The 72,089-nt window shown below is 37.9% G+C and overlaps 1 protein-coding gene and 3 long non-coding RNA genes across 5 annotated transcripts; 3 read left to right on the top strand and 1 right to left on the bottom strand.

Annotated features, from left to right (window-relative positions):
- Window positions 1-29,932: 29,932 nt before the first annotated feature.
- LOC113352453 lies at window positions 29,933-31,267 on the top strand. The gene is made up of 3 exons (XM_026596269.1): window positions 29,933-30,117; window positions 30,241-30,649; window positions 30,722-31,267. The coding sequence occupies exons 1-3, from the start codon at window positions 29,933-29,935 to the stop codon at window positions 31,265-31,267; spliced, it is 1,140 nt and encodes a 379-aa protein (XP_026452054.1).
- A 9,562-nt stretch (window positions 31,268-40,829) lies between these two features.
- On the bottom strand, window positions 40,830-44,201 carry LOC113354275. 2 transcript variants are annotated; one of them, XR_003361769.1, is made up of 6 exons: window positions 43,977-44,201; window positions 43,391-43,484; window positions 41,624-41,780; window positions 41,165-41,444; window positions 40,993-41,079; window positions 40,835-40,921 (listed from the first exon to the last, which is right to left on the bottom strand). It is a non-coding gene; the product is annotated as an uncharacterized LOC113354275 (long non-coding RNA). The 2 variants fall into 2 exon arrangements; XR_003361768.1 differs by having other exon boundaries at window positions 40,830-40,900; window positions 41,165-41,780.
- A 20,634-nt stretch (window positions 44,202-64,835) lies between these two features.
- LOC113354274 lies at window positions 64,836-65,935 on the top strand. The gene is made up of 2 exons (XR_003361767.1): window positions 64,836-65,109; window positions 65,584-65,935. It is a non-coding gene; the product is annotated as an uncharacterized LOC113354274 (long non-coding RNA).
- Window positions 65,936-66,923: 988 nt separating this feature from the next.
- Window positions 66,924-69,961, top strand: LOC113354273. The gene is made up of 6 exons (XR_003361766.1): window positions 66,924-67,048; window positions 67,144-67,475; window positions 67,569-67,772; window positions 68,554-68,605; window positions 68,711-68,792; window positions 69,270-69,961. It is a non-coding gene; the product is annotated as an uncharacterized LOC113354273 (long non-coding RNA).
- The last annotated feature ends 2,128 nt before the right edge of the window (window positions 69,962-72,089 follow it).

Genomic DNA, 72,089 nt, shown 5'->3' with positions numbered 1-72,089 from the left:
TATGGTTCAGCGCAGCAAACATATCATCTCTACGGGCCTTTGACAGGTACAACAACTCGCATACATGTTCAATTAAGGATTGAACCGCTTCCTTGACCGGCTTCTCGGAGGGTGCGAATGTTCAGATTGGGAGAGGATTTCTATGCACTCCTTCAGTCCTCAGTTCTCCTGAATCGGCCTTCTCTTTGAATATGCGTTTCAAATTTCTACAATCAATTGTTGGATGACTGATGTACCTATGGAAATGGCAGTAACGTGCGTTTTTCATTTGTTCCACAGTTGGTTCCTTCTTGACAGGAGGTAGTTTGATTGCACCATCTTGGACCCAGACTTCTAGTAGTTCGATCAGTTCTTCAATGGGAAAAATGAAGTTAGGTACTTCATGATCATCCTGTTGATTCAGTGGTCGTACAGTTCTATTCTGGTTGTCCTTCCTTGGAGCTTTCATAAGGTGATACGTTGAAGAAGCATTCTTATGTTGCTGTGCCTCGGCTTTTCTCTTGCTCTCTTCAGAAACATTCATGGAGGCTTCAACATTGTACTGTTTGATGATCAGACGCCGGGCATTGCTTCTTCGATTGTCTTTCGATTCCTCTACTTTGATAGTTTTCGTTCTTTCTAGCAAGGTGGGAGCAGTAGTCTTTGATCGCTTGGCTGCTTCATGAAGTTCTGAAAAGGTCTGAAAGCGAAGATTCTCCATCAAAGCCCTGTAAACTGGGATCATTCCATTGATGTACAAGTCCACCAGTTGTTTTTAAGTAACGTTTGGATCATGACAGTCCAAAGCTTGAATCCTAAACCTCTTCACATAATCATTCGGATTTTCGGCAGCCTTCTGAGCCATCCTTCCCAAGTCAGAAAGAGTAATTTGCTTAGAGACAAAGAAGTACTTCCGGTAGAAAGCATTGATCATTTTTCCCCAATTAGCTATGCTCCCTGGTGCAATGTTGTTGTACCAAGTATACGCTCGACCCGTCAGGGATTTTGAAACTCTTTTAAGCGGACAACATGGTTGTGTTCATGCTCTCCTAATGCTTCCAAGAATCGAGAGACGTGTTCTCGGGCATTCCCCGTTCCGTTGTAGAGTGTGAACGTTGGATAAGTGTAACCTTTTGGGGGAGGAATTTTTTGTATAGCAGCGGGATATGGAGGTTGGTGATGGTGCACAAACGGTGCATGGCCTTTTCCTCGATTCTCCATAAAAAGTTCCAGGTCTTCACGGGTGATGAAACTGGCAGGTTCAGCATCTGCATCTTTGCGGGTTTCATCATTTTTAGGGACTGGAATATCTTCGGGATCCATGCTTGGAGATGTTTCCTTGTCTTTCCCTTTCTCCTGAGTTTTGTATGACATCTTGTCAGTGAGAGTTTTGAGATAATTGCACAGATCTTTCTGTGTTGTAGCCATGTCAATCTGATTTTTGGCAAGAGTCTCTTGCACCTTCATAAGATCATCTATGGTAGGCTGATTTTCTCTGATTTCCTCGGGAGACCAGCCGAAGAAAGGATGGTTTTCCACGTTGGTTCGAGGAGGAGTAGTGTCACCACCATTGTTGGAAGCAGGAATGGTTTCTGGAATACCACCGTTGTTGCTAGTGCTAGCGATGTTTGCGTCAGGATTTGTAACTGAACCTGACCTAAGATAAACCATTTTGTGAAAATGTGAAATTGCAACCGAGAGATTAATCTCCCACTATGGTCGCAAATCTGTAGATGGGGAAAAACGAGCCGCCAGTTTTTTTGAAAAGTGGAGAGTCGAGCGTGCTGTCGAGACTCCTCAGCCGGGTAAAATGTTAATCCTCACACAGATGCACTGCTGCAAAGGGGGTGCTTAGATTCGGAAAATCAATCTGTATGACTCCGGCCTAAACCAAGACAATGGCCGTCCCATAGTCAATTCAGTCGCAAAGAGGGAGATGGGTTGATCTGTAGGAGGGAAGCTGAGAGTTGTGTGGGATCAGTGATGATCAAGGATTGTGGGTGTGTTGAAGGTTTCTGCAATATTGTTGAACTACTGAAGTTGAGTTTTGCGAATAAGTTTATATCGAGTTGTTGACGGATAATGATGATAATCGATGATTGATGATATTCGATTGATCCTCTATGATGTCCTCGATTTAGACTTACTTATATTGCAAGAATGATGTACCACTGATCCCTGTAAGTGTGACGGTTTCTTGAGTGAAAGTGTGGAAAAGTGGGAGATCGTGGTAAAGTCAGTTCCATGTCGTGCGGATACTTGACTGATCGTGCACCCACTACTTTGCTAACTCCTTCCACCGTTTACACGACTTACGCACATTTCTCATTTTGGATGAATCCACGTGTCGTAGACCGCCAGACCAAAACCCTGAGTGATATCCCCCATTTGTGACGTGATTGAGATTTCACGAATCGTGGAGTCTGCAAGGCAGACGTGTATTAGTTGGTCAGTTGTTGACTGATTTAGACTGTGAGTCTAATTTTGTTGAATCGAGCATAAGTGGTGAATGCTCGGCTATTCATGGATTGAACATGTAGTTCTCTGAGATGTCAATGAATGACTGACTAGAGACTAAGCAAGTATTGCTCAACTCGACGAATTGCCGAATATTGAGAGTTTGTCGAGCAACTGAGCAAGTATTGCTCAATTCGACGAATTTGATAATTTTGGTGTGCAACTGAGCAAGTGTTGCTTAATTCGACAAACTACTGATGAATTACCGAATATTGATGGTTGGATCAATATTCGAGCAACTGAGCAAGTATTGCTCAATTCAAAGAATTATTTACTGGTGTCGTGCCCCAACAATTTTTTGATCAATCCTTCAACAATTGGTTAATCCTTCAACAATTGGTGAATTGCTGAAAATTGGTCATGAGTGAAGAGGGAACGAACACATGGGATGATGAGCGTCCATTTGATGCCCAGTGCTCGAGTGATCACGCACCCGGGTTCTCAGTTTGAGCGCTGGTGAAAGAACGATGATTAAATGCAGGTTTCATCATTTATTTAAATATTGCTGGATTCAGCGTTAGGTGACAAACCTAGGTATGAGAGATGAGGACCGACCAAGAGAGCATGGGACCGGCTCTTGGTGGTCACTGGACCAGTTGTTGGTCATTTGAAGGGTTCTCCAGTTGGTTGGAGAGAGTTCGGGCCAGTATGAGCAATTGAACAAATTAGGTCAGAATTATGAAAACATGTGGGACCAGCTTTGTGCAAGCCCTAGGAATGACTCTGGTCGGTCATGGAGGCATGCACGTGTTTCCGTGGTGTCCGTGTTTCCATACTGAGAGTTTCAGTATTTTCTGATGCGCGTTCGAGCAACATAGTGAATTTTCAGAAGAGTTTTATCTTGACTGAGAATTCTCGATTTTTGTTGGAATGAGCATGTTTGCTCAATTCATCAATATTTTGAAAATATTAAAATAAAAGTGTTTTAATATTTAAAATTGTCGTGAGAGGCTAGCCAGTCGTGCGACTATGTTGGCTTTTGGTTTTTCGTGATTTGAACAATATTTGAGAAAATATGGAGAAATCATGAATTTTGCTCAAACCCAGGAGTTTCATGATTTGAGGAAAATAATAATTATGCAAGATTAGGGATTGCAAGGTGTGGGACCGACCATGGATAGGACATGGCCGGCCGGCTAGGTTGCCCGGTCCCGCACACCTTTCCCTATTTTATTATTTTTCATGAATCCTTGAAGTTATGGAGAATCCACGAGTTTTTGTTGAAACGGAGGAGTTTCGTGATATTAGGGAATAATAATTATAAAAGGCTAAGGATTGTGAGGTATGGGACCGGCCACGGCTTAGGCATGTCCGGCCGGTTGGGTTGCCCGGTCCCGCACACCTCTCCTTATTTTATAATAATATTATTTCGTGAATCGACCAAGTTATGGAGAATTCACGAGTTCTGCAAAAACAAGGAAAGTTGCTAAAACCAAGGAGTTTTCGTGAGTTCTTGAAATAACAAAAAATAAGGAAAATAATGGGAGAGGCACGGGCCGACCATGGCTAGGGCACGACCGGCCGGCCGGCTGGTGGGCCCGACCTTGGGCGCCTCTTAATATTTTATTAATATTCATTGTTTTCTCTTGTTTTACGAAGAATTCCTCATTATTTCATATTTTTTGGACACTCGTTCGTGCATCCGGGTGCTCAGTCGTGCATCATTGTCGAGTACACTCGCACCATTTTTGTGGGGCTTACTCAGTGATGGTCCAAATGCCCAGTTGTTGGGTATTTATTACTGATTTATGAAATTCAATGGAGAATAATTCATGAAACTGAGTAATAAGATGAGTAGTTATTTTATTATCAATCCATAAAATCAGCAGCGGATTGGACTATGGATTCAGAATAATAAAATGATAATTTCATCACCATATCATGGAATCGCAGATTTGACCATAAAATCGGAGTAATGAAATAAGTGGTGATATTACCATTTCATGAGATCAGTCGTGGATTCGGCCATGAAATCGGAGTAACATCTATTACCATTTCATGAGATCAGTCGTGGATTCGATCATGAAATCGGAGTAATACATTTATCTATTACCATTTCGATCATGAAATAGGAGTAATGAGATAAAATAGATTATCTTCTAGGAATTCAGTGGTGAATATGACCTAGAATTTAATCTCTTGCGTATAGTCAGTAAATCAGCGAGTGTTGTTAATGTCTCGAAGACATTTTTCCCTCTCAACATTTCATGTACGGAGGACCGCCTGAGTCTATACACGGGTCTCTCTACATAGTCAGGAACAGTGAGTATCACCGTCCTGAAGACGTTATTGCTCTTAATCTTACAGAGAACCGCCCAATTTTTCTTCTATGTAGAGGAAAATTCCTCTATATAGTCAGGGAACAGTGAGTGTCACTGGTATCCTGAAGCCGTTAAGCTCTCAATCTTACGGGCAACCGCTCAATTACGTTATTCTACATAGAGGCTATGATGAAATGCCTGGTGTCGAACGCTCCGGAGAGGCCCTTCGAGCGACGTATGCATCATACTTCGTAAAACACGAATCGTCACATGGATCTCTGAATCCTTGTCAGAAACATGCAGTATCATGATTTTACGGTTTTGACCTTTGTTGAAAATCCACCATCTACATTAAGTCCCCTGCTTAATGAGGAACAATCATGTTCCACAGTGAGCATTAAATGGTGATTTTCAGTCGACGAGATCAGTGGTTGAACTCAGTCTACAAAGGTAGTTTCAGAATCCTCGATTTACCCCATTGATGTCATGTACGAGCAAATGCACAGATGAGAACCCTGATAGTAAGATAGAGTGTCATCCCGTGAGCGTGGAGAGATGAGGCACTGCTGATTTTAGTGTTGAGAAGCCTAGTTATGGTCGGTTTAGGACATATGGGCCCAAGCCCAAAAAAGGTGACAACGCATAAAATACTGGTTTTACAATTTTAGTCCTGAACTAAAATCCACCATCAATATTAAGTCCCCTGCTTAGCACGTAATAGTTACACTATTGCGGGGTAAGCACTATATGGTGACAAATAAAGATAAAACTTGCAAGAAATAGTTAGATGTTACCAAGAGAGATAGGTCGGCCTGTCTTTGGAACATGTCACGTTCAAGAGGCATCCAAGTGAGCGTTCCCCTAGCATGATGTCGGTTGGCCCCAGGTAGATTAGGAATACAGTTGATTGGGATCTCAAACTATTCATGACGATGTCATAATCCTCGACTCTAATGTGGACGAGCCCTATCATGAGGAACATCCTTAAAAGGATGCTGAAGAAATTTCTGAAAAAGATGTTGAATCATCTCCCAAAGAGAACATTAATGTAGCGGCTTCCGGAGAGGATGTCTAAGCATCTTCCGGAGAGGACTCTAGTGAAGGCGCCCTTTGCCCTCATTCATGCTTCTTTTGTCACTGAGTACTGCGCCACCATCTTAATGTTGAAATAGGATGCTTTTGGGGATATCTTCAAGGACTTCGTTCCAAGCGATATCTTTTGAATCGTCTTCTGAATCTTGGATGGTTGTGTGGAATGGGATGCGATGAGCAGTCCCCAGTTACAATTCAGATTCGATGGTGTGGATGGATATGTGAAAATATCTCCGACTTGTACTTTTGGAGTCCTTGATGCACATATACGTCTTCATGTTGAGAAATTTCTGCGGCTCGTAAAGCTTCAACAGTGATGATGCTGATATTAGAAATAAACCGGTTGAGGGACGCGAAGGAATCTTGTGCTGCCAGTCCCTAGGTGTAGTTATCCCGAGATTTTTCTCTTGAAAGACGTACTTCCACTTGCCGGTAAGGTGGTTGACGAATTGATGAAGGCGGCAATCTTTTGGATTCGTTATTTGTTGATCAATGGGCGGGAGTCTCTCTTGATAGATTTGTATTGTATCCAAACTTTTGGCAGCCCATGTACCCCTACCAAAGAAAATTGGAAATCTAGAAACACCGAATCTGACTTTCTCGGCGATGTGGTTGTTGACGCGTAGCTTCGTGCAAGCCTTGGGGTAGGCTTCACTGAGTTATGAGTAGGTGATGTGGCAGACCTCATGCGGTTGGTCTGTGCGGCTCGCTGAGATGTTGAAGCGGCTTCTGGGGCGAACGTCGAAGCGGATCCTGGAGAGAGCGTTGAAGCGTCTTCTTCTGTAGAGAGCGTTGAAGCGCCTTCTTCTTGAGAGCGTCGAAGTGGCATCTTCAGGAGAGAGCATTGAAGTAGCTTCTGTTGGAGAGGGTTGATGCGTGTCGTAACCACAACAAATTAATTAATATTTTTCCACCCAATTAACAAGTAATATAGTGTAGTCAATTTTGTTCCCACGAGGAGCAAGAGTTTTAGTTGTTTAATTGTCACAAAAAGGGGGGTTTGTTTTATAAAGCAAAAGAAAATAAACAAAGAAATTCAAAGATAAAGTTGAAATCAATAAAGATAGATTAGATCAAGGAATCATTCTTTGTTGCAAAACAATGATTCAAGTTATGTTTTTTTCCACCTTTTTATTAGTCACAGGTTATCACCAACCGTAGGATAGCAGGTTTGCTTAGCTAACCCCAAAATTTGTTGTTTCACTGAGTAACATGTCCGCTTAGTTAATAGATTCTATTCAAAAGAACCACCTTGAGGTTCGCTTACAAGATGTAATTCCCCGAACGCATTAAGATTTATGAAATTAGATTTAGTACTACTAGTTAAACTTGGTTCGCTTGGTCCACTTTCTAGCGTTGTTTTCACACACAATTTCTCCATGGAATCCATCCGCAGGGTCTCGTGTTTGCTACTTGTGTAAAGAGTCAAGAAACGATTACTTATCCCCTAACTTTCACTAGCTTTAGATCAGATTAACAAATCAATTTAGCGTGCACTCTAAAAAATCTATCAATCAGCCATGAATGTATAAACATTCCTATTAGTAAAAACAAACGATAATCATGTGAAAAACTTCAAGGTAGATTTTAAAACAAAAAATCAAATCATGTTAAGAACTAGGTATTCATCCTCAATCAAAAAGAAAATTATCTACTCATAGTTTGGAGTTCACACAATAATAATAATAATTAAAGAAGAAAGAAGAACTTACTGAAAATATGTTGGTTGCTCCTTCCTCCAATCCTTATGCACTTTAACTCCTTCTCCAAAGTAGATGTGTGTAAAAAGTTATAGAGAACTCCTCTATTTATAGGCTTCAATGCTCTACAATTCTTGTAGGAAAAGAATCCTCATTCCATAATAACACCACTTTCCCAATTTGAGCCTAATTCCAATTTTAAGTCCAATTCTCCAAATCTTCCAAGTTTCCATCCAACTTCCAAATGTAAGTATTCACACCCATGAGAAGAATCCACACAAAAATCTGTAATTTTGGTCGCCTGAAGAGTTCTCGTAATCACCGGAATCCGGCCAGAAACGGCACCGGAATCTTCTTATCTGTTGATGGTATATTCTGTCACTGACCCGCCAAAGTTAACGGTCAATATAACAGTCTTCGTTAGTCAAGGAGGAGGACAGTCAGTTGTTGAGTCAGCTTCTCAGTTAGTCTCACTGAGCTTACTGGTCTGAGTTAGTTTCTTGGATCGGTTCTCTTTGTTAACTCATCGGCATAAAAATCCGACAGAGTTCCGTCTATTTCTGGGTGTTTTCCTGGCCGAATTCAGGCCTTTCTTTCTTCACCTGTTAAGAACCTAACATACATCTAGAACGATCATTCTTGCACACTGTTGTATTTTAGCTGCACCTGCAACATCAACTCAGTACCATAGACAACTCACTGCAACTTCTTATCTTTGAATGTTCTTGGAAGCAACACACTCTAACTGCTCAACACAACATCACTACTTTCTTCCATGTTTTCTTAAATTTCAGCTTCAAAGACTTTACAACATCTATCAACACCACCTCCTCCATCAATCACAGACCCATTCATTCATTATCTCATACTACCAACACAGCTCTCGATATGTAAAACAACCATTGATTTCATGGTTTGCCTTGAACTGAAAGATGCAAGCATCGATTCTTCTTATTTGAGTCACATAGCTCTGAAATTCGAACCAATTCCTCAAACCCTTGTTAGCAACAGATATCACATACCAACAGATTCATCATCTTCTCAACATCACAGTGATCTTCTCTTCCTCTTCAATCAATATAAACTCGAACTGAGTTTACTGATAGGATCCGGAGATACCTATATGTATACAACCGCAATCGCACGGTGTCTACAATGTAGACAGAGTCAAGTAAGGGTCATTCCCACAGGGAGCGGTGGAAAATACCATAACCAATATTCCTAATCGACTAACCAGAAATGATATTTTTGAGATTTATGGAATTAATGATTTAAAAAGAACGAAAACAAAAGAAAATTAATAAAGTGAAATGATAAGGAGTCGGTAACCAGGGTCTATGGATTCCACTGCTATTTATAATTATGCACCGAAAAGAACTCTAATTCTACATATGTGTTTATAGCTTTTTTTTATTGCAACACCTATGATTGTTATAATTTCCGATCATAAACTCGCATCTCCTAAGTATAGCCCATCAAATTTCTAAGCATGACCTATCAAATTATAATGACGAGTGAGTTATCAAAAACATAGTTTATAGATTCGCAATTATTATTTGCTTCGTCTAAGCATAACCCATCAAAACAATTAACCTAAGCATGAATTATCAAATACTAACAAATACAATTGCAAACCATATGAATTAGGCTAATGTATCATACAAAGCCGGTGTGCAACAACTCATATTCTAATAAAATCAATAAACAAAATTATAGACTTCAAGATTCATTTTTATAGCATAATACCAAGATAATTCCAATTTATTTCATAATGGTCTATACCCAAAGTATCTTACTCCATGAACCTTAGTTACAAAATTTAGCACACCATAGAAATGGATTTCTCAAAATCCATAAAAATAAATTAAATGGGTATGAGATAATAAACCGATATCACCGTCGTCACCCTGTAATAATCTTTTTCTTCCCCCCTTGTTATTTTCTTCTCCAATGGCAGCCAAAAGAAAAACACCGTTTCCAAAACTCCCCCAGATTGAACCTCCACCGTAGCCACCAGAAACCCCCCTTCTTCCGCAGTAGCCGACCAATCTTATTTTTATCCAGACGTTGTTTAATTTCCAGAACACATGATGTCGACACTACCATGAAGTCCCACTAACAAAGGAAAGTAATAAGTTGTGTTTTCCTCTTTTGTCAGTTTTCATTCCTTAATAACTACCAATTTCCACTTTCAATATCATTCCGTGCAAACCAAAAATGGTAATTAGTTTGAGACGTTTCATGCACCTCATAAACGTTCAAAGAGAGATTATCTTTTTTCATTTGTGAAACATTCTTCAGTGGGAGCCATTATTAAAATTTGTCATCAATCCTCCTTTTATTGAGAAAATATATGTATGGGCTGGAAACCAAACCAATCAAGTCCCACCAAAGCACTGTTTAAAATGTAAACTTTCTCTCCATATCTTCATGGTTACTTCCAATTTGTAATTCCACCAGCTCATAAATTATACAACGCTAACATGCCCGGTGTACTAGTCTGATCCACTGACTCCAAAGTTCATAATTTGATGCGTAAACACCCACTTTTAGCTGTTTATTCTTGGATGATCGCATTCGCTTGTATTTTCTGCAAATAGCTGAAAATAATGTTATTAGCCAAAATATCGAGTCCTAGCTAATATAAACATGGGTATAAAATGTAGCATTTACGTGCTTATCAACACCCCCACACTTATATTTTGCTAGTCCTCGAGCAAAACAAAGAATTGACCCGCTACACAGCTGGTCATATCGTAAGAGAGAGTTAGACCCGCTGCACAGCTGGTCATAACATGAAAATCTGAAATACCATACCGAGACCCGCTACACAGCTGGTCATAGAAAATACCATACAAAAGACCCGCTACACAGCTGGTCATAACCCTAAAAATTATAATGATAATAATTTTTTAAGACCCGCTACACAGCTGATCATCTTTTTATTATTATTATTTATTTTTTAAAAATTTTTTAGACCCGCTACACAGCTGGTCGTGTCATTTTTTTTTTACTTTTTTTTTTACTTAGACCCGCTACACAGCTGGTCATAATATTATTCTTTTTTTTAGAGCCGCTCAACAGCTGATCATGATTTGCAAGGAAATTCCTGAAAAAGTAAAGTAAAAAGTTAACCACTCCCCCACACTTAAACATTACATTGCCCTCAGTGTAATTGAGTCATCCAACGTAAAAATTAAGATGGGAGATTCATGAATGCAAAAAGTAAACAAATAAAAAAAAATAAAAATAAAGATAAACCTACTGGAATGTACATAAAGGATCCCCATAAACTAATAACCTAAAAATTTGAGGATCAACCCAAAATACAGTATTTACAAATGACAGCTTCACACTTATGTCATGATAAGACGGAGATACTGAAACTATCAAAAAAAAGAACTACCCCCAAGCCAAGTTTTTACTACACATGGAAGTTCGTAAAGAACAAAATATGGAGATTCTATTAAGATCGGGGAATTATCAATCGGATCATGCACGGTATCAGGAATAGGCAAGTCCTCTGGGAACTTAGATGCAAAGTAATCCAACAACACTTTAGAAGCACACAATTCTAACCCTAAATTAGGCAACTTTTGGAAGTCCCGGGGTCTAGAAACAACCTCTAAGCCGGGTGAATGATCTTGTGAGGTAGATTCATCTATGGAATTAGGAAAATCATCCACACAATCATCCACAGGGTCATATATATGATCTGTTTGGAACAGAGAGTCACTACAGGATTCATCATCATCAGCAAATAATCTTTGACATTCAAGAACTCTCAATCTTTGTTGCAAACTAGGCAGTGTGTGTTTGTAATACTTCTCATATATTGTTAAAGGTGACTCTTCACTTACCATATGTGGAGAAAAAACTCCATATCGTTGCCTATGCATATATTCCCCAAACGTCATATCAGAATACGTCTCCCGAGAATGCGAACTTCGACGCTTATATTCTACAAGTGTCATCTTAGGTGACATCTCGTGCAAAGAATTCATCATCCTCAAAAAGGTACCAGGAAAAAAAATTCTAAAACCGAAAACAAGTCAAGGAAAAAGAAATCCTAAAAATAAGAATAAAACTAATAAAAAACTAATTGTATTTAAAAAATCAAAAATACCAATTACAATATCCCACAACCGCTCCCCGGCAGCGGCGCCAAAAATTGATAGGATCCGGAGATACCTATATGTATATAACCGCAATCGCACGGTGTCTACAATGTAGACAGAAGCAAGTACGGGTCGTTCCCACAGGGAGCGGTGGAAAATACCGTAACCAATATTCCTAATCGACTAACCAGAAATGATATTTTTGAGATTTATGGAATTAAGGATTTAAAAAGAACGAAAACAAAAGAAAATTAATAAAATGAATTGATAGAATTCTGGAAGAACCCTATATGTGATAACCGCAATCGCACGGTGTCTACAATGTAGACAGACACAAGTACGGGTCGTTCCCACAGGGAGCGGTGGAAAATACCATAACCAATATTCCTAATCGACTAACCAGAAATGATATTTTTGAGATTTATGGAATTAAGGATTTAAAAAGAACGAAAACAAAAGAAAATTAATAAAATGCAATGAGAAGGAGCCGATAACCAGGGTCTATGGATTCCACTACTATTTATAATTATGCACCGAAAAGAACTCTAATTCTAAATATGTGTTTATAGCTTTATTTTATTGCAACACCTATGATTGTTATAATTTCCGATCATAAACTCGCATCTCCTAAGTATAGCCCATTAAATTTCTAAGCATGAGTTATCAAATTATAATGACGAGAGAATTATCAAAAACATAGTTTATTGATTCGCAATTATTATTTGCTTCGTCTAAGCATAACCCATCAAAAGAATTAACCTAAGCATGAATTATCAAATACTAACAAATACAATTGCAAACCATATAAATTTATGAATTTAGGCTAATGTATCATACAAAGCCGGTGTGCAACAACTCATATTCTAATAAAATCAATAAACAAAATTATAGACTTCAAGATTCATTTTTATAGCATAATACCAAGATAATTCCAATTTATTTCATAATGGTCTATACTCAAAGTAGATTTCTCCATGAACCCTAGTTACAGAATATAGCACACCATAGAAATGGATTTCTCAAAATCCATAAAAATAAATTAAATGGGTAAGAGATAATAAACAGATATCACCGTCGTCACCCTGTAATAATCGTTTTCTTCTCCCCTTGTTGTTTGCTTCTCCAATGGCAGCCAAAAGAAAAACATCGTCTCCAAAACTCCCCCAGACCGAACCTCCACCGTAGCCACCAAAACCCCCCCTTCTTCCGCAGTAGCCGACCAATCTTATTTTCATCCAGACGTTGTTTAATTTCTAGAACACATGATGTCGACACTACCATGAAGTCCCACCAACAAAGGAAAGTAATAAGTTGTGTTTTCCTCTTTATCAGATTTCATTCCTTAATAACTACCAATTTCCACTTTCAATATCATTCCGTGCAAACCAAAAATGGTAATTAGTTTGAGACGTTTCATACACCTCATAAACGTTCAAAGAGAGATTATCTTTTTTCATTTGTGAAACATTCTTCAGTGGGAGCCATCATTAAAATTTGTCATCAATCCTCCTTTTATTGAGAAAATATATGTATGGGACGGAAACCAAACCAATCAAGTCCCACTAAAGCACTGTTTAAAATGTAAACTTTCCCTCCATATCTTCATGGTTACTTCCAATTTGTAAATCCATCAGCTCATAAATTATACAACGCTAATAGGCCATGTGTACTAGTCCGATCCACTGACTCCAAAGTTCATAATTTGATGCGAAAACACCCACTTTTAGTTGCTTATTCTTGGATGATCGCATTCGCTTGTATTTTCTGCAAATAGCTCAAAATAATGTTATTAGACAAAATATCGATTCCTAACTAATATAAACATGGGTATAAAACGTAGCATTTACGTGCTTATCATTTACCCATCTTCAATACCCCAAGCTCTATTTCTATCGATGGCAGTAGTACGACCACAGATTATCAACACCTTCATTTGATTTCTTAAATCGACAGCAACATCAACTCAAACCATAATAATTCAATCCATCATGAACTCCGGAAAAACCAAAACTGACTGCAACCCAATTTCTCGATCAGCCTCATCATCACCTTGTTCTATCAATTGCAGAGACCGGATCACCATCAAACCCTAAACTCAATTTCATATTTCAAATCATCCACAAAACCATCGATATCACCCTCTCTGTGTTTCGACCAATAGTTTGTGTTTGCTTCGATCTCTAACTTCAATTCCTCTTGAGTTTCTTCCATAACAGCAAATTATTCTTCTCTCAATTTCGGATTCAATCTTCCTCTCTTGATCGCAACAGCAGCAGCCGCTGCTTTTACTTCTCTCTCTCTTTCTGGTGAAAATGATTGAAATGAATGAGAGGCTTTTGAGATGTAGGGTTAGGGAATAGTAGGTACTAACGGCCCATACATCTTCTGGATAAGGGCTACCCAAATTGGCAACCCCTTAACCTTGACTGGGCTCCAGATAATGTTCGCCCATGAAATGATAATTTTGTCCTTTTTGGTCAAATTGAGTGATTTCTTCTCCTTTTCCTCTGTGCGACTCCAGAGTAGCTATAAAACTCAAAACACACGTAAAATACATGATTTACAAGAAAAATAACAAAGAAAGCATAAACAATAGATAAATAAATACGGTGTATTCTACACCTATCAAATTCCCCCACACTTAGACTTTGCTAGTCCTCGAGCAAATCAAACTAAAACTTACAACTTCAAAGCATTTCAACGTCCCAAGCATCCAAAGAGCTATGATGACATAGAGTTTTTGCATGCTAGTAATAAGAAGTTAGAAATACTAAAGAAAATATTCTCATTCTTAAATGGTGAGTGAGAAATAATCACACCATAATAAGAGAACGCGTGTCTGAGAAACGATCAATAAGCATTTCGCCTCGACTTCTGTCTCACCAAAAAGGGTTTTATGAATTGCACTCAAAATACGTATTTTTATGGTTCTCACATGTGTGCAGGTAGTTGAATGGTGGGAAGGACAACTTCCGAAATATTTTAAAAACCCACATCTTTTACATTTTGTAAAACCATTTTTCTTAGGATCTCTAAGAAAGGAAATCAACCACTATTATCGAGGATGAGATTACTTACTCACCTTCACATCCGATTGCAATGATGATAACACCACTCTCATGACATCTAATAGAAACGTCTTCCGCTCCTCGTCTTTATCTTTTTGATCTTCATCTTCGGCTTCAACTATTGATGATAAACTCTCGAACTTCGTAGATCCTTGACAATTTGTAACCTTTTTCCTTAAAATCCTTGTCGCTTGAAATTTTCTTATAGATTTTCTTATTTATTAAATAAATAAAAACCAAAAATAATAATAAAAAAAATTCTCTTGTCATTTTTTTTTCTTTTTTTTTTCAATTTTTTTTTCATTTTACTTTTTTTTAGAGACAAGAGAAATAAAATACAAAACAAAATAAAAACAAACCATGGCCGTGGTAGAAGTATTTTACCGCTTGATTCTTCACAACTTGTATTGTCTCGAAATCATAAACTTCAATGATTCTCACATTTTGATTTTCTTTTCTCTTGTAAATAAGTCTTCAACTTGGATATAAAATTACGCTCCTTATATGTAAGTCTTTAACATGTATATATAAAAATCCGCTCATTATATGTTGCTTTACTTGGATATGAAATTTTCTCTTTTCTTGTTCCATTGCTTGTAAACTTTGAAAGTTTTCAACTTTCCTTGTAGATTTTGATGTCGCTCCTAGTTGATGATGATGACGTTTCTATGGATCCGTTGTTGTCGAGAGAGAGAATGGTGCTAACTGCAAATCGAACTACAAGAAGGAAGCTTTCATCTATAGACTTCACCCTCATGATTGACAAAATTAGCACTCAAGAGATCAAAGAGTAGTGCTTCTATTGGTGGGAGGTTGGGTAGCTCACCATTCTACCCGGAATTAACGTACGGTGACACACACTCAAAACAAAGCTCTTTAGTTATTTATAAAGAAATCTGGTCGGTGCCTCGCATGATATATATAGGGTAGTCTCCACTAATGATTGATCAACAACTCTAATAATGCATTTCTCCCTGCTCCTTATTTGCATCACCGGCATGATTAAATCCATTATTTAACACTCTAACAAGCTAGAAATCCGAATGTAGTTCCCTAACACTTCCAAGTTCAGTTATGTCGGTCAGAATTCTCTATGTACACATACCTAGAAGTATGCTAGTTACTCTAAAATCTCTACAAGTTGGAGGTTTTATGCAATTTTTTTTTTTTTTTAAGAAAATGCTTAACCACTCCCCCACACTTAAACCTTACATTGTCCTCAATATAATTGAATCCTCCTAGTAAAGTCAAGGTGGAAAATCCTAACATGATATGGAACAAGAAAAATAAATACACAAAAATAAAAAGAAAAAGGATAAGAAATACAAAACCTATGGGTTGCCTCCCATGAAGCGCTTGTTTTAAATCGACGTCCCGACTTAGCCCTTGCTTCACATTACTCCTCCAGAGGGAGTACATCTCGAAGTCCAATCACGTCCACATGCTCCGTTGGAAAGTTTTCATAATATGGCTTTAACCTATGGTCGTTGACTTTCAAAGGTTGTCTTGTTTTCTCATTAACAATTTCAACTGTACCATGATCATAAACATCAGTAACAATAAATGGTCCTACCCAACGGGACTTAAGCTTACCCGGAAAAAAACGTAAACGAGTATTAAATAAAAGAACTTTTTGCCCTACAACAGACTTTTCCGAGAAATCATCTTGTCATGAAAAATCTTGGTCTTTTCCTTGTAAATCCGGGCACTCTCGTAAGCATTATTAAGTATCTCCTCTATCTCATTTAATTGTAACTTTCTTTGCTTCCCCGCTTCATCATACTCCATGTTTCATTTCTTAATTGCCCAATAAGACTTATGTTCAAGTTCAACCGGAATATGACAAGATTTTCCATAAACCAACCGATATGGAGACATACCAATCGGTGTCTTGTACGCCGTTCTATACGCCCAAAGTGCATCATTGAGCTTAAAGATCCAATCTTTCCTTGTTGTATTCACTGTTTTTCTCAAGAATGGACTTAATCTCACGGTTTGAAATTTCAGCTTGTCCACTAGTTTGTGGATGGTAAGGCGTACCAATCTTGTGTGTTATGTTGTACTTCTTGAGGAGAGCGTGGAAAGACTTCTTGAAATGTGAGCCTCCATCGCTAATCACCACTCTTGGTGTACCGTTCCTAGTGAATATGTTTTCTCTTACAAAATCACAAACAACTTGAGAATCATTAGTTTTGCTGGCTCTAGCTTCCACCCATTTCGAAACATAATCTACGGCAAGAAGTATATAAAAATTTCCATTCAAATTGACAAAAGGGCCCATAAAATCAATTCCCCACACATCAAAAATCTCAACGGCAAGAATTGGTGTGAGTGGCATTTGATTTAGAGCACCTAGATTGCCCGTTCGTTGACATCTATCACACGATTTACAAAAAACATATGAATATTCAAACAAGGTTGGCCAATAAAATCCACTCTCGAGAACTTTGAGAGTGGTACGTTTAGAACCAAAGTAGCCACCACAAGTAAGAGTGCGACAAAAGGAGAGAATGGATTGGAACTCGGAGTTAGGTACGCACCTTCGTATTATTTGATCAACACCATATTTCCATAAGTATGGTTCATCCCACACATATTGCTTGGCTACCTTATTAAGTTTCATCTTTAGGAAGTTGGACATTGTACTAGGTACCTTCCTTGTTACCAAGTAATTCACTATATCCGCATACCAAGGTGTTTCTTCTTCCAAGGATAAAAGTTGTTCGTCCGGAAAGCGGTCTTGTACTGGAAGTTCTTCTTGAGATATAACAAGTCTACTAAGATGATCCGCAATGGTATTCTCCACACCTCTCTTGTCTCGAATTTCTATGTAGAACTCTTGTAGCAATAGGATCCACCGGATTCGTCTTGGCTTAGCTTCTTTCTTCTTTATTAAGTGTTTTAGTGCGACATGATCGGAATACACAATAACCTTTGTTCCCACCAAGTATGATCGAAATTTTTTTAATGCAAAAACTATAGCCAATAACTCCTTCTCCATGGTAGAATAGTTGATTTGTGCATTATTAAGGGTCCTAGATGCATAATAGATAACATGTGACAACTTGTCCACTCTTTGACCCAAAACGGCTCCAACCGCATAATCACTAGCATCACACATTAATTCAAATGGAAGATTCCAGTCCGGTGATTTTATAATTGGCGCACTTGTGAACATTGCCTTCAATTTGTCAAAGGCATCCTTTCATTCCTTGTTGAAGTCAAAAGGTACCTCCTTTTGTAGTAACTTGTACATCGGCATGGAGATTTTGGAGAAATCCTTGATAAATCGCCTATAGAAACCTGCATGGACAAGAAATGAACGGATATCCCTCACCGAAGTGGGATATTGTAAGTTTCTTATTAAATCTATCTTTGACTTGTCCACTTCGAGCCCTCGAGAGGACACAATGTGACCAAGTACTATGCCATGGTTTACCATAAAGTGACATTTCTCCCAATTAAGAACAAGGTTTGTGTCTATGCATCGTTTAAGAACTAGTTCAAGTTGTCTAAAAAACTATCAAAATAATTGCCATAAACAATGAAATCATCCATAAATACCTCGATGATGTGCTCCACATAGTATGAGAATATACTTACCATGCATCTTTGTAAAGTAGCCGGTGCATTACAAAGACCAAACGACATCCGTCTATATGCAAACGTTCCAAACGGACAAGTGAAAGTGGTCTTCTCTTGGTCCTCCGGTGCAATAACAATTTGTTCGTATCCCGAATAACCATACAAGAAACAATAATGAGAATGGCCCGCTAACCGCTCCAACATTTGATCAATGAAAGGTAAAGGAAAGTGATCCTTTCGGGTTGCGGAATTAAACTTTCTATAATCAATGCACACTCTCCAACCGGTTTGAACTCTTGTAGGAACGAGTTCATCGTCTTGATTTCTAACAACCGTAACATCGGACTTCTTTGGCACCACTTGTACCGGACTAACCCACTTGCTATCGGAAATTGGGTAGATTACCCCCACACTTAGCAATTTGAGTATCTCTTTCTTCACAACCTCCATCATCGGAGGATTAAGCCTACGTTGATCATCACGTACCGGCTTCACGTTCTCTTCCATTAGAATCCTATGCATGCACATGGAGGGACTAATACCTTTGATGTCCGCAATTGTCTACCCAATAGCAGTTTTGTACTCTTTCAAGACTCTAAGCAAACGGTCTTCTTGTACCGGTGTGAGGTTCTTTGCAATAATCACCGGAAGCTCATCTCCATCTCCCAAGAACGCATATTTCAAATGGTACGGAAGTGGCTTCAACTATAGTTTAGGCGCCTTCATAATAGATGTTAAAAGTATTTCATCATTCACGGGTAAAGAAATATATGAAACATTACCATTTTTAGCTTCTTGCAATGTCGCCAAGGCACCACACATCTCCACTAATTCCTTAGAGATTTCAACATCCAAGTTAGACAAGCCATGGACATCCAATCCAATGCTCTTTTCCAATACCACACCAAGTTCTTCCTCTTGACTCAATTCCACCATTTTTTGTGCTAATGAACTAACCACATCAATGGAATAAACGGAATGCAAATCACTTGGGTAGCGCATGGCTTCAAATATGTTAAAGTGTATTATCTCCTTGTCGAATTCCATAGTGAGTGTACCCTTGTCAACGTCAATCTTCGTCTTTGCGGTCTTCATAAATGGCCTCCCAAGAAGTAAAGAAGTAGATGATCGGTTCTCATTGTTGTCCATATCCACCACAAAGAAATCAACCGGAAAAATAAGCTCATTTACTTGCACTAGCACGTCTTCTACAAGTCCCTTAGGATATATGTTAGACTTGTTTGCTAATTGGATAATCACTCTTGTCTCTTTCAGTGGTCCAAGATTCAAGGTGTCATATATATCGGCCGACATCACACTAAGGGAAGCTCCCAAGTCAAGTAAAGCATGTTCAAACCTTTTCGTACCAATAGTAATGGGCACCATAAAACCACCGGTATCCGTGCACTTTGTATGCATCTTCTTCAATAGCATAGCCGACGCACTCTCGCAAACTTTAGTAATTTCATTATTAAGCAACCTATCCTTCTTTGTGCATAATTCCTTCATGAACTTAGCATACCTTGGCATTGTATTGATGGCCTCGATGAATGGGATATTGATTCGATCTTCTTGAAGATATCCATGAGTGCCTTGTCTTGAGATTCTTTCTTGGATTTAGCAAAACTACTAGGAAAAGGAGGTGGAGTAGTGAAAGTAGGAACCGGTTCTTTGGATTGGTCGGTTGGTGTTGAATTCTCCTTTGGTGCGGTTTCCTCCTTGTCTTTGACTACCTCTTCTTCATGATGACCCGGACTCTCCACTTGTCTTCCACTTCTTAAAGTAACCGCATTAACATTCTCTATTGGATTCACAAATGGTTGTGAAGGAATCTTTGTGGATATTTGAGCTTTCATTAAGTTCATATTGGTTGTCAATTGTGCCATTTGAGTTTCCAAAGCCTTTATTGCCGAATCGTTCTTTTGTTGGCTTTGTTGAAACATAGTGGTCATACCTTGCATGCCTTGCATCAATGCATTGAACTTGTCATCAATTGAAGAATCTTGCTTGTTGACTTGTTGTGGTTGGAAGCGTGATTGTTGGAATCCACCTTGTTTCACATATGGATTAGGAGCCGCCGATTGCTTGTTTGCATAACTAAAGTTAGGATGATCCTTCCAACCGGGATTGTAAGTATTTGAGTATGGATCGTACCTTGGCCTTTGATTTGGAAACAAAGCATTTAATTGTTTGGTCTCCTCTTCGTATGAAGGAACAACTACGGAAGCTATACGTTGTATCATCTTTTCCATATTACTCATCCTTTATTCAAGGTATGATGATGAATCACTAACTTCATGCACTCTCCTAACCATTGGTTCATCTCTTGTGTATAATTGTATTGAGTTTGCAGCCATACTTTCAATCAACTTGGTAGATTGGGTCCCCGTTTTGTTCACTAGTGCCCACCACCCGCGGCGTCAAGAAGAGATATATCACTTGGTTGAAGAGATTCGTAAAAGTATTGGAAAACCATAACATCACTGAATTGATGGTATGGACAACTTTCCACCAATCTCTTGTATCGCTCCCAACATTCATACAATGATTCTCCCACATTTTGCTTCATCCCACAAATCTCCTTGCGAATTTGAGTAGCTTTTGATGCAGGAAAATATCTCTCGAGGAAAAGTTTCTTCATCCCAATCCATGTTGTGATACATCCGGAAGGCAAATAATACAACCATTTCTTAGCATTGCCCGCCAAAGAGAACGGGAAAGCTTTCAACATTGCTCCATCCTCATTAGTCTCCGGTGGAAGCATGGCCATGACTGTGGTATAGAAGTCCATAAGATGTTTGTTTGGATCTTCATTCACCATGCCATGAAACTTTGGTAACTCTCTAACCAACCCCGGCTTGATCTCGAAGGTTGAGTTAGTTTGGATACACCATTGTTGTGTATCGAGCTTGTGAGAAGCTAGGTCCTTGAGTGTACGATCACCCATTTCTTCTTCTTCTATGTCCGAATCTGCGAACTCACTTGATGTAGAACGAGGAAGCGGAGTGTTAACCGCTTTAATGAAATCCTTTAGTTGAGTGCCGGATCGAAGACGTACTGGACTCGATCTGCACTCTTTAACCATTCACCAAAAGTATAGTACCTGAAATAAAATTCTCAAAAGCTAAGTTAGATACGATATAGAATCTAACAAAGCAAGAATAAAACAAAAAGAAAAATAAAAACAACTAAAATCATCCGCTGCTCCCCGGCAACGGATCCAAAATTTGATGCGTGTCGTAACCACAACAAATTAATTAATATTTTTCCATCTAATTAACAAGTAATATAGTGTAGTCAAGTTCGTTCCCACGAGGAGCAAGAGTTTTAGTTGTTTAATTGTCACAAAAAGGGGGGGTTTGTTTTATAAAGCAAAAGAAAATAAACAAAGCAATTCAAAGATAAAGTTGAAATCAATAAGAGAGATTAGATCAAGGAATCGTTCTTCGTTGCAAAATAATGATTCAAGTTATGTTCTTTTTCACCTTTTTATTAGTCACAGATTATCACCAATCGTATGATAGCAAGCCCGCTTAGCTAACCCCGAAATTCCTTGTTTCACTGAGTAACAGGTCCGCTTAGTTAACAGATTCTATTCAAAAGAACCACCTTGAGGTTCGCTTACCAGATGTAATTCCCCGAACGCATTAAGATTTATGAATTTAGGTTTAGTACTAGTAGTTAAACTCGGTTCGCTTGGTCCACTTTCTAGCGTTGTTTTCACACACAATTGCTCCACGGAATCCCTCCGCAAAGTCTCGTGTTTGCTACTTGTGTAAAGAGTTAAGAAACGATTACTTATCCCCTAACTTTCACTAGCTTTAGATCAAATTAAAAAATCAATTTAGCGTGTACTCTAAACAATCTATCAATCAACCATGAATGTATAAACATTCCTATTAGTAAAAACAAACGATAATCATATGAAAAAGTTCAAGGTAGATTTTAAAACAAAAACTCAAATCATGTTAAGAACTAGGAATCCATCCTCAATCAATAAGAAAATTAGCTACTCATAGTTTGGAGTTCACACAATAATAATAATAATTAAAGAAGAAAAAAGAACTTATTGAAAAGATGTTGATTGCTCCTTCCTCCAATCCTTATGCACTTTAACTCCTTCTCCAAAGTAGATATGTTTAAAAGTTATAGATAACTCCTATATTTATAGGCTTCAATGCCCTCCAATTCTTGTAGGAAAAGAATCCTCATTCCATAATAACACCACTTTCCCAATTTGAGCCTAATTCCAATTTTAAGTCCAATTCTCCAAATCTTCGAAGTTTCCATCCAACTTCCAAATCTAAGTATTCACACCCATGAGAAGAATCCACACAAAAATCTGTAATTTTGGTCTCCTGAAGAGTTCTAGGAATCACCGGAATCCGTCCAGAAATGGCACGGGAATCTTCTTCTCTGCTAATGGAATATTTCGTCACTGACCCGCCAAAGTTAACGGTCAATATAACGGTCTTCGTTAGTCAAAGAGTCAAGGAGGAGGAGAGTCAGCTGTTGAGTCAGCTTCTCAGTTAGTCTCACTGAGCATACTAGTGTGAGTTAGTTTCTTGGATCGGCTCTCTGTGTTAACTTGTCGGCATAAAAATCCGACAGAGTTCCGTCTATTTCTGGGTGTTTTCCCGGCCAAATTCAGGTCTTCCTTTCATCACCTGTTAAGAACCTAACATACATTTAGAACGATCATTCTTGCACACTGTTGTATTCTAGTTGCACCTGCAACATCAACTCAGCACCATAGACAACTCACTGCAACTTCTTCTCTTTGAATGTTCTTGGCAGCAACACACTCTAACTGCTCAGCACAACATCACTACTTTCTTCCCTGTTTTCTTAAATTTCACCTTCAAAGATTTCACAACAGCTATCAGCACCACCTCCTCCATCAATCACAGACGCATTCATTCATTATCTCTTACTACCAACACAACTCTCGATCTGTAAAACAACCATTGATTTCATGGTTTTCCTTGAACTGAAAGATGCAAGCATCGATTCTTCTTATTTGAGTCACAAAGCTCTGAAATTCGAACCAAATCCTCAAACCCTTGTTATCAACAGACATCATATACCAACAAATTCATCATCTTCTCAACATCACAATGAGCTTCTCTTCCTCTTCAATCAATACAAACTCGAACTGAGTTTACCCATCTTCAATACTCCAAGCTCTATTTCTATCGATGGCATCAGTAAGACCACAAATTATCAACACCTTCATTTGATTTCTTAAATCGACAGCAACATCAACTCAAACCCTAATAATTCAATCCATCATGAACTCCAGCAAAACCAAAACTTACTGCAACCCAATTTCTCGATTAGCCTCATCATCACCTTGTTCAATCAATTGCAGAGACCGAATCACCATCAAACCCTAAACTCAATTTCATATTTCAAATCATCCACAGAACCATCGATTTCACCCTCTCTGTGTTTCGACCAATAGTTCGTGTCTGCTTCGATCTCTAACTTCAATTCCTTTTGAGTTTCTTCCATAACAGCAAATTATTCTTCTTTCAATTTCGGATTCAATCTGCCTCTCTTGATCGCAACAGCAGCAGCCGCTGCTTTTACTTCTCTCTCTCTTTCAGGTGAAAATGATTGAAATGAATGAGAGGCTCTCGAGATGCAGGGTTAGAGCATAGTAGGTACTAACGACCCATACATATTCTGGATAAGGGATACCCAAATTGTCAACCCCTTAATCTTGACTGGGATCCAGATAATGTTCGCCCATGAAATGACAATTTTGTCCTTTTTGCTCAAATTGGGTGATTTCTTCTCCTTTTCCTCTGTGAAACTCCAGAGTAGCTATAAAACTCAAAACACACGTAAAATACATAATTTACCAGAAAAATAGCAAAGAAAGCATAAACAATAGATAAATATATACGGTGTATTCTACACCTATCAAGAGTGTTGAAGCAGCTTTTATTGGAGAGAACGTTGAAGCGGCTTCTGCTGGAGAGAGCATTGAAGCGGCTTCTTCTTCAGTTTTATTTCCCCTTGCGAATTACATGTTTCTTGATTGTCCATCTCTCTTGTGTTGAAGAAGTCCTTGACTGACAGCGAAGGAATTTCATGCTGAGCCTCAGTCCCCAAGCGTGATTTATATAGATATATCTTGTATGGTCGGTGGGTTTACCATAATAAAGATATCTCCATCTCTCCTCATGACTCTATTACTTCTCCATGGGAAAATAAAATATGCAGAAGTTCGGACTACCTCTGTCTGTAGTGGTTGTTGCTATGGTGAAGCTCGGGCTGGTATTAACAAACGAGCAACAATGGTTCTTGGCAGCGGCTATGATCAGAAAAGACTGGGAGGGAGAGGCGTGATAGCTACGGGCACGAACTTGGCAGTCTTCATATAGTGGTAGAGATTATCTCGTTATTAGAGGTAGAAGCTAATGATGGAGCCGATAGCTTCCTTGATGTTGTCTCATGGAATGGAAAAGAGAGAGACATTTCCCTGCCCACGAGTATCCACTGAGCCTTCGACTTGATAGATGTTGTCACGCTGGGCTCATGAGGCCATCTTTACATCTGCGTTGCGTTTCATAGACGTCCAGGAATGTCTTCGGTCTTTGACAATACGTCTGCTCTCTTGAGTATATCCTCGTATTTGGACATCTTGGAATCATAATGATAACTTGCTTGCATCTTTCTAAATTCAGCATCTTTGAGATGGGCAGTGCTAAGCAGTCCCCAGTCAAACTCCTTTGTCATTGTCATCTTTGGATCGTGTATTTAAGGAGTAGGGAAGTCTCTTCATGCGAATGACTTAACTAATAGGTTCTGCAAATATGATGAAGCTCTTGACATGGAGAGTCTGTGTATACCTCTTAAGTCTCGGGCGCAACCTCCTTTGGTGACGCAACTACTTCTTCTACGGCAGACGAAGTTCTAAAAGCGTCCCTCATAGATGTTGTTGCCGTCGAGCCAGATATGGAATATCTTGGACGTTGTTTTATCATTGTGGCAGTCGTGCATGTGATACTGGAGTTGAAGTGGGCGATTTTAGACGCGCAAGATGTTGTATCTCGGTGGTTTTTCTCTTGCTGCTTTAGTGAAACCTCTTACAGAAGGTTGAAGGTTGTATTGCCTGTTGGTCCGACGTTTCGAAGAAGCTTTATCCTCCATTCATGTCATGAGCAGCATGATTGGGTGCACTGTTTCTGAGGAGGTAGTTTCAAACTTGGAGTTCCACTGAGATGTGTTCAATGCTTCCTGGTTCTATGAAGGGTTTTCTAATATACAGAAGCTGCAGGATTAAACAAACAAAGTTCCCTCCCTGGACCTCATTGCTCGGAAAGAGGAGGAGATCGAGAGGATATCCTTGGAATTGAAGCTGAAGCAGGCTGTACTCCGCAAAATGAAAGGAGCTCTTTCCAAAAAGAATGAGTTGTTGCCGAAAGACTTCCATTGAATACTTGCGCATTTTCTTTTATATTTACCTTTTAAGTGTCTTGAGTGATGTAAGGAATTCCTTTTACAGTTTGATTTTCTGGTTTTTGAACTAGTAGGTGATTGAATTTTTGAATTAGTTTTCTGAAAGGAATTATGTTTGAATCGGCTGAAAGCCGGCATTCTGGTTTTGAATACAATCATTCTGAGTATCTCGTAAAAATTGCAAGTGTTGCATAAAAAAAGGAAACATGTAAAAGGAGATAATGTGATGTCTAAAAACAACTGCATCATTGACTCCCTTCCTCGATGTGGGACGCATGCGTCCAGTCCCCAGGCTTTTAAAATGAAAAATTGTTTATCAAAACTTACTTGTTCACAAGATCTCGGTTGAACGAGACTTGAATTCTCCAAGGGTGATCGCTTCGAATCCAAATTGTTATGGCGCGCCTCGAGAAACCCGTAGTTGGTTCGATCACTTCGATAAAACTGCGCACGTTAATCTTCGGAGAAGGGGGTAACTCTTCTGAGTTAATCTTCCTTTGGAGAATATGCTTCAGGCCGTTGCTTTAACTGGTAGAGCGATGAATTTGGCGATTCGTTTCCCCATGAAACTGTTTCAGCTCCTTGTTGTTGGTTGAATCTTATGGATTGTTTCCTTTCTGCTCATGTCTGATGTCTGCATCGTTGATGGCATTCGCTGGGTGGACGCTTGTCGATTCCTACTACAATCGATTTACATTCTTTATAATATGAAGCATCTCGTCTTGCTGCTTGGCGATGTTAGCTTGATTCGCGAGAACATCTTCTAACATCTTGGCCATCTCTTTCATAGTGATTGGATTCTGATCACTTGTGATTTTCGGAGAATTCAACTGGTAGGGATACATCATAGAGTGGAAATTGAGATTGGTGATTGGAATGAAATCAGGTTAATGACTGAGTTTTAGAACTAAGATCTACCCATTCTCAATTTAGGAAGATTGAAATGAATATTGAAATCAATTTTTTGCAACCGAGAGATCAACCTCCCACTGTGGTCGCCAGTTGTTTTGGGGTAAAAACTGTTTCTTCTAATTTTGGTAATTTTGGGTGTGTGGATGAGAAAGGAGTCTAGACCCTAAACAATGCACTGCATGAGAGTACTTTTGATTCGAGAGATCAATCTGTACAATCCTGGCCTAAACCAAGAAACAGCCGTTCCAGGCTTGCTTCGGTCACAAAGTGAAGGAGAAGGGTTGATCTTAGGGAGGGAAGCGAAGAAGGTATTGAGATTGTTGAGGTGTTGGTTTTTTATGACTTGTATCAGAATGTTGTACTGGCTTGCATAATGTAAGCTATCAGTCCTGGGTGTTTTCTGGATACGTAGTTAACAACACTTGGTTTTCTGTGTGTTTTTAAAATAGGTTGAAGAACCTACTTACACAAGTCATTTGAGCGCAATACTCATCTCGTAGGAAGTGTAGGAAGTTGAGTGATGGAGTAGTGGGGTCGTGTAGGTGATTATCACACGATCACGCCTTTGCCCACTTCCCTCATCATCGTTAACCGTCCATGCCTCCTGACACGTTCTCGTAATGGGCGCGTTGCACGCTGCACGCTGTAAACCGCCAGACTAATACCCCGGTAAGTATCCCACAGTTTGTGACATGTTTGATGTCTCGAATGAGTGGGTCGAGTCGTGGGACCCGCCGAAATAAATAGCATACGGTGCTATTAGGTTAAATAACTAAGCTATTTAAGGAATTGATATTCATGAAATATCGTGTATGCTCAATGCATGTAATGCATCGTTTTCAATCAAGCAGCTCAAAACAATCGATATGCATGAAGCATCGCTGTTTTAAAGCTTGATTGAATAAGTCGCAGACTAAGCGTCTTAAAACGGTAGCATGTCCAACCATCTTCGAGTGATCGTTTAGAGGTCGCAGGTGTGGGCCACCATCTGGTCGATCACTCCCTGTGACAGAGTGGCGGACGGTGATCATTGAGCGTTTCATTGATCGCCTAACTTTTAATCCAAGTCGTTCGGCCAAGCTGTCAAAGTTGGACGGACGAGATGATTTACGGCACATATTTGCTGTCGTTTAAGAATTTTAGGGTTTTTTAGAGGTGCGCGAACATCCCCTTTTGGATTGATCAAATCCAAGCATGGGTGCTAATTTTGGAGGGACCGACCAGGCATGCGTGGAGACGGCCCGCTGGCGTGCATGTCTACACCTCTCTGTCCCACAAAGATTCGATCTAGGCCACTCAATATGACCGGCAAAGATGAGTGGTCGTGATCGATTTGCGACAGAAATATATTGTCGCAAAGGGTTTAAAAGCCGTATGGCATGCCACCTTTGGGCGTGCGTTTCGAGGTGCCGGTTCCTAGTCTGCATAGGTCGGACGGTCACACGCAAAGGTGGGCCCACGGTGATCACGTTGACATCCTTGGGACCTCTTGAGTCTATATCTACACCATCCGTTTAGGCTGGTGAAGATGGATGATCACGATCAATTTACAACAGATGTGCATTGCCGCAAACCCTAATTAAGGTTTTGAAACAGTCACGCCCTCGTGACTTTGGCCAAGCGGTTTGGCACGCTGTGAGCCTCTTCTTGGGAGATCAATCACGTAGGTCCCATGTTAGTCTGACGCTGAACGCATGTGCACCTTCCTGATGGTCCCAAATGCGATCTAATCCATCCAAATAGGATGGCTAGGTTGGATGGTTGTGATCGATTTAAGATACTAGTGGACTTCTGCGACCCTTAGAAGCATCACGCATGCCATGGTTCGAGCAAACGTTTCATTGCTCCATAGCCTCACCGTGAGAAATACGATCGGGTGAGAAAAAAGTGGGTCCGCTAACGTGTGCGTTAGCGCTTCCCTAATCATTCATGGGATGATCTAATCCGTCCAACCAGGCTGGCGATGTTGGACGGTTGTGATGATTTTAAGACTGCATTGAACAGTCTATGCTCGTTCGAGCTTCTCCCAAAACAGCGCGGCCACCCCTCTTAAGGTTGGCATTGAAGGCGCTAGGGAAGTATGTGTGGTGTTCGACCGGCTAGGGCATAAGTGGGCCCGCCGGTGGTCATCACGATAATTGCCTAGTCTTGCCAGGGTTTGACTAGGCTTGTTAAATTGCGCGGCCAACTTGTGTGGCCGTGATCGTTTCTGAGACTGATATGGACAGTCTAGATTTTTCTTATGGAAATTAAACATGTTCGATCGAGCTGTCTTTAATTAAAAGCGCATCGATTCGAGACTCTCTTTGTCAGGGAGTAGTGTAGCATGTGTGGGTATTTCATGCATATCTCAATATTGGCACTTCGGGAGATTCATGTTACTCTGCTGAAAGTGAACACTTTAATAATCATGTCATGTCAATAATGAGAGTTCGGCTGAGAACATAGCATGGAAAATACTAGGCGAATCTTGCGTTGATTAATAAATGCTAATAAAATTCACAGAATATTTGGGATGGCCGTTGCACGCACCATTCTGGGTGAATTTCGTGTTTATATTGAATTGCTTCAAATAAAGTGAGGAGGTTTTCTGCACTCATCACTTCTTAAATGGCTTTTCCCTTTGCAGGGTGACAACGCATAAAATACTGTTTTTACAATTTTAGCCCTGAACTAAAATCCACCATCAACACTTAGGTTAGGTTTAGGCATTTTCTTATGGTTTACATAACATGGAGCATGTATGTTCATGTAGTATTTCATGGTTCAGGTTCACATTTGCACCAGTTGCATACTAATTCGATGCGTAGTAACATATATGATGCTGTTTATGTTGTTTTTTTCGTTTTAAAATCCTCGTTGTTGACATAGAATTTTCATTGTTGACGCTGAAAATTTGTACAATATTCAGATTATTTATATCAACATTTATTTTTGATTCAGGTTTGTTGAATCAACTTTCATTGTTGATGCAAATAACCTGGATAAATTTCTGATTATGGTTGTTGATAGCTGTTTTATTGGATCAACATTGGTTGTTGATGAAGGTTTGTTAGATCAACTTTCATTGTTGATGCAATAACCTGGACAATTTTCTGATTATGGTTGTTGATAGCAGTTGTTTTAGTGGATCAACATTGGTTGTTGACAGATTATGGTGTCAACATTGTTTTTTATGTTTTATTAGATTTGTTGATCCAGATTGATTGTTTTATTGTTGCAGGCCAAAGATGGCTGTTGCAGAGTTCACTTTATCCAATATGACCGTATCACATGTTGTTTCTGAATCTAGTACTATCAGCGAGATGATTAGTATGGTGAAACAATACTGGCCTTATGTCCCTGAAGACCTCATACTTTTTGGTTACACCATAGATGGAAAATCACATATGATCAATCACGATATGGAGTTGAGGTTTTTCATTCACTAATGCATCTCCAAAGGGATTGATGTGGTGAAGTTTAACATCCAGTTTAAGATTTGTGTAAATTGTGAGAGTTGGGAATGGTTCTTAACCAACTTGAAGGGTATTATCAGGGAAGACCGTCCACTGACCATCATATCATATCGTGAAGCTGGCCTTCTGAAACATGTCCCTGTGATCTTCCCAAAGGCTTACCATTCTTACTGTTTTTACCACATGAAAGGGAATATTCCGGTTCCAAAGGGAAAGAGCGGGCAAACTGTTGTGAAGTTGTTTGAAGAGTGTTACACTGCGTTAACAAAGGAGAAGTTCTTTGCTGCTGCCAAGAGTATGAGCAATCTGAAGCTGGATTCAGTGATTGATTGGATGGTGAAGATTTCATTCCAGAACTGGGCTGCTCATGCGTTTCTAAGAGAAAGGTATGGTGAGAACACATCTAACATTGCAGAGAGTTTTAACAGTGTGATCAAGCATGATAAGCGGCTTCCAGTACTTGAGCTTATCGACTGTATTCGTGCTAAGGTAATGGAGCAGAACTACAAGAGGTTGGTGGAGTCTAGTAAGTGGACTTAAAAGCTTACTCCCCTGATGCAGGATAGGCTCAACAAGAGGGTGACCGACTGCCATTTTTACAAGTTCCGTAGATCAAGTGATAGAGTTTTTGAGATCATTTGTCCTACTGGAAAGCACACAGTCGACTTGGATGCTAAGACATGCACTTGCAATTGGTTGCAGAAGCATAGTTTCCCTTGCACCCATTCAATGAAAGCGATGATGCAGATTGGGCCAGACGAACCTTACAAGCATATCATTCCATATTATACCACCGAGTACTATAGAGGTTTGTATACTCGTGCTATCTATCCTATCCCCGATATTGAGAGGCCACCTAAAATTAATGAGGAAGGTTATGTTTTTCCTCCCAATGGTGGTCGAGAGTCAGCTGGAAGGCCAATTACTTCAAGGTGCATGGGTTCTCAAGAGAAAGTTTACAAGAAAAGGAAGTGTGGTCAGCATGGGAGACTTGGCTTCCACAACCGTCGTAGATGTCGCGGAGCTCCTTTGGCTCCTCGTGCACCAGTGTTTCGCATGGAGTCTAATTCCAGGATGATCAACTTTTTGAGGAGGATGTTGTTCTGAAGTTTTAGTGAATAATTTACTATTTTTCTGAACTTATTTTTTACCTTTTTATACTAGTTCTTGAATGATCAACATGGATGTTATTTAAGTTTGTGATTTTCCTATATTTTCTTGTTAGATTTGTTGTGTTTTTAATTACATACATTCTGTTTTTATTTTTTTATGAATGTTATTTTTTTCAGTTTATGTCAGTTTGCAGGTTCCAGGTTTACTGTTTTTTTACAGGAAAAGTATTATGTAAACAGTATCAACATATCAATGTTGATCCAAGACATGGTATCAACTTCCATTGTTGATCCCCCATTACTGGATCAACTTCCATTGTTGATGCTTAATGAAAATAAAAAGTGCTATGTAAACAGTATCAACATATTAATGTTGATCCAAGTCATGGCATTCAACTTCCAAAGTTGATCCCATTATTGGACCAACTTCCATTGTTGATGCTCAATAAAAAGAAAAAAATTGCATGGTTTTATCTGTATATACAAGTTAACTCCATCAGCTGTGCATACCTGCAATATTTACTACCAACATTCATTCACTTGATAAGAAAACCATTCATTCACTTGATAATCACTTGGTAACTAATAGTAGTATTAATTCATAACAAACTAGTACTAAACATATCCTCCAAATTGTTTCAGAACATAAACAGACCTTCAGACATAAATTTACAGTAACTATAAGATGTCTTTTCAAACTAACAGTTTAAATAAATTAGCATAGCTACACAGATTGACTAAATTACTTACCATCATATGTTAAACTACGCCCAAGTATGTTTGCACTTATCTAATGGTTCAACTGAATCTTGTATGTTGAGTACCTCTTCGACTGAATCTGTAAGTTCTTGTACTTTCTTACCTTCTTCCAAAGTTGGTTTACATGCATCAAATTCAACTAACATCTTGGCAGCCATCTTCGCTCTCTTCTTGTTTATCTTATCATGGTATTTAATGCTCTTACCATTTAGATCCCAGCAGTCTCCATGCTTCACCAAACATTTCATGAACATGCAGATGTGGATTGCGCAGTCCAAACCCTGTTGCGGTGGTACCGTGTAATGGTCTAAAATTGTAGTTACTGGTCCACTTGTCTCAACATCTTTTATACCCATTTGGTTCAGGAGAGGAGTCAATGGTTGTACCATGACATTGTACTGCTTGTTGTATCATTTGTAGTGATAAATGGTGTTGAAAATCAACCATCTTCCACGTGTCAACGTAAGAAGCACCCAATGGAATGGTTTCTGATCCCTGTCTTGTAGACACATTGTTATCAACAGTATCGCGTCATCGTCATCCACTGGGTAATTTTTCCTTAACATATCCGGAATCCCACATTTATCCACTTTCTTTGCATCTTTGCTAGCTACTGCACCCCTCATTATTTGCTGCATCATTTTCTTGGCACTTAGTTTGTTTTTTACAGATAACAACAATAAGGTTTCAACTACGATAATATAGAACTAAATAAGTTTATGTAACAAGTTATTGAAAAGACAGATTAAGAGTTTTCGTTACTTACATAAGCATTTGTAGACAGAATCAAGTGCGTGTTCCCATAGTATGCCGGCTTTGATGGATTTTCCATCTTTGATTGCAGCATGTTGACATAGTAATCAACAATATCGTTGTTAATGTTCTGGTCATCCATTAGAGCTTGGATATGCCTTTCATAGACGATCTCTTCCACCACATTGTTGAAATAAAAGATACATGCTCTGGTACCGCATTTGCAAAGATTAGGTTAACTCCCTGATATAACATAACATATTATTGTTGAAGCATTATTATCTTGACATACCATATTAGAAATTCTAACTGCAACTTCGATTTACAATCATTTTTCGCAGATGTTGCATGGTATCAAATTTCATTGTTTATACCTATGAATAAAGAGGCAATTTGTTACAGAGTTACATACTTTTATGTTGCTTTCTCAAAGAATGGACGAAGGACATTTTTTTCTTCCTCGGTGCAGGATTTCCAGAGTTTGAAATTTTCTGGCTTCTTCAGTTTCTTTGGATCAGGCGGCGTCACATCAATGTAATCATCAAGGTTGATTATTTCCGGTTCTTCAACACCTCCCCCTTCTTCTTTCCCTTTCCTCCTTTCTTCTTCACTTTATCATCAGGTATGAATTTATCTGGAAGATTCCTTGACGACCTTGTGTTATACCTACGTGCTCTTTCAGTAGCATCAGACTGATTCCTTTGGCTCTACGTCTCTTCAGAATCATCACCGTCTTGGGTGTTGTCTTCCTCTTCATTTGGCCCAGGTATTTCATCTAATTTGTATATCACTTTAAGCCCTTCCAACACATTATCATCATCTGGAGTTTCAGAATCACTCTCTTCTGTTTTCTGTGTATGAGTATATTTCGTTTGTTGTGTCGAACCGTCTTCCATCTGTTCTGGGGGAGTAGGAGTATATATTCCGGCAGTGATCGCACCGAAGCTTGGAATGCTCGGGATAGTACCTGCAGGAAAATAATCCGATTAGATTAACAAGCAAGAGTCTTATGCAAACAGTATCAACATATCATTGTTGACTCATTGTTTTTTGGGATCAACAATTGTTGTTGGTTCTTCTATTTTTAGTAAAAAGGGATCAACATCTGTTGTTGATCCTATCTAATGGGATCAACTCCTGTTCTTGATATCATCAAATGGTATCAACTCTTGTTGTTGATTCCATTTTATGTGATCAACTACTGTTGTTGATCTATATAACATTAGCATTAAAACCAAAAACAAAACTAGCATTATATCTCTAGTTTCAAGCATTCAACAAGTAATAAGCATTCAAAACCAAAACTAGCATTATATCTCTAGTTTCTATACAACAGAAGTTCATATGTTATAGTGTTCATTTGTCATAGTGAAAGAACATAAACTGAAACTTGTATAATCAACATTATCAACATACTTGCATTTGGTAGAGCATAATCATACTTGAATACATTTTCAAATTGCGCAGAACATAAATTGAGTACTTCTCCAACTGAGTTAGTGAATAGTACCTGTAGGGACATAACCTGATATCTCTGGAAGTATAGACTTAAGTGGAGGAGTTGAATAAACAAGTACATCTCCCACCATCTCTGCTTCCAGCATGTTTGTACTCCTTTCTACTTCCTTTACTTAATTCTTCTCTTATAACTGTTGAGCTGAGTTACCAGTATCTGCAATCACATTGGTTATTTGAAGATCTTTGTCCTCTTCTAAATATTGAACTGAGTTACCAATCTCTGCAATCACATTATGTATTTGAATATCTGCTTCTTCTTGTCTTCTCTTTTGTTCTCTTCCTGCATGGAAGCCCTTTGACCAGCTTTTCTTCAAAGCATCTGACACCAAAGGATGTACATGGAACTTTAGTCCACTTTGAAAACCCTTATGAAAGCTTTTTTCCATATCACTTTGACCTACATCTGAAAGTGACAATGTCAGTTGACTTGATTCTTGTTCTTCTTCTATGTTCAAGTCATCTTCATTCTCCTTTCCAGATGGTTCTTCATTTGTAACAGCTTCCAACTCAACTTCATTTTCCTTTCCAGATGGTTCTTCGCCTGTATTCTCCAATGGAGTTGAATCAGTTTCTAACAAATCTTTGACTGCTCTATTGAATTCCTGTTGATTACTATCCGATCTTGCTCTCTGGACATGATTCTCCTTTTCATTCCATTCATTTTCTTCTTTAGCAATATCTTTGAGTCTCTCTTCATCTTCAGGATGCAAATGAATCGTGTCCTTGTTGTTGTCAATAATTTTCTTCATGAATGTTATGTTGCTCATCATTGTCTTTTGCTTGTCCCTCCTATGATAAGTTATTTCCTCCTTTTCCAATTGAAGATACATGTTTTGTTCTGCCAGTTCCTCATTCCTCTGTCTCTCTACTTCCAACTCTCGTGTTGGTGCTGACAGTCAATCAAATACATCTCTTCATCTGTAACCGAATCAACAAAATCTTCATGAACCTGCAAATATTAGTGAGCAATACAGTTAGCAAATTATTATTTTTTGAAAATAATCTTTTTTTTCTCACATTCTACCCATAATGTATCTTTCACGAGGGGGCGTGGCCCCCGAGTGAGGTGAGACGTATATGAAATTGCATCAACTTCTATTGTTGATATACAAAATCTATAAAACATTTCATATATTGTGCTAACTTCGGTTTTTGATCCCATTCGTTGGGGATTAACTTTCATTGTTGATACACAAAATCTGTAATACATTTCAGATGGCAACTCAGTATTCATTCCTAATCCTAATCTGAACCAGCTCTAATTTAAATATTTGGATACAATATGGTTGATACACAAACTTTGTTTTGTTGACTTCAGATGGCAACTCAGTATTCATTCCTATTCCTATCAACTTCTATTGTTGATACACAAACTTTGTTTTGTTGACTCCCTAAACTGGTATCAACGTCCTTTTGTTTACATGATATAAACTGAAATCTATTTGAAATATAAATTGAGTAAATGAATTTTTTACCTTATGAGTAAACCAAGTCATGTCTATTCCCTTGTTAACTTTCTCTTGAAATTATTTTATCAGAGTTTTGCACATTGCATGTTGGCTCAATCTCAGGAATCTTTGAGTTGATGTTTCAAATTTGACCTCTTTGTGATGTATTTTATCTGTATGTTCGCAGAACCAATACTGCATACAGAGAATCAATGAGGTTAGTTTGACATACAGTATGCATTTTAGTATCTTCAAGAAATAAACATTATATGAAATGAACTTCTTTTCTTACCGGCAGTAGAGTTGTGCAGCCAGGAACACTTTCATTCTTTCCCTTCTGTTTTCCAATGTATTTAAGCAGATACTTTACTATGTGATCTAGCCATGAGACTTTGTCCATGTTTAAAATATGAGGAAGCCATTGCTTTTATAACCTTGTTGCACCAGCATCTGTGAAGAAAAAAACCGTGCACAACCACATAGTAAAAAGTCTCACAAAATGTTGTGGGTCAGACTCATCGTTAGCTGCTTCTTTTAGTTTGAACTCAATTTCAGCCTTCGTAATTTTAGCATTGGTATCTTCATCTTCCACTGGTCTGAACTTGTTCTTTAACCATGTAGTCACTTTAGCATCATTCTTTTTATTCAGCAACTTCTTCAACTCTTCACTCTCGGTCAGCCTTCTTGTCTTAAACATTATTGCAAAATCTCTTGCTTCTAGTGAGCACTCACAATAAGCTTCCTTTTGTCCAAACTTGAACTTGTTTGTATTCTTATCGAATGCTCAAATAAGTAGCTGGATTGCAAGGTTTATTTTGGCTAACCACTTATCAGTCGTTATATCAATCATGTCTGCTGTGTAGAATGGGCTGATGAAGTCATAGAACGAACATTCCTTTAGTGATTTTCCATTGATTGTCTTCTTCTCATTTTAGGAATCTCCTACTTCAAATAGTTTGTATAGAAATTTACACATTTCAACCAACGACATCAGACATGATTTGAACTTGGTTTCTTTCTTTCTTGACCTACCTGCATACATGTAATATAGAATGAATTTAATTATATTGCAGCATACAACTCAACTCAATGTATTTTTTTTTACATTTTAGTTCTGGATCCGGTTTGCCATCTGTGGTTAGTTTTTCTTCTTCCTCTGGTTCCTTTTTATCTTCTTATGATTCTGGTTCTGATTCTACTTCTTCATCCTCTGAATCTTCTTCTTCAATTACCACCATTTTCTTTCCTTTACGTAGTGGTTCTTGTTCATTTTTCTTCTTCTTCTTCACCTTTGCTTCCTGTTCTTGTTCATTCTTCTTATTGTTCTCCCTCTTTCTTTTTGTTGCTCCAACTTTTTTATTCTGTTGTGATTCTTATTCTTACGAATCTCTTTCTGGTTCTTCAGTTTTGTGCTTTGTTCTTCTTTCACTTCACCCTCTTCATTTTGGTGTCTACATTTTCATCAATTGGTTGTGTCTCTTCGGATTTATCCTTGGTGATCTTCTTGTTCCTTTTATCTATTTCAAACGGTATTAATCTAGTCAGCCTTCTTATAATCACAACAATAACAATTCAATAGTTAGTAAAAAGGGATCAACTCCTGTTGTTGATACCATCAAATGGTAACAACTCCTGTTGTTGATTCCATTTTATGTGATCAACTACTGTTGTTGATACCATCAAATGGTATCAACTCCTGTTGTTGATTTCATTTTATGTGATCAACTACTGTTGTTGACACCATCAAATGGTATCAACTCATGTTGTTAATTCCATTTCATGTGATCAACTACTGTTGTTGATCTATATAACATTAGCATTAAAACCACATCCAAAACTAGCATTATATCTCTAGTTTCAAGCATTCAACAAGTAATAAGAATTCAAAACCAAAACTAGCATTATATCTCTAGTTTCTATACAACAGAAGTTCATATGTTATAATGTTCATTTTTCATAGTGAAAGAACCTAAACTGAAACTTGTATAATCAACATTCAACACATATTGTATAATCAACATGTCGTTATTGAAAAACAAACACATATTGTAGAATCAACAGCTGATAAAAAAAACTTGTATCCTGTCTAGCCTACATGGTATAAGATACTAGTTTCATATCTAGTAGAATACTGATAGTTTAGATATGAAAGAGAACCAACTTCAATAATCACAACATTAGCATTAGCATAAACATTAGCATGAATAACTCAGAAAACAATAACATTAATGGATCAACTTCTATAATATGGCATCAATTTATGTTGTTGATCCAATAAATTGCATCAATTACTATTGTTAAACCATGTTATCGAAATATGGCATCAACTCCCATTGTTGACCCCAATCTATGTTTAACATCAACATCAATATCAACTGTAACTTCTCTTTTTGCAGAATCATTATCTCTAAACAAGGACTGTTTAAATATCATGCAAATACTTATGAACACACACACAGAGAGTACAATAATTTGAATATACTTTTCTTACCTATATCAACTGCGACTGCAACTTTTCTTATACACACAGATTAACCTAAAATCAAAATCAAAATCAAACAAAAACAGTTAATACAAAACTAATTCTATCCCAAACCAAATCATAATATCTAATAGCAGTAATCGGCATCAAATCGTACATGCAATTTTTTTTCCAGAAACTGGAAACTAAAATCAAAATCTTAAAAAATCACCATCAAAACCAAAATCTTCACCAATAACAGTAAGTAGAAGATGAAAACCGTGTTTACCTCTTTGAATCTTGTGTTTAAATCTTCAAACTCAGCAAAACTCTAGTTTTCTATCATTCTTCTCGGATTTTTTGATTGTTGAAACTAAAATGAATCTAATGAGTTCGGTTATTGATTTATATAGATTGAGGGTTTGTTTTTTCAGTTTTGATCGATGGTTTTGGTTTTTATTTTGATTCAAAAAAAAAAAAAATTCTTCTGCAGTTACAGAACTAGAGAAAGAGATGAAGAAGGAGAGAAAGATCGTGCGTAACGGCTACAGGAGTAAATGACTCCCGACGTTATAATCTTTGTATTTTATTTAGGGGCATTATAGTAATCTAACCGTCCTTGTTTTTGAGGGGAGGGTATTATTATTTTGGGTGAGGGTATTTGTGTTGGACCTCTATAATCAGGGCATTTAATTAATGTGCCCTTTAAGAAAACCCTTACGTCAAAGGCGAACTGAGAAAAATATCTCAATCCTGCTCCATTCTCTTTTCAGGTGCGTGGATGTAAGATCACCTATGTACAATATAAGTAAATTCCTTTGGTATATATTTTGTAATGTTATATCCTTGGGATACATATGAATTGGGATATTTTTCAATCGAGTGGAGGTGGGGCATTCAATTCCTTCTTAAAACATTCATACTTTCTTTTAAAAGCTTTAAAAATTAGGCGAAATTTTTAAAGCTTCATGAAAGATGAGCTTCAATGACCGTTTCGAAGCGAAATGCTGAAATTTGAAACGAAGCATAAAGCATACGCTTCATGAAAAATGCGCTTCACATGACCGCTTCGGAGCGAAATGCTGAAATTTACTCCGAAGCCTACGCTTTTAAAAACCATGGGCGTAAAGATTTTGATTTTCCTTCCCTATTATATTGTAGTTTTGAAGTTCAGTTTTCTCATTTATTTATGTTTGTTTTTTGTCTCACCCAGCCGTGACGGGTGATGAATATGAAAGCCATTAACGACATATTCAAAGGGTTTTCATAAGCTGTTACGGAAAAAGAGAAAAGGGATTTATCTTATTAAAAAAAATGACGTGTAAATTCAAAACATGGCTAACAGTTAAGGATTTATCTGTCTGATTATTTTCTTTGTATATATTTTTATTTTTTGTTTGCTTTTGAGTGTATACACATCCTGGAGCCTAGTTAGTAAGTTCGCGAATGATTCGCGAATTATTCGCGAATTTTTCCGTATCACGAATTTTACCGTCTTATTCGCGTACGTTTGCAACTCCGAACCCAAGTCGCGTATTATGTGGCATTCCCGGATTATTCGCGAATCGTTCACGAATTTTACGTATCCCGAATGATACGTCCGCTTAATTCGCCATAAATTCTTTAGCTTTTACTTTTCAAATACTCCATTTTTTGGGCTTTACTGCCTCCCGAGCATACACGACCGAATATTAGACGTGTTGTAATTTTTATGAAACAAAAACGACTGAACAAATTTGAAGGTGAAGGTGAGAGAGATCTCAAACTCACTAACCAAGCATCTAAACCACCATACGACGTCCTCTTGGATAACCAATGTTGTATATATTATTAATATCATCATATTGAGTTTATTTTTTTTAAATAACTCACACATGCATAAAAATTGGTCTATGACCTTATAAATACAAATTATTGTTATATATGATACCGAATTTTCAGAGCCAAACTCACATTTACAAATCGAATTATACACGTATGTATGCCGTTCCGAATTAATGACGAATCACGTCCCGTTGACCGAATTTTGGACCGAATTTGAATTTTACAAAACCGTATAATACTCGTACGTTTGCCGTTCCGTACGTTTGCCGAATCCCGAATTGCTAACTAGGCCCTGGAGTGTATACATACCATGGAGAAAGAAGAGAGAGCAAGCATGAAATGCGAACACCAAAACATGCAACTCTTGCCTTATCCTCCTTACATTTAGAAATGAATTACCGTCTATAGACTTTTATTAACGACGTTCTTGAACTTAGATAAAAAAATATTAACGACGTTCTTGAGCTTCCAAAACTTGAAGATATATGCCTTGAATTAGATAATGAAGTTTTCAATCTTCATGGAATACTATACAACAGAAATATTTCTCTCGACCTACTTTCAATAGAGCGCAAATATCTGAGAGATATATAAAACCTTTTTTGTTTCCTTCGTAAGTAACAAATTTGGTAGAGCCCGTAGCATTTGTGAAGAAGATAGCTTTGCCATTGGTACTGTCCTTAGTTTTACCTGTTTTTGTTGGTTGGTAGTCATCGTCGGTAAGAAGCGAATCATTTATAAAATCCACAGTCAGTCCATATTTCGCCTCCTGGTTGTTTATCATGAAAAATCCAGTGTTATTGAGGATCTGCGAGAATTCTGTCATCACCGCCTCTTTGGCAATATCCTTCGAAATTGTGGATTGCTGAAGTGAGGTTACCGTATGCTGGTTGAGACACGACAGGCTGGAATTCAAAAGGTAATCAGGGAAGATAAGAAAGTTGGGTTACCACTTACCTGCATATTTCTAGACCTCACTATCAGGAGCTACGAAGATGCCGAGCCGGTGATGTCTTCAACTTTAAAATGGAGTAGAAACCTTTGCTGTAAAAAGGACTTGACTGAAATGTCAAATGAATGGATGGATGAATAGTCGGGTAAAGAAAGCTAAAGTGCAGGGCGCGTCTACCTTGGAATGAGCATTTCAACATCTGATGCACACTTCAAGAAGGTCACCAACAATGTTTTTGGCACACAGAAGGCAGGAAAGATAGCTCCAACCATTTTCTAATAGTACCTTGGTAGTGGTTGCATTAAAATGCCAACTACATTAGCGGCATGCATGTTCAATTTCAAACGTAAACAGGAAAATCCGAAAAGAATCTTGGTTTTCCATGCCAACTTCAATCAACCTAAACTAACACCACTTTTTCTTGTAGCTAGCTTCGTCATCATAGCTTCTGTATGTCCTTTACCACATCCGAAAATTTCTCGAATAATGAATGTACAATTGGATAAAGTCAAGATAAGATATGATTTGAAACTGGACTATGAAAATCAGAGAGAAAACAACATGTATTTCAACTTTTTAAGAACATATCTACAATATTACTGGAGATAAATTAGTGAAAAAGGAAGAGGTACGTACATGTGATGATTCTCCAGGCCCAAGTTCCCTTACAGCATCCGAGAGCCTAGATAAGACATTAGGTGTGCGGCATAATGTACAATTACAACAAAATCTTGTCCTTCATCGATCAACCTCACACCTGCTTGGAACACCATGTTCCATCTATCATTTATATCTGCAAACAATATATCTGATAAATAAGTGAACCATTGTGTGTTTATCTGATCAAACATCAACAAAAACATCCATACATCTTTATTAATGGCTCAAAGCACCACCATTTCACCACCACAGCTCAGCAGGGACATCTTGTAAAACCCTATTTAAAGAATATCCTACAGTGACTACAGTAATAAATTAATTATCTTGTGTCATTTTTGACCCATTCGACAAAACATATACCTTTCCGAAACATAATAAATGTGAACGCATTAGCCAATAACAGAAAGAAGTTGTCAAGTTTGCACACAAAAAAACATAGAATTTCCAAAGCCTAACACCTTAAAGTTTCACAAAATAATGATGACCTTGAACTCCAAATTGTTTCTACAAACCATAACAAAACCCCCAAATTAAATCATATCATAGACCATTCACACTCTAATTCCATCAAACCGATAACAAATTAACCTAAGTCTACAACATGAGAAAAAAATTCATTTCTGAATATAAAATGAGGCAAAAATCTACAACACCAAATTTCCCTGGGAACCAATAGATTCTACCATTTTGTTCCCCACATTACACATACTGGTCAAAAAAAATGATAAATGTTGAAACACTCTAGACTTATGAAATCTAAGAATGAGAGACAACGCATATGTAGATATATTTGTTGTCTATCGATGAAACTCTCGCTTAAAATTAACTGGATATATTTTTCGTAATTTTTAAAACTCTTCACCCTATCATCAAGGGGAAGGGAAGACCTTTTTGTGAAGTTATGAAAGCAACCTAAAGTCTGGAGACATCCATGGTAATATATCATCAAGTCATGAAGCTTGATTTGGTTAGTTATGCTCTTGATATTTGCCACATTTCCATTGTCAAACACTTTGAAAAACCCTTGGAAGTACATAATTTCATATTAATCTTCTAAATTAGCCAAATACGATAGTCTATATATCAACATTTAATGATTAAAATAATAGATAGTAGACTGACCGTCCATCTGGTATATCATTAATGTACCCATATGGAATATTTTAACTTGATTCATAGAATTTTGCAGATCTATTGCTTAACGGCATACATGTATCAAAGAAGCAAAACCTTTATCTACCACATCACTAATATTTATCTTGGCCTCAAAGAAGGAAACCAAAGTCTAGAAATTATTTATGCAGTTTTCCTGATGCCTAAGAGTATTGTGTCTTTGTTAAGATAAGACAGATGGTGCTTGAAATTTCAAAAGTTAACGAATGGGATTAACCGTAAGAAGTAACAAAATAAGACCGCCATTGAACAGTTAACAGCAGAATCATCATCAAGAACGTCATAATTCAAATATGCATATGTATTGTTGTTCTCGACGTCGAGCTTGCACAATTAGCCTAGGACTTGTACCGAGTGCTTTGTGGGAGGCATCACTTCCCTCCAAAGATATAAATATTGGAGATATTAGTGTTCTTCCATGATTACTTTTTTGCTTGCCTAACCAACCTTAAGAACTTCATATTAGCAAACAATTGCTTGCAAGGGATTCTCTCTAGCTTCCATTGTAAGACAACTCATACACAGTAAATGGTTTCAGAGTTTCTAAATAATAAAGTGATCGAAAAATACCCGGTTGGTGCAAGACACCCACGACTCTATTCCTGAGATTATATTTTATCCATCATATCAGTAACCCAAAGGATTCTTCAAAGAATCCACCACTCTACAACAACAACAAAAAACAGTTTAAGAGAAAATTCCCTTCAAACCCCATATAAAGCACTGTAATCTCTCTTAATTAGAGATACCTACATTTGTTTCTGGTCATCATTGCTATAGGACAGTTCAAAGTAATGCTTTACAGCTGAACACAACTATCATCTCTGCATCTCAAATTTTTCACTCTTGCAAACCAAATAACGAAATTGAAATCCCATAATCCTCACTGATACAATTCAACAAACACTTTCAATGCAGTTTTTTTTTTTACCTTGAAGCTATTTTAGAAAAGTGAAGATTGCAGGGCCAACCTGGGTTTCCTTTTTCATGGCTTAAAGCAAAACTCAATTTGGGTTTCTTTTTCGTACAATAAAAATAAGAACAAACGATTGAATCCCCCCCAAAAAAAAAAAAAATATTATAAACAAAAGCATCATCAAAGAAACCCCAAAAAAACGTAATTGAAATTGCACATAAGGAAATTGGAAAAACTTACATGTTGAACCGGCGGAATAAATGTATTTCGAATGGGATGTGTCATTGAATATAACCTAAGGCTTAGACATTGTTGATTTGGTTTCTTTCGCTGTAACAATTCGTTCATTGGTGTACAAAATATCACAATTGCATTTAAAAAGAAAAGCTGGGGTTTAGTTTGCGTTGGTTTGCTTTCCTTAATTATGCTTATGAGTTCATTTTTACATTTCAAAGAATAATTCAGGATACCGATACTTGCTGTGTGTGTTATGAATGAGTATAATTTATAGACATGAACTAAAATCATGTAACTGGGCATTGTTATTCTCAATTGAGTTTTATGCAATTTAGTGTACATTGGTTTAAGTTCCTAAGTGGCAAGTACAAGTCCAGTCAAAATAGCTTCAGTAGTGATCCAAATTTGAACATCATTGGGGATTCAAATGATGGCACAAATGATGCGCCTCCCTTAAGGAGGCTGATATCGGTCTTTCTTTGTGGCTACAATGTTATCTAAAGTCTCAGTAACAGCTGTGCAATAACCTAATTAGTATACTTGGGTTTGTAGATGGGGAAAAACGATGCTGGTTTTTACGTAATTGAGGAGATGACCGTGTGGAGACTCCTTGAACCGAGCAAATGCTCAACCTCACACAGATGCACTGCAAGAAGAGAGTGCTTTAAGTTCGAGAGATCAATCTTAGGACTCCGGCCTAAACCAAGACAATGGTCGTTCCAGAGTCAATTCGGTCACAAGAGAGGATGGGCTGATCTGTAGGAAGGAAGCTGAGAAATGTGTGAGATCAAGTGATCGAGATTGTAGGTGTGTTGTGTATTCTGCGTAAGAAGGTTATGAATGATTGAATTTACTCAGTTGAGAGTGATTACTCAGACGATGAGTTCGTGTAGACGAAAGATTGTCTGTGTGAACTTGTCGAGAAATTCTTGTTTAGACGAATGTTGTCCCTTTCAATCATGATCCAGAGGCCTTTTATATTGCTGAATTGAAAACACCATGATCCCGTGAAGTGTGACAGTTGCTGGAGTCAAAGAGTGGGGAAGTGAAAATCGTGTTGAAACCAGTTGCTCATCGTGTGGAGACTTGGTTAACTTTCCACCCACTACTTTGCTAACTCCTCCAACTGATTGCACGCCTTGCCCACATTCTCATCGTGTGTATGAACACACGTGTCGTAGACCGCCAGACCAAAACCCTAGTTAATATCCCCCCATGTGACACGATTGACATCTCGTGATTGTGGAGTCAGTTGCTGACTTTATGGGACGATGAGTGATGAGTGCTAAAAAGTGCATATTTCTATATATTTTTCTTGGCATTTAACTCATCTTTTGTGCATTAATTCTACATTTTATCCCATATTCTGTATTTTCATTGTTTTCAAGAATAAATATTTTTATTAATTAATTTTGCATTTTTAGGTAATAAATAAAGTTTGGATGAATAGCGGAGCAAAAAGAGCAGAAAAGTAGTGAAAAGCCGGGAGGAATTATGCAAGGAAGCCGCGAAGAATGTTGTGCACAAGACCAAAAGGTTAGAACTGGGCTTGAAGAGGAAGAATTGTTCTTAAAGAAGATATGGGCTTGGCATATCCAAGGCCCAAAACCATCAACCAGATCCATTTCCTATATCCATACCCGTTTCCCTTTCTAGCCGTCAGATTGGACACATCTGAATCCAATGGTCGCAACATTGCCAGTACATCAAAGTCTGAAGCTCCTGCTTAACACTACAGCACCTAACTCCATCTTGACCCGTCAGTTTCGTTGTATCAGGCATCCGACGGTCGATACCATCCTCTTCACTTGTAGCCGTTAGATCAATCTATCATTTCCACATCCCACGGCTCAGCTTTGCGAATCATCGAGACTTGATGCATCCGCTCAACACCCAAACACCTAACACCTATACCCTTCAGCCAAACGCACCTTACCCAAATTCTCATCTTCCTCCTTCGAGCAGTCGAGCTCTGCTCCTGCCAACTCCTTACCCTGCCCCGCTCAACCACCACCTCAACCACCACCATCTCCTCTCAAATCAACCAATCGAAACCCATCATTATCCTACCCTTCTACCTACCTATTTCACCATTCTCTCTTCCTTTTCAGAAACCCTAGAGGAGAGATTAGTGAAATATGTCGAGCTAGAAAGAGAAATTGAAGGCATGGGAAGGAGAAGAGAAGGGAGAAGAAGCATGGGTTGAAGACGGACTCGTCTTATCACGTTTGGTAAGTTCGAAAATCAAAACCCTAGTCTACTGTCAATTTGGGGGTTTTTTTTTGTATATGAACCCTAATTCTGTTGAGAGAGAATTGGGAGGAGGAGAGTGAGTGAAATAGGGTAAGTAATTAAACCATTCCCCTAATTTGTCGAAACCCTAGGTCCACTGTGTATTTTTGGAATTTGGGGAAAACAGGGTCTGAACCCAAATTGGGATTTTTGGGTATAAATAGAACTGATGTAAGTGTTGTTGGATATGCCTGGACTAGCCAGAGCACCACCAAGAGGCCTGGAATAGCCAGGACCTCAGCTGTTAATTTTGTTTTCAATATCAGTCCATTTTTAATTTCAGTTGTCAATTCATCATGTTCTGGTTTAATTGCTAAGGGGGAGATGAAATCATGATGCTTCTGCTAATTCAATCCAAGCTAGATATTGTGCTTGTTGTGCTGAAATGTTTAGGATAGTCTTAATCAAAGAACATCCTTTAGGTTGTTAAAACACCTAAGTGGATTCTCTGCGGGTAGTTGCAGTGTGAGAGCCCCAACTATCACAAGGTTCAGAATTATCTTAGTGCCTTTAGCCTCCTTTCTAACCCAACCCTTTGATGAGCAGCAGACATAGAACCTCCACTGCCATCTAGTTAGTCAGAAAGCCTAGAAGCTGACTAATAACTAACAAGGGACAAGAGCAGTATTGAACTGAGATTACCTTAGCATAGGTAAAATGGTGGATTTGAAGCCTTAGTACCCTGTTACCTTGCTTTACTTTCTGTCACTAATTCAGTTACACCAAAACAGCTCAGTTGTGTTTTAACACAACACAAAAATCTCTAGGAAAAAAACAATAGCTCCCTCCAAGTCCTTGTGGACAAACCCCTGCTTATTCACTTTCTACTTTAGATCCTGTGCACTTGCAGGTGTAAATATAACCATAGTTTTAGGTTTAATTCCTTAGCTATCAAGTTTTTGGCGCCGCTGCCGGGGACTCGGTTAGCGGCGCTGTTGTTGTTTTTGTTCTACATGTGTTTGTTGTTCTCTGCATTTGTTTGCTGTTATAGGTCTTGTTGCTGGCTAGCCTTTGCTAGCTAGCTAGCTAACTGTTGCCTGTTGCTGCTAGACCTTTCTTAACCTTGCTGTTGGGCCTTGGTCCTCCCTGTGAAGCATCATCTTGCATATCTTCTTGCACTGCATCCATTTGCATAAGCATCATTGTGTAACTGCATCTTAGTCTCACTTGCTTCTGTGCATTTAGTGTAAGCATTTAGCTGGTCTTGCATACTAAGTTCTTGCATACTTTTTTTTTGCATTACCAAGTCATCTGAAGCTTGTGCCATCTTCATTGCATCTTACATCATCTTGGCATACTTGTCATCTTATATTCTTTCATATCTTAGCTGTTGCCTTCTTGTTGTTTCATAGCTTTTGCTGTTGTTTCTTAGTGTTTCATCTTCCATCTTAGTGTTTCATCTTCCATTTCTTAATGACATAGCCTCACTGCTTCACTACTTGCAGGAGCTGAGCTGGGCTGCTGTGTTGAAGCTCATGTTGGGCATTGCTGTTGCCAAAGCTTAGGATGATCCAAAGCCCAACTGGGCTTTTGCAACCAAACTGAACAGCTGGGCTGTGCTACAAAGGTAAGCCTAAACCCATTCAGAGAACCCGAATTGTGGGCTTCCATTTTTTTCGTGTGGGCTTGTAATATTAAACCCAATATTTGGGCTTATTTTCTGTTGGGTTTGTAATTAATTATTTGTGGGCTTGTTTGTATTTAATTTTTGTGGGCTTGTATTTATATTTTGGACTTGTATCTTGTATTCGGGGTTTGAACCCAGCTGAGCTTGTAACCGATTGTGGGCTTGTTTCCACTCAAGAGTGGACCTCGAAACCAAAGTTTTAAAACAAACGTCGGGCCTTAACCAACTTGGCCAAACCGAATTTAAACTTTCAAAATTAAAACTTGGGGTTTCGTGGGCCGCAGCCTTCCTCCCATTCCATTAGAGGACCAACAGTGGGCTTGCTCCCAATTTTGAAAACCAAAATTTTTCTCCCTTTCAAACCAAATTTTTGCTCCCAAAATTAAAACCAAAATTGCTCCCAAATTAAACCAAATTTTTATCATCTCCCTTTAAAAAAAAAAAAAAAAAAAAATTATGGGCTTGCTTTTTTCTGGCCTTACTTTTTTGTGATTTGTGTGATTATTTCATAAAACAAAGACATGTCTGGATTTTGGTCTGCCTCTGGGAATAAATCTATTAGAGATGCTTACGGGCAAGATTCACCTTATGAGCCTCCCACAGACCATGATGTCAATAGTTATAGGGATTATAATTATGGACCTTTTCAAGGTCATGAGCCTCAATATGCAAACCCGTATAACTATTCACCCATGTATCAACCTAGCCAACCTAATATGCATGTTTGTACCTTTTGTGGTGGTTTAGACCACCCTGATGAATATTGCTATGTTTTGCATGAATTTAGGAAATCTAGGGGATACCATGAAAATCCAAATTATGAAATGCCCACAAATTGTGAGGCTGGTAGTCATTGGGACCATAATCAACCTTTCGAAGGTTGCGATCAATATTTTGTAAACCCTAATGACCATGCACACATGTACCATTCACCACAATTTGAACATGAAGAATTTTGTACTCCCATGAATTTAGACTCCACCGTAGAAGCTCTCAGACTCGGTGAGCAAAATTCTGATAGAACTATATCACGCATTCAGGCGAAGTTAGATCAGATTTTGCTTCAACTACAAAAGGAGGAAATTCATGAGGAAATGCATGTTGTCCCTAATGAAGTGTCCAGTCCCATTCATCTAAATGATATTGAATATGAACCTGATTTAGAGGAACATGAATCGACTAAGGACACCACCACTTTTAATGAGGATCAATATGCATGTTACCATGATGATGATTATGATGATAATGATATGTTAGAAGAACATGTTTTTGCTGAAAATATTGTGGAACCTTTTGGTTCAATAACATATGGCTTCTCAGCCTCAACCTTCATGAATGTTGTTTCTTCTGATACTCATTGTAATTCATATGATTTTGATTCTAATATGGGGCTTGTACAATTCTTCTGTGAAGATGAACATGACATAGGAATAGTTGAATCTTCTGTAGACACTAATTTTATTATGCATGAGGACGAATTTGATGTGTCTGATTCCTTGCCTAAGTCACAAAATGTTATTTCTTCCGGTGATGATTTGAGTACTTCGAACAATCATGATACTGATTTAGGTCTTGATGTTTTGTTCGATGAATGTGAGCATGTTTTACCTGTTTCTGATTTAGGGAAAGTATGTGTTGGTACTATTGATCGTACCCATGAAAATAATTTAGATGTACCCACTTTCTTACCTAAATCTCAAATTGAGATTATTCCACCCAACCTAGATTTGGTTTGCAACAAAAATTTTAAACCAACTTTTCTGAAAATTCCCAATCTAGGATTGGAACTGTGTGCCTCCCAAGTCCTCTTGGACTATTTTGCTTCAAAATATAACACTTTTAAAGAGCCACAGTTGGAATGCATTTCTTTGCCCATCCCGAAAACAGTCCATTATGAGTTAGACCTTTTGAATCCTGAACCCCTAAAATTAAAAGATTTTGTGCTTAAAAGTAAACCTGTTGAACAATTTAGGTTTAGGGGTGATTCATTCGGTTTTTCACTCTCACTCCCATTTAAGTCCAATTTTAGTGTTTTGAAACTTTCTATGTTTCAACACTTTGTCTTTTGGGTTGATCCTCAACTCTTTAGACTTTATGTATATAGTGAATTTTTGTATATAATCTGGTAGTTTTTAGTGAAATTTTTGTTTCTTTTTTTATTTGCTACTCCATGGCGATCGCTGAAATATGTTGGATTCTAACCATGAATAATGGAGTTCGATTCTTCTCTCGTTAAATCGGGTATCTCTTTCCTTTCTCAAAACTCAACATTCTCTGATATGTTAAGTTATCATATTTATCTTAAAACATTGAGGACAATGTTTAGTTTAGGTTTGGGGGTATAGAGTAGATACCACGATAACATGTTATAATTGAAAACAGAACTCCTTCTTTTTGAAAAAATTAAAAAAAAAAAAAAAAAAAAAAAAACATAAAAATGGAGCTCATTTACCTTGAAATGTTGACTCTTGTGCAAATATGTAATTATTAGGAGTCTTAGTCTAGATATTTAGGCACCCTGATTCTAGCACAATTCACATAGTGATAAGAAACTTGCACGCGCACGATCTACCAATACATGTATAGCCTCGATCTTCAAGGTGTTTGATAGGAAGTTAGATTGCCAATCACTTTAGAATACTGAATGAGACTTGACTAGCTTGTTCTTTGGTTGGCTGGGATAGAAGTTGGAGGATACGTTAAGAAAGCAACCATAGAATTTGACCGGATGCATTCGATAAGGGCCACCTCTTGCTAAGAGTCATGTAATTATGTTTTTCTTTTTTGTTCATGTATCAAAAGTGTCATTGTTGTAAAGATCAAAGTTATTTCTTCAAAAAAAAAAAAAAAAAAATCAAATCAATCAAGTATTTATTTATTCCATGTTTTGTCATGTTAAAGACAATAGTTCTCTCTTGTTCCAAAAATAAAAGAGAGTAATCAATGTAAATAAGAGTCATGTAAAGAGTCATCTTTTTGTTGTAAATAGTCTTGTAATAAGCAAGGAGGGTGCAGCCATCGATGTATAACGCGGGTAAACTGAAATATCACCAACTCATTGGGTGAACATTCACAATTCTCGTAAAGCCGGACAGCTAGCTTGGCTTAGAATTCGGTTCTTAGCCTAAAAACTATCTCTTGGTGATTAGTAGTCATAACTTCAGATCATTCTAGACATGTGTAGATACACTTTACACTCTTATCACATGTCTTTATTGTTATCAGTGCTAGGATTGTGCCTTTGATAGCTAGATTGACATCTCCATTTTGCTGTGAGCTTAAACTGTCTTGCACATGTCACATTTGATGGAATCTGAGCTTATATTTTGACCTAGAACTTTGTAGGTACGTTCTAAGCAAACCTTCACGAGACTTCACTCGTCCACTAGGGACACTTAGTGGTTTAAAAGGCTTAGTGCATACGCTAAATGCATTCGAGAGACCAGCGACAGTGGTATAGGTAGGATTTCCTTAGTTTTGTTTTACTTGAGGACAAGTAAAATTCAGGTTTGGGGGTATTTGATGAGTGCTAAAAAGTGCATATTTCTATATATTTTTCTTGGCATTTAACTCATCTTTTGTGCATTAATTCTACATTTTATCCCATATTCTGTATTTTCATTGTTTTCAAGAATAAATATTTTTATTAATTAATTTTGCATTTTTAGGTAATAAATAAAGTTTGGATGAATAGCGGAGCAAAAAGCAGAAAAGTAGTGAAAAGCCGGGAGGAATTACAAGGAAGCCGCGAAGAATGTTGTGCACAAGACCAAAAGGTTAGAACTGGGCTTGAAGAGGAAGAATTGTTCTTAAAAGATATGGGCTTGGCATACCCAAGGCCCAAAACCCACCCAATCCATTTCCTATATCCATACCCGTTTCCCTTTCTAGCCGTCATATTGGACACATCTGAATCCAATGGTCGCAAATTGCCAGTACATCAAAGTCTGAAGCTCCTGCTTAACACACAGCACCTAACTCCATCTTGACCGTCAGTTTCGTTGTATCAGGCATCCGACGGTCGATACCATCCTCTTCACTTGTAGCCGTTAGATCAATCTATCATTTCCGCATCCCACGGCTCAGCTTTGCGAATCATCGAGACTTGATGCATCCGCTCAACACCCAAACACCTAACACCTATACCCTTCAGCCAAACGCACCTTACCCAAATTCTCATCTTCCTCCTTCGAGCAGTCGAGCTCTGCTCCTGCCAACTCCTTACCCTGCCCGCTCAACCACCACCTCAACCACCACCATCTCCTCTCAAATCACCAATCGAAACCCATCATTATCCTACCCTTCTACCTACCTATTTCACCATTCTCTCTTCCTTTTCAGAAACCCTAGAGGAGAGATTAGTGAAATATGTCGAGCTAGAAAGAGAAATTGAAGGCATGGGAAGGAGAAGAGAAGGGAGAAGAAGCATGGGTTGAAGACGGACTCGTCTTATCACGTTTGGTAAGTTCGAAAATCAAAACCCTAGTCTACTGTCAATTTGGGGTTTTTTTTTTGTATATGAACCCTAATTCTGTTGAGAGAGAATTGGGAGGAGGAGAGTGAGTGAAATAGGGTAAGTAATTAAACCATTCCCCTAATTTGTCGAAACCCTAGGTCCACTGTGTATTTTGGGAATTTGGGGAAAACAGGGTCTGAACCCAAATTGGGATTTTTGGGTATAAATAGAACTGATGTAAGTGTTGTTGGATATGCCTGGACTAGCCAGAGCACCACCAAGAGGCCTGGAATAGCCAGGACCTCAGCTGTTACTTTTGTTTTCAATATCAGTCCATTTTTAATTTCAGTTGTCAATTCATCATGTTCTAGTTTAATTGCTAAGGGGGAGATGAAATCATGATGCTTCTGCTAATTCAATCCAAGCTAGATATTGTGCTTGTTGTGCTGAAATGTTTAGGATAGTCTTAATCAAAGAACATCCTTTAGGTTGTTAAAACACCTAAGTGGCTTCTCTGCGGGTAGTTGCAGTGTGAGAGCCCCAACTATCACAAGGTTTAGAATTATCTTAGTGCCTTTAGCCTCCTTTCTAACCCAACCCTTTGATGAGCAGCAGGCATAGAACCTCCACTGCCATCTAGTTAGTCAGAAAGCCTAGAAGCTGACTGAAAACTAACAAGGGACAAGAGCAGTATTGAACTGAGATTGCCTTAGCATAGGTAAAATGGTGGATTTGAAGCCTTAGTACCCTGTTACCTTGCTTTACTTTCTGTCACTAATTCAGTTAACCAAAACAGCTCAGTTGTGTTTTAACACAACACAAAAATCTCTAGGAAAACAACAATAGCTCCCTCCAAGTCCCTGTGGACAAACCCCTGCTTATTCACTTTCTACTTTAGATCCTGTGCACTTGCAGGTGTAAATATAACCATAGTTTTAGGTTTAATTCCTTAGCTATCAATGAGTCCTCGTGTTGCTGAGTTGAACGTGACTTTGCAAATATTCTGAGACTCGTGAATTGAACATGTTTGTTGAGACAGAGGTATAATTATGTTGGTTGTTAAGGTGAGCAAATATTTCTCGTATGAGCAAATGTTGCTCGTTTGATAAATTGTTGAATGTTGATAATCAATATTCATGGACTGAACAAATATTGAATATTGATAGTTGAACCAATATTCATGGATTGAGCAAATATTGAATATTTATAGTTGAACCAATATTCACGGACTGAGCAAATATTGAATATGATAGTTGAACCATACTCATGGACTGAATAAATATTGCTTGTCTGAGCAAATGTTGCTCATTTGATGAATTATTGAATATTGTTAGTTGAACCAATATTTATCAGTGTGAAAAAATATTGTTCATCTGAGCAAATGTTGCTCATTTGATGAATTGTTGAATATGATAGTTGAACCAATATTCCTTAGTCTGGGCAAATATTGCTCGTCTGAGCAAATGTTGCTCATTTGATGAAGTATTGGTAGCATGACCAAATAAATCTTAAATTAAATACTGGAGACACAAACCAAGTATGATTAATTAGAGTGTTGATCATGGGATCAACATAAAATTTGTGTTTGAATCTGGAATTATGAAACTTGAAACTCAAAACCCTAATTTCGATCATTGCTGAATTGATGATTTATTGGAAATCATTTATGAAAATGAAGGAGGACTGGCTACATGGATGATGAATCGACCATGTAACGCCCAGATGCTCAAGTGAGCAAAATACCAAAGTCTCTTGAAGACCAATTGGTGAAAGGATGATTAAATGTTGGTTTAATCATTTGTTTTGAAAAATAATGCTCGTCTCAGCATTAGGTGTTAAACCTAACTATGAAGAGATAAGATCCGACCAAGGAATCATGAAACCGGCCTTGGTTGGTCATGGGATCGTCTGTTGATCATTTTTATGAAGTTCCAAGTTGTTTGGAAGAGTTTTGGACCTAATACGTGCAATTGAGCAAATTAGGTCAAAATTATTAAAACAGGTGGGACCGGCTATTTGCAAGCCTCAGGGCCGGCCTTGGTCGGTCAAGGAGACATGTACGCGTCACCATAATGTTCGTGTCTCGTCCTGAGAGTTTCGATATTTTCCGGTGTGCGTTTGAGCAACATTTTGAGAAAATATGAAGAAATCAGGGATTTTGCTGAAACCGTGAAACTTCATGAGATGAAGGAATAAAATTATAAAATAATGAAGGAATCATGGGGTATGGGCCGGCTAGGCCATGGCATGGCCAGCCGGCCAAGGAGCTAGTCCCAAGGAACTTTTTCTTAATTTATAATATTTTCATGATTTTAGGGAAATATCATAAAATCAAGAAGTTTGTTGAAACCAAGGAATTTGTTGAAATCAAGGAGTTTCCATGAGATGGGAAACATAAAAAATAATAATGATAAAATAAGGGACGTCTGGGACCGGCTAGGGTGTGACCGGCCGGCTTTCCCGATCCCACGGGTTTCCCTAATTTTATATTATTTTTCATGAACTTGAGTGAAATTTCATGAATCCAAGGAGTTTGCTGAAACTAGAGAATTTCCTTGAAGTGAAGGAGTTTCCATGGGATGAGGAAACAAATAATATTAAAATAATAAGACACGGGCGTGTGGGACAGGCCATGGCCCGGGTCCCGTGCGTTTTCTCCCTAATTTCTATAATATTCATGAATTGAGGGAAATATCAGGGAATTTTCATGTCTTGAGGGAATAATAATATAATAATGAGTCATGAGGTGTGGGACCGGCCACGGATAGGACATGGCCGGCCAGCTAATGGACCTGGTCCCGCGACACCTTTCCTAAATTTTATTATTTCTTTGATACGAAAAAACGCCATGAGACTGGGGAGTTTCTTTGAGACGAAGGAGATTTGCTCAAATGAAGGGATTTTCATGAGATCAAGGAAAATAATAAAAATATGATAAAATATAAAATTGGATGTGGGACTGGCCACGACACGACCGGCCGGCCGGTGGGCCCAGTCCCCAGCGCCTTGATAATATTTTATTATTATTATTCTTCCTACTTTGTATAGGTTTATCGTTCCTTCATGTTTTGGAATGCTCGTTTGCGCATTCATGTGCTCGTTCGTGCATTATGCTGAGTATACTAACACCATTTTGGCCAAGGCTTACTCGATAGCTGCTCAGATGCCCGTATTGAACATTTATCACTAACCCGTGGAATTCTGCTGGGAAGAACCACGAATTGAAGTGACGAAATGTTACGAAGAATCGTAGAATATTGCTGAATATTCAGTAACGATTAGAGATAATTAATGATGGCTCTATATTAGCAGGCATGCTGTCTAGGAGCATTAATTATTCAAGATTGAGCGATATGAGCTTGTTGAAGCGTCATATTTATTATGTATAGTATAGTCCGGGAAAACACGTTGTTGCATCCTGAAGACGTTATCGCTCTATACTAGCAGGCAAGCTGTTTAGGAGCCGTCCAATCAAATGATTCTATACACATGTCTTTATATAGTCAGGAAAACATTGTTACATCCTGAAGACGTTATCGCTCTATACTAGCAGGCAAGCTGTCTAGGAGCCGTCCAATCGTTCGATTCTATATAAAAGTGATTACTGAAATTGCTCAGTATTCATGACAATGTCGTTGTCTCAGTTGAGAGACTGCACATCTGCATATGCTCTGAGAGAAAGTATTCTCGTCAGAGGTTCTGCGGCATGAACTTTCATGCTTCAATGAGAGACATGAGCCTCAATACTCATCTGATTGTTGGATCAGGAGTATGTACAATTGTGTTTTACGATTTTAGCCTTTGTCGAAAATCCAACCATCTACAGGGTTGCTCTTGCTTTACCAGAAGATAGACCAACCAAAACCGAAAACGGAGAAGTTTGAAACTTTGATAAGCATCATGTGGAGGAACTTATGAATTACTTAGATAGGACTACCAATCTGAGCCCGTGCAAGCGCGGGCTATTCACACTGTTATTATGGGGTGTCATATCACGTCCGGCTGTCTTCTTACGTTATCATCTGGATTTTATTTCCAAAGTTACACAGTTCTGTGTTTTTTTTACTGAAATTTATGTGTTCAATTTTTAGAAGGCGTTTATTGGTAGTGTGGGTGACACTTGAAGAGTTTGTTGATATTAAATTGATTCGATAAAAGTTCAAGGGGTCCATGGATTTTTTCCTGCAATTGGTGGAATCCTTTGGGAACATCTCTATACTCATACTATGAGACCCATAACAAATATACCCTTTTGAACTTTACAAATACCACTAGCATCATACATATAATACCCTCTTTTATGAATATATATATACAAAACCATTACCACTAACCACTATTCACCAAAAAAAAAAACAAAAAAAAAACTCTATTGTCCGCCATCACCACTGTCCACCGCCAACAACCACCAACAACAACCACCACCACCTCCAACCACCACCGCCAACCACCACCATCGTCGCCAACCACCACCACTGTCCACCACCGCCAACCGCCACCACTGTCCACCACTACCGCCGCCGATCACCACCACTGTCCACCACCTCCGCCGCCCACCACCACCAACGACCACCACCACAACCACCACCACCGTCGCCTCCAACCGCCACCGCCGCCAACCAGCACCGCCATTTTCCTCCACCACCGCCGCCAACCACCACCGCCAACTACCACCACCGACAACCAGCACTACTGTACACCACCGACAACCACCACCACTATCCACCACCTCCACCAACCATCACCACTTTCATCCACTGCCACCAGTCACCACCATCAACCACCAACTCCACCACCATCATCTAGAGGCAACTTGCTGAAAGTTTTCTCTAAATCTTGAGGCAACTTGCTGAAGTTGTCTTCAATAATGGAGGAAACTAGCTCAAGTTGTCTCCACATATGGAAGCAACTAGGACAAGTTGTCTCCACATTATGAAAAGTATACACAAAAAATGAACCCGGCGTGAGTCGAACACGCATCATCTGACATGGAGTCAGTCGTGCTACCGTTGCACCACAAGTTTGTTAATGTAAAATCACATACAAAATCACATCCAAATAAATATACTACAACTATTGATGTATAAAACTACACAGATGTTGATGGTCTGTAACATATACATACCTAGTAGTTTGCGCGCATCCAACACAAGTTCATATTGTCTGTCTCAATTACACCCACCACAACTCAAACTACCACCAGACAACTCCATATCCTCCATCTCTGCTACTGCAACTCATATTGAGTTCCTGCTGAACTTCCTAAGCATTCATTTATCCTCTTGACTTTAAAGCATGAGCATCAGCAGCACAACTATCATCAGCAACTCAACACAACAGCTACTCTAAGATATATGTATAAGATAACTTCAGATGAATGAATGGACCCAAAAACATAACCAAGTTGCCTCCAAAATGGAATCAACTAGCTCAAGTTGCCTCCAATCTGGAATCAACTAGCTCAAGTTTCCTTCAAAAAGTGAAAGCAACTTTCTCAAGTTGTCTCCAAAAAAAGGAAGCAACTAGCTCAAGTTGTCTCCAATAATGGAAGCAACTTGGTCAAGTTGTCTCCAATAGTTTGACGCATCCAACAGAAGTCCACTGCAACAAACCACTACATCTAACACAATAAACCACTTCCACTGCAATAAACCACCCACTGACCCTGCAATATTGCAATTTCAGTTCCACAATTTCCAGTACCACAAACACTATGCAGCTTCATGTCACTCTCTATTGTAGTTCAAAACCACCATACCCAAGACTCCATCTGCTATCCCAGTTCATGTACATTATCATAACAACCTGCCATTTCCTGTACCTACATCTTCTTGTTATTTCTCAATTCATCTCACCTTCTTCCAATAACATCACTGACTCCATCTTGTCTTGCACCTGTATCTCATACTCAATCTCATTCATTCTCAGCTCTGCACTGCCTCCAACAGTCCACAACTTCCCTGTAATATGCAGTATCACCAAGTATTCAGCAGCATCACTGACTCCATCTTGTCTTGCACCTGTATCGCATACTCAATCTCATTCATTCTCAGCTCTGCACTGCCTCCAACAGTCCACAACTTCCCTGTAATATGCAGTATCACCAAGTATTCAGCTGCTCCATCTCATGCCAATGACACCTGCAATCCCCATTTCATCCATCTCTCAACAAATTCAATAAATAACACAATCAACTTCAACTGCAATTCTCAAAAACCCATTCTGTAATTCACCATCTCTGCCATTAACATAACCTTCGAATTAAACCCAATTTCCTAATAAATCAACAACCCCCAACAGTACCAACATTCACTGAATCACCCAATATTAAATTCATTGACGTTCTTCTTCCTTCACTGATTTCTTCAGTTAAGTTCTTGCCCGAGACTCATAAATCAAACCCATTACTGCAGCAACTATCTTCTCTTCTCGACATCAATAACCACCAGATCCCCTTTCTTCTTCTCGATCTGAGTCAAACCCATCACTCTCCATTCTCTGTAATCAACCGCAAATTCAAGACAAACCCTATCTCAACATCATCACACAGTAATTGTATTTTCGAATCTGCTGGATAATCTTCACTATTGATAACTCAAATTCAACCCATCTTCGAATCTTCCATTTCAAATCTGACTTCTCTTGGTCTATGAATTTTTGTAAGTCTCAGATTCACTACAAACCCTAATTTGATATCACATCTCTTCATATACTCCATGTGTTCATCGATTCCAGGCTAGTGATTTCGAGATTTGATTTCGAGATTTGAATTTGTTCATATCTTCACTTCGAACTGAAATTGCAATATTGCAGGGTCAGTGCTTTCGAGATTTGATTGAAGTCGAAAACCTAAATCTCGATTTCTAGATCTGTTGAAAACCAAACGTATAAAATGTAGTGGCGGTGATTGAGATGGTGATGGTGGTGGGAGAGATGCAGATGGTGTTGGTAGGAGAGATAAAGCATTTTCTGAGATTATAAGTTGAGGAAGAATGAAGGTGAAAGGTTAAAAAAGGAAGTCAACAAATTGTAATTTTGTTTTGGACTTGTTTTTTACCCATCGAGGGTGTTTGTGCAAAGCCCATGGATAGTAGGGGTAATAATAACATTCCCACAATCCATTTTTACCGGCTTTGTATTTTCTACGGGGTATTGTTATTTGCTGCTAGATTTATTGTTTCCAGTTAATACTCTATGTTGTCCAATTTTTAATTTCATCTGAATTATTGATCCCACCACCGCATACGTCAATTATATGAAACAGTTTTTGAAACCATCTACATAACCAACAACACCAAATACATCATGTCTTATTATTCTAAATAAAAATATAATCTAGATGTTCATGAAAATAAGCCACGAAGGTCTAAACTTCTATACCTAACCAAACTACAAAATCACCTGTATTTGTTCAGAAATCATAAATACTCACGCCCATATGAAGGAACAGTAATTTTCATCCATGCTATTTAAAGTAGAACTTTGGGGTAGACCACATTCGCAGTCGTTCTTCTTTCATCGCTCTCTAGTATCAACAACCTCATCTGCCTAGCCGTCGTTCATCTTGATAAAGCCACATATAGCTGTCCATGACTGAACACTGGTGTTTTTAAATTGATTCCCACGAATTTCACAGCCGTCCCTGAGACTTGTTAATTGCCATTGCATATACCAACCTTGCAGGGAATTATCTTCTTGTCATCCTGACTGGGACGTCCGCTGATGATGGGGTCAGTGGTATTCTCAGAATGAATACCATTTGTCCCTATTTGTCACCCGTCAGAATAGTTGCTCTTATGACATGCGGCCGACAGACACATCTCCACCCTCAGTCTTGTTCTGTTACAGAAGCCCTCTCTCGGAGCTATATTCCTTAGGATCATAATTGGACAACCAACTTTGAGGTCCAACTTAAAGGGTGGCAAGCAGGACGGATTCAACGTATTCAGTGATTCAGACGGACACCCAGTGAAACCAACCGCTCCCTTCTCTTTAGTTTATGCCTCCTTGTCTGCCGCCAGATACGTGTACTCCTTTTTCCGATACATCTGTAGAATCCTCTCGTTTATTTTTTCGACGTCTTCGTTTCTCGGCGACAGAATGGTTATCTCTGTCAGATACTACGCGGACGGTATTTTTCTCTTCTTGTATTCCCGGATATATTTCAGATATCAGATGGTTTAGATCCGCGCATCTATGAAGAGAAGATGGGAATTCCACGTTTTCCTTTGGGTTGTATTTCAGATATCAGATATTAGTTTCAAGTACTCTAATAAATAATTTAGCCTTGTTCACTACTACTCCAATGTATTCGTGGTGTTACCTCTAGTAGGAATTCTGCAAATTGTACATTTTCAGGGTCGGTGTTTCCAAGTCTCATGTTCTGGGTCAATTTGAGCACAATGATGCTGGTCCACAGCATGGAACTCCTTAGGGAGGCACCCACGATTTGTTCTCGTCTTCCCTTTTCTATCACTGGTAGAGTTTGTCTGAAGTCGCCACCTGGGACAATCGTTATACCTCCAAAAGGTCTCTAGTCTGATCTGACGTCCCTTAAACATCGTTCTACCGTTTTGACGCAGTACCGATGCTGCATCGGAACCTCATCCCAGATGATTATTTTAGCCGTCCTAAATAGGTCCGCTTCTTCAGATTTTTTCTTCGCCGTCCTGCATTGGAACCTCATTACTTTCATTCCCCAGTGGATTATGTTGCGAAAACAAAAAAAAAATGTTTCTTCTTCATGTACACCCTTACTACATCGAAAATGCTATATTACCAGCTTAATCTAACAACTAGTTGACCGCATATCGGACGTGGAGGGCTAATTTGTCTTTTAAAATCCATGATTGATGACGTGGCTACTCCAGCCTGTATAATATGACAAACAATCAAATAGAAACGAAAATTGAAGTTCGCATTTTCCTCACCACCTACTGGTTAATTTTCTAATGTCTTCCCTGGGAACTGAAGTTACCGGCACCTTATTCCTATATATGGATATATACTATTGTTATTCATCCTCTTATTTATACTAATTATCTCGTCATTAAAAATTTATCTTTTGAAACTAAAGCTTCTCTGGTTATCGATCTTGATGGTTTGGTTCGATATTAAAGTTGAATCAATAGATAAAGTTTCAGAAGCTTCGTCAACCTGTAACTGAATTACGTTATTAGCAAGTTCTCAAATAACCAAACCATTTCTATGATTTAAATACTAAATAGTTTGGAAATTAAGGACCTTAGACGTTTCATAGAGATCAATGATCCACTGTAAAACATGTATGTGATGTTTGCAGGGTGGATTCAATATCTTATATCTATCCGGTTCACCTTGCTAGTCTTCTTTCTTCTTCTTTTAGTTCGATTACATGGAAAATTAAAAAGTTTACCTCTCACCTGCATGTACTGTCCACGTATGCAAAGCTTTCAACTAGTTGTTACGCAGCTGGTCATGTAGCAGAATCGCTTACTACATTTGGAAGACAATACACATCAAATGTACCAATTAGGATATTAACCATTTTTAAACTTCACATATACAATATTTGAGCACAAATCAGAAGAAGTTGCGACAGCGAGATTGTAATTCGCAGTTAAAGAAGGAATAAGGCATATCTTTCTGGTTTTGTTAGATATTAAATAGCCGCTTGAGTGGACTCTATCCAGCCTCTTGCAATCTTCTACCGTTTTAGAATCTAATATATCAAAATTACCAATGTAGTGCCCATCTAGTACAAAGTTAGCCGAAGTAGTATCCCAGTTAAGAAAATCTCTCAAATAGAGTGAAGAGTGTTTGGATAAGAAACCGTGAAATTCAGTTTAATTATCATTCAATTACATAACTGTGAAGAATTGTTGGATGGCTTTTCCAGAAACATACCAAAAGAATTTAGACCTTGATTCCAATTTGGAAATAATACAAAATAATCCTTAAAAACGTGCAAAGCTACTCTAATTCACCCTAAGAAAAAAGTTGATCAAGACAACTAAATAACAATACTACGAATACATAATAGAAGAACAATATTAGAATTTACTAACCCTTGAATTTTCAGTACAGATGAGAGAGTGAAGCAAGAGACATAGAGCTTATCGACCCGGGAGGGGTAGTTCAATCCAGACGAAAAAACGAAGATCTTTCAAGGTTTTGGCAGACTCTTCCAAAGTGCCGGTTTCAAAGAAAGAAGGAATACTACTTGGTTAGATGGACTTACAGAAATAAGAAGAAAAAGAACATGGATAAAAATCTTTTGAGGAGTGAACGCGAAGGAAGAAAAATTTAATACCTAATTTATGATTATGGTGTACTCTTCTACTCATTTCCATGCTCATCTTCAAATCATAGTCTACTGTCGCATAACACTGAAATAAGAAAATGTTGTTCTCTTTCTATAATGCTGGCATTTCAAATTTCAGTGAATACACAACCAAGGGAGTTACATTTCGAGAAATGTGAACATTACAGATAGAAAACTAACTGCCTTTTTAGATCTGTTTATCAACTTCCACATCAGATTCTTCGGGATGGCGACGTGTATCTCCTCTCCCTGTATAAGAGAATGTGTTAGCACATAAAAATTTCAAAGAAAAAGAAAGGGAATTGAACAACGATGGGAATGGGATTACAAAATGGATTAGTATCTGCTCTACAACGACAACAATGTCAAGACTGGTGACATCTTTGGTGGACATAAAGTCCACCTCTTCCCATTTCTTAGTCACTTTAACTGTAACGACGCATGATTGATCGAGGGACTGTAAGCTGTTGAAGCTGTCATGTGTGGTTGATGAACGTACCTTCTACAGCCAGCAAATCATCTGGGATGTCATATCAACTGTTTTGGTACGGAGCTACATGTAATAAACAACACACAAATAATTAAAAACAACATAAAATTACTTAAAAAGAAAGGGAAACGGGAAAATTAACATAACAAAGTCAAAGAAGATCACACGCCCTAGGACCGAGCATACACCATGTGGAACATATGAGTGCGTATGTAGGGAATGAATTAGAAATGAATTACTTGGAAAATTAGCGTAATATTATGAGGAAGAGAACGCGCAACCACCTAGGTATATGTGCTACTATGAATGACACAAAACATGATCGTTGCTTCTAGAAGAAGCAATATTTACCTCTAATGTGAATGTTTTCGGTCGAAATCAACTTTTGGCTATAACCCTAAGTGGTTATACCCAATGTAGTCAATATCGGCCGTATCGGCCGATATATCGGGGATATTTCGGATATCGATCCAGAACGATACGATAAGAAGGATATCGGGGCTACGATATTCGTCCGATAATATCGGCCGTATCGGTCGATACGAAATTTTCCTATATTTCCTGATATGAGACGGTATTGGTCGTTTTTTATAAAGTTTAAGGGTAATTTTGGCGAAGAAAGTCTTCCGGGTGGTAGTAGAGGTGCATGTAGCTCTCGAAGCAAATCTACTAAAGTTACTCTTTTGTTTTTTTGATAAAATTGATGTTATCTATTATATCTTATCCGAAAATGTGTGGAGAAATGTTTAATATAAAATTATAGTCTCTAAATCTAGAACCGATATTTCAACGATAATATCCCCGATATAAAATCGTACCAGTGTATCGGTCCCGGCCGAGATGAACCGATATCCGATATTAACTAAATTGGTTATACCAATCAAATCTACATGAATAAATTGGAACAACCATGGACAGAACATGTAAAGAGAAGTAAGGAAAGAGGTGAAACTTACATGCTCAACTGATGTAACTGATGCTGCTCTCGAATGAGATTAAACATTTATATGGAATATCCAATTAAAGCTGGGATGAGCGTTTTTCCTTTCTAAAGTCACAAAAAATTCAATTAGGCTGGGAATAACTTCTGGTGCTGAAGATGGAATGACCTCCTAGGATTTATGCGGCTGAAAAAAATCAATTAAGAGTGTGATGATGAGTTGCCCATTAATTCCCGATTTCTGCTGTCGATTGATATTTTATTTTCTTTCGGTGCTGAAGCGGTAATGGAAATCCTAATGAAATCTGGTTCGGCGTTAAAAATTGAATGTGCAAAAGACAGGGATTTAATACAGCTGAATGGTGGATAATAATACTAGATGACTGCTACAGCAGTAAAGGCAGACGGAAAAAACGGCTCAAGGTCAAAATATTTTTATACATAATCATTTACTATGGAAGAAACACAAAAACAAACACATAGTGGAAAAAACAAAGCAAAAAAGCGACCTTATAAAAATTAAATGTTGCAATATGACTACCTAAACGGTGGGAAGATGGCGAACAAAAAATAATCCATGCCTTGCCTAGGTGGAACATTCAACTCCACGTAAGTGAAAATTCAAAAGCTTGCTGACCAAATGTCAAGCTCTTACAAGATGTCAACATTGTCAGGGTTATTATCGTACATCACCCTCTTAATTACCTCTGTTCCAGTGTGTGTGCCGTTAATTTATTGTTCCCTTCCTCTTCCGAATGGTGATCTGCAACTCCACCCCAACAGATGAATGATGAAGTGATAGAAGGTTTAAGAGGAAAGCTTAGAACCATATGCTTTCTATATATATAAACATATAACATATTAGTATATACCCTTTTTAGTTTTCCAATGATTTTATTATTTTTCAAATCTAATTAAAGATGAACAACTGATTTCCAAATAAATTTTTTCCCATCAATTTTGATTCAAGCTTTCATCAAATCAGATGGAAAAAATGGTTCTTCGTCATCAGTTCAGTAACTAACAAGGTGAGTTGGGTGGTGCATTTATGGGTACACATCGGATCTTGATATACCGGATCCGGAAACTCTATCATCTTTACCCGATTCTCTGCTACTGCAGTTTTACAAATCCAGAGTTATCTACTGCAATTGATCTAATCTGATTTTTCCAAGCTACAAATCAATGGGTTGAGCATAAAAGCTTCAGTTGGATTATAAAATCGATAAAGATAGATTTGGAATCTGAGAATCGATTATATATTTTTTTTTTATGAAAACGAAACTGAAATCGAGCAATTCAGACCAATCTACTGCCTATTTTGATAATCTTTGAACTGTTAGTTTGCTTGTTTGATTAAATCTGACCGAAATTTGTGTTTAATTTGATTGATTATCTCAAATTGAACTTTAATTTTGTGAAATTATGAGATTGGAAATTTCAATTTTAAATTCTTGGGACATTTATTGTGTCTGACATGGTGCATTTTTTTGATCGCATAGAAGGCCTCCCTTTCATCGGTCGATTATCAGCCATTGGATTGACCAAAAGCAGATTGGACCGGGAGGAGATGGGAAAATCCTAACCGGTGGTAGTTGGAAAAATGAATGTATCTCAGCTGTTGCGTGACACAACAAACCCTCCTGTTTTATAAGCATTGATTCCTTTGGTATATATTTTGTTATGTTATATCTTTGGGATACATATGAATTGGGATATTCTTCAACCAATTTTTCATCATATGTGAATGTAAAACAGCAGTAGCATATGTATCAGTCTGTTGTATTATTGGGTCCGCGATTTGTGATATTGATATACCATCTAAAGTCGCAGAAGTAAAAATTTATTTGTCAATTATTCCAAAAGAGTCACTAAATTGCCCAATTAATTATTAATTAATAATATAATTTCAGGTGAATTTTTTTTGTTGTGATTAAAAGTTGTACAAAATTCTCTTCCGAGAGTTTCTAGTCCCACTGAGATATATTTCAGCCAATAAAAAACCCCTGTTGTTTCACACCACTAACACTTCGACCGAGAACACCACCAAATTTATTTTGCTACTTAGACGTACGCTCAGGTTTCTTCTCCGAAAGATTAAAAAAGTAAAATAAGAGTTGAACGGCGACAAAAAGAAAAGGGATATTTTATAAAGTACCCCTGTTTTGAAATGTACATTTCAAAAATACCCCCGTTTTTTACAAATTTTCTAAAGTACCCCGTTTTATTTAAAAGAAAAATTCCATCCAGTTAAGTGCTAGGTGGCAGTTATCTTTCCTATTAAAAGTCCTATTTACCCCTGAACTACATCTCCTTGGTAGAGAGGATAATGATTCGACGATCCTGAAAGAGGGTGTAACGATCCTGAACTAGGCTCGACGAACCTGAAAGTGGTGTAACGACCCTGAACCAGGCTCGACTAACCGGAAAAATATTGTAGAAGATTGATTCTCCACCAACCAAAAACCCCAAGACACTTGGAAATGATGAACCCTTTCAGGAAATGATGAAACAAACCTGAAAATGATGACATGATCATGAACCGAACTCGACAAATTGAAAAAATGATGTAGAAGGTAAACGTACTAACAAGTAAAGGGTAAAGAAGTAAACTTTAAAGGAAGTAAACAGTGTTGACTAACTAGGATGGAAAACTAAACAATTGGGACACTTTAGAAAATTTCTAAAAAACAGGGATAACAAAAAAACGAGGTCAGTAAAACGGAGGTACTTTATAAATTCTATGGTATGTCTAAATAAATTTATTTAGTTTGTTAAACAAGTAATCTCTTCAATTTGTTTGGTTTTCAATTGTGATTGTTGGATATTCTTTTCGTCCTGCCTCTATATCTTCTTTTCTTCATTATTCGTATATTTTGTTTCAATTATTAGTTTTGTTCTAATTACAGTATTTTGCAGGTGCGATTTTTACTCAAAAGAATAAACAAGAAAAGTCTCTATTCTTGGGTAAACCTAAACCTATTATCCTTTGCTGTCGTCCGTCGATTTCAATTGCATCTTCCGGTGCTATGTTCTTCTAACTATTGCTTTCTTTGTTACAGAGACTAATTGATTAATGGGTAGTCTTCATCCTAGCGGAAGCACAATTATTCCTTGATTTATGAGAAGAGCGATATATACAGTTATGGAGTAGTACTAATGGAGACGCAATTGGTAAAAAAAATCAGTAGTGCCGGAATTTGGAGAAGGAAAAAGTATTGTAGATTGGGTTAGATCTAAAGTCAAGACTGAAGAAGGTGTCGCTCAAATCCTCGGTTTATTATATCAATCAGTCCGGAAAGAAGTGGCGATAGTTCTTAGAGTGGCATTTCCTGCTGAGCGACCTTCCATGATGGTGGTGTTACCTTGAGTCAGAAATTAGGAATATAAATCGGTGTTAATAATCTCTTAATTTCCTGGGTTTTTTTTAGTTTCACTTTTTGTATTTCCTATCAATTAATTTTTCTGTTTTTTTTTTCTTAAACAGGGGGGATTGACATTGGGGATGCCTAAACCATCTTTGCAATTCATGTGGACTACAGGTGCACTATAGCATTGGGTCTGTTGTTAGATAAGCCCTAACGACAATATGTGTGTTTGAAATAAAAAATGGAGAACAAGATAAAATCTCTGTGGAAACATCATATGATCGGTGATAATGTACTAGCTGTTTAGTGCATTTTTCGGCAAGGTATAGTCATACTACCATGGCATCCTTTTTTGTAGTTTCATTGTTATTTACTGTATGTAACCTTTTACATTATAGAAGGATACGCAACTTCTCCCAAGCCAAAAGTAATTGAATAATATTAGGTTTGAACAAGAATCTGGTATTTACTTTAACATGAAGTATTTCGAGAATGAGTTACGAAATGGCCATTGGGAAGAAGTTAAGAATTGCCTTCTTGGTTTTACCGGGTTAACCAGTAATCGATACTCGATTAAGCTTTTCTTTGAAATTAGGAAGCAAAGTTACTTGGAGGCATTAGTAGAGCTGTCAATTAGTAACCCGGCCCGCGGGTTGACCCTAGCCCGGCTTGTTTCAAGCCGGCTTGGCTGGGCTTGTTTCCTAAACGGGCCGGGCTAGGTCTGTTATATCTGACCCTAATAGAAAACAAGTCGGGCTAGGTCTAACCCGCGGGTCACCAGCCAACCCGTTAAATTATGATAATAACTTGTTATCGGAGGTATCGGTAGTATTTCACCTGCTACCCAGGTAACCAGGTACTTCTCATTCTTATCTAAGTTTTCTAAAGAAAGAGAAATCAGAAAACTTCTCTTCAAGTTTTAGATCTGGACTGGAGTCTGGACTGGAGGCAGAGGTATTCGTGTTCGTCTCTTTTTCTAACTTAAAACTAAATAGGGTTGTTTTTTCTATTCTGAGTTCTAGATTAGATTTTGATCTTTGAGTTTAACTATAATGATTTTTTTTTTTAATTTTCTAACTATCTGTTATTCTGTTTGATTTTCAGGGGTTAGGGTTAGGGCTTTACTCGTAATCAACTAACCAAGTTTTATCTTTAGGTTGTTTTTTCACTTCTAAGTTATAGATTAGATTTTGATCTTTAAGTTTTAACTTTAATGATCTTTTTTTTTTTTTAATTTTCTAACTATCTGTTTGATTTTCAGGGGTTAGGGCTTTCTTTAGACTACCGTTGAAGAAGAATAGGAAAAATTGGCCGATGATTTTACTTCTACTTTCCTAATCTAGGTGAGTAGTTCTAAGTTTTTAATGCATAACTTGTTTTAAGTACTGTTAGGTATTTGTGGAAATGATTCTTAGAACCCCAATCCCCTTTTCACGAATTTGTGTCATTTATTGTTAACTCACCTAGATTTATTGTTAACCCCAATCCACAATCCTCTTAATGTCAATCTATCTCTTAATGTCAATCTATAATAAATTAATAATGCATAGCTTGCTTACGTTATGCTTGTGAATATTTATTTGAATTACAAAGGTTTACTGATTCTGAAAATGGAAATGAACTCCATATGCAGCATGTCAGAATCAGAAAGCACATGTTTTATTTTGGCTTACATGAAAGTGTAAAAAAGCATACTTTTGTTGCCTTTTCCTTTGCCAGTTTGGGATGTGTACTTGTTGGGATTTTAATTATTGACAGCTCTAGTCCCCTGTGATGTAGCTCAAGGCTTACTAATTTTGATTTTTGAATTCTTTATGTAGCTTCCCAAAATGTCAGTTGAAGAAGACCATGACGATGTCATGAGTGAAGAGGATATCACAGTAGTAGAGTCGATGACAATTCAAGAGAATGCTTCAAAGAAAAGGAAATTTACATCAAAAGTATGGAATGATTTTGATTAGTCACGAGACAAAGATGGTAAAAAAAAGGCTACGTGCAAGCATTGTGGGAAGGAATATGCTTATGACAGTCAGAAAGGAGGAACATCAACTATGTCAAGGCATTTAAAGAAGTGCCCTAGACTGAAGATGCAAGATGTGGGGCAACTTTTGTTATCTACAAATAATGGAGAACTGGCTACTCGTGCACGCAAAATAGATCAATCAAAAGTTCGGGATTTAGTTACAAGACTAATTATTGGTAAAAATCTCTCCTTTAATTGTGTATAATGGACTGAATTTAGGGAGTTATGTAGTTATCTGAATGTCGATGTTGAAACCATATCAAGGAATACTACAAGGTCTGATATTCTTAAAATGCATAAGTTCCAAAAAGAAGTTATTCGCAAGAAATTACAATGTGCTCCAGGTAAAATATGTCTAACATCAGACATGTGGACCTCCGTCAACACCACTGGATACATAAGTTTAACAGTACACTTTGTTGATCAAGATTGGGTATTGCAGAAGTTTCTTTTAAATTTTCTCCACTGCCACCACCCCATACTGGTCAAGCACTTTCAGATAAGTTATTTCTGATGTTAAATGATTGGGGAATTGAAGGAAAAGTAACCAGCATCACTTTGGATGCTGCATCAAATACTTCATGTGTTAAGATAATGAAGAGTCGATTCATTGCAAGGAATGTTATGTCGGATACTGGGAAAAGAAACTTTCATATAAGGTGTTGTGCTCACATAATAAATCTTATTGTAAGAGATGGACTGACAGATTGATCCAGCAGTAATCAAGATAAGGTTAGCAGTGAAGTACCTTAAAGGTTCACAAAGAAGAAAACAAAATTTCTTGGATACTGTCAGCGATTTAGGAATGTCAGTAAAGATGGGTGTTCGACAAGATGTTAAGACAAGATGGAATTCTACTTATCTTATGTTGCAAAGTTGTATTTCGTATGAAAAGTCTTCACTCATTTGAGGTTGGTGGACCCTGACTATGCAGTCTCCTAATGGGGAAGAATGGGAGCAAATCAAAGTGGTCACGAAGTTTCTCAAGGTCTTTTATGACCTCACGACTCTATTCTCTGGAAACAAGTATCCTACTTCTAATTTTTATTTTGATGGGGTTTGTCAGATTAAAGTATTATTAGATCAAGAGACAACTAATGACATTGAGTTCATCAGAAACATGGCGAAGAAAATGCAAGAAAAATTTGCCAAGTATTGGAAAAAATTGAGTCCAATATTGGCAATGCAGTCGTTTTAGACCCTCGATTGAAGTTTGAATTTGTAGAGTTTACTTTAGAAAAGGTGTATCTGTTGAGCGTGAAATGAAGAAGGAAGTTGATATTATTAGAAAAAGGATGGCGGCACTCTATAAAGAGTATCATACGGCGTCAACTTTAAGAGGTTCGACAACCAATGAAACTCAGAATTCGGGTACTGTAAATGGGGAATTCTGGACGCAATGGAAGTGCTTTTATGCAGGTGATATTTCTTTAAGTTTTAACTGCTTGAACATTTCTATAACTGTCCATATAGAACTGGTAGTTAATTGTTGAAGTTTTTTGATGCAGGAATTTGCCGCGGCAAAAAAAAATGGTGGTCAACAATGACAAGTCAGAACTAGAACAATATCTAAGTGAGTCATCAGGATCAATGTCAACTGATTTTGACATCTTGAAGTATTGGAGAAGCCAAGAACTACGATACCCTAATCTTACAAGAATGGCAACCGATATTTTATCAATTCCTATTTCAACTGTTGCTTCGGAATCTGCATTTAGCCTTGGGGGAAGGGTACTTGACAGATATCACAGCTCCTTATCACCTGAAAGTGCCGAGGCATTGATAACAACTCGTGATTGGATATATGGAATCGGTAAGAGGCTAAGTGTCTTGAGTAATATTTAAAATTAGTTGTAAGTCTATTTAACAATATATATGAGATTGATAATTACTTATTTTCAATTATATGTAGGAGCTGCATCAACTGATGTTGAGGAAGTGAAAGATAATGATATTAGTGAGGATGTATTGGCATTTGAGCCAGCAAACAACAATGAGGCAGTAAGTTCTTATGCGTCTAATTAGTATCTGTACTTCAGCGATATAAAGCGGGTAATTATGAAAATTCTATTTATTTACATTAACACATCCTTTTGTTTGATATACTTTTTGCTGGAAATTACAGATTCATACTGGAGCATCTTGAAGTGATACACTTCTAGACACAATTACAAAGATACATGGAAAAAGAACATTTTTTGGGCACTGATTTAGGAAATATTTTGGACTTCCATATGATATCACTGTCTCCTATTTTTTGTATAAATATGAAGGGAGACACTAACGATATATATTGTATATGTGACTGCATATGAGGGTTTAGGTTGTGATTCAAGATTTCAAAGTCAGTTCAGTAGACGGTAGCTTCAGTTCAGTACTTCAGTTTGTCCACTTTTGTATATAAAAGGACAAACATAGATAATAGTTACTGTCACTTTGAGGATTCTTATATGAATCACAATCCTGGACCTATATCCTTAATTCCTTATTAATGAATATGATACTTTTTATGCAGGAATTGGTTGTTATTATGGTCTCCTCTTCACTAGTGATGAAGTGTTTTAGACTTTTAGTAGGTGATACTGTGGTAAATTGGCAGGCAGTAAAAGTGGAAGTT

This window comes from Papaver somniferum, chromosome 2, assembly GCF_003573695.1.
Source record: "Papaver somniferum cultivar HN1 chromosome 2, ASM357369v1, whole genome shotgun sequence".
NCBI lineage: Eukaryota > Viridiplantae > Streptophyta > Magnoliopsida > Ranunculales > Papaveraceae > Papaver > Papaver somniferum.
The sequence above is the reverse complement of the archived record's forward strand: the minus strand, read 5'-3'. Positions and strand labels throughout refer to the sequence as shown.

Excerpts from the sequence above, each read along its gene's own strand:
- LOC113352453 (XM_026596269.1), top strand. The coding sequence starts at position 29,933 with ATGGCTGTTGCAGAGTTCACTTTATCCAATATGACCGTATCACATGTT. Across the intron at positions 30,118-30,240 it reads AATCACGATATGGAGTTGAG|GGAAGACCGTCCACTGACCA; the intron begins GTTTTTCATTCA and ends GGGTATTATCAG. Across the intron at positions 30,650-30,721 it reads TCGACTGTATTCGTGCTAAG|GATAGGCTCAACAAGAGGGT; the intron begins GTAATGGAGCAG and ends CCCCTGATGCAG.